The sequence below is a fragment of the Apodemus sylvaticus genome, chromosome 14 (genome assembly GCF_947179515.1).
Source record: "Apodemus sylvaticus chromosome 14, mApoSyl1.1, whole genome shotgun sequence".
Taxonomy (NCBI): Eukaryota; Metazoa; Chordata; class Mammalia; order Rodentia; family Muridae; genus Apodemus; species Apodemus sylvaticus.
In genome coordinates this window covers 73,824,066-73,896,154 of record NC_067485.1, presented here as the reverse complement: position 1 = coordinate 73,896,154, position 72,089 = coordinate 73,824,066, and the positions used below count along the sequence as shown (strand labels likewise).

The 72,089-nt window shown below is 41.4% G+C and overlaps 2 pseudogenes; one reads left to right on the top strand and one right to left on the bottom strand.

The window, feature by feature from the left end:
* Nucleotides 1-15,954: 15,954 nt before the first annotated feature.
* On the bottom strand, nt 15,955-16,302 carry LOC127665151 (dynein light chain Tctex-type 1-like; annotated as a pseudogene).
* A 10,637-nt stretch (nt 16,303-26,939) lies between these two features.
* On the top strand, nt 26,940-61,844 carry LOC127664595 (heterogeneous nuclear ribonucleoprotein A1-like 3; annotated as a pseudogene).
* The last annotated feature ends 10,245 nt before the right edge of the window (nt 61,845-72,089 follow it).

The following is a 72,089-nucleotide window of genomic DNA, read 5'->3' as shown; positions in this document are numbered from 1 at the left end:
AGAGTGGGGGCTGGGGGCTTGAACTAAAGGTGGGTGCTCTAATATCAGGGAGGGTTTAAGTCATATTTCTTGAACCAGTAATGATATGACTATGGATTCAAAAAATAATGAGACATGAATATATAAAGTGAATTAAAGTAGAAGGGATAGATGGCAAGAGATAATGAGAATGATACCCTTGGCTGTGACCATGATTCATTGATAATATAGCTGTAAGGGGCTGGCTATGGCAGAGCCCTTCTATAATTCTTACACTGCAGAAGTGGAGACAGGATGACCTGGAGTTCTGTAGGCCGCCAGCGGCCACATACGAACCGGGTTACCTGGAAGAGAATTCTGAGGGTGATGGGAAGGGAGGGGGGCGAAAGGAGAGACTGAGTCAAGGCGACAGTGCCGGTCAAGACTAACTTTAATATTTCTATGTCAAGATTTATAGTCTTAGGGGAATAACCCAACCCCTCCCAGTAGCTGGTCACATCAAAGGGCTGGCAGAGAAGTCTTCGGCTCCAGATCTCAGCGGGTCGCCTGCTTCCAGTCTGGCGAGGTCTCTGCTGGGTCTCAGGTGAAACCGCCTTGAGGCAGTGAAGGCGCCTTATTGTTCCAAGGAACAAAGGCCGGAGGTAACCCATCGGAAGAGTGGGGGTTGCCAGCCAGCTTAATATTGTGGGGGAAGAGACAGAGTTCAGAGTCATCCTCAGTTACATAGTGATTTTGAGGTCAGCCTGGGTTATATGGGACCCTGTGTATATATTAATATATACAACGTTTGCCAACAGAGAAGGTACAGGTGTTGACGAAAATCCATAGGAAGATATCAATCAATCATTCCAAATGCTGGTCTACAGCATGAAATAAATTTTTGAATACTTGAGAAATTTTCTTATACTAGAGAAACTGAAGTTTAGATAGCATATATTGCAGATGTCAACAGACTGAATTCAAAAGATTCAACAAGCAAGTAAATGTAATGTTAAATATCACAGTACTCCGTTTTCTAATACCCTCTAGGAAAAGTGTAGAGATGGATGTTTGGTTTTATTAATCCTAAATGAGACCCCAAATAAATACACACATACACACACACACACACAGAGAGAGAGGGGGGGAGGGGAGGGAAGGAGAGAGAGAGAGAAAGAGAGAGAGAGAGAGAGAGAGAGAGAGAGAGAGAGTACATTGTTGTGGTGACTGATGCTTAGCTTTGTCAATTTGATGTATCAGAGAAGGGAGTCTCAACTGTGTTGCTGCCTAGATCATACTGACCTGTGGGCATATTTATGCTCTGGACATACTTTCTTGGTCATTGACACAAGAGGACCAGACCCACTGGGAGCAGCACCATCCTATGCTCTTCCTGGGCTGGCTGAGCCTGTGCCTGAGCCTGCAAGTGAGGTAGCACCCACTCTCCCTCCGCAGTTTCTGATTTGAACTCCTGCTTGAATTCCCGCCCTGACTTCCCTCAATAATGGGCTATAAACTGTGAGCTGAAATAAGCCCTTTCCTCCCCTAAGTTGCTGTTGGTGGTGGAATTTTAACAACAGAAAGTAACTAGAACATCTGTTGCGTAGATCAGGTTGACCTTGATTATGTGCGAGCGATAAGCATCCCCCAAATCTCACTGTGAAAAGTGTTTGCATATGTACATATTATAGTTATTATGATTATCTAAATCACATAGAGTATCAATTAGTGGGGATGTTTTGCTTGTAAGACACCACTGCAGAGGGCGGTTTCTGATGCTAATGCTCTGTTCCCCAATTGGTTCTTGATCTGTCAGTAAAGAAAGTCATGGGCTAATTGCTGGGTGGAAGGCATAGGCGGGACTTCCAGGTTCTAGGAGGAAAAGGAAGATGCAAGGAGGGAGAGAAAGAGTTTTTGCCTTGCTTTGGAGGGAGAGGCTAGCAGCCATGCGAGGTCTCAGGAGGAGCTGGGGCCTGTGGCCACTGCTACAGGTGGGTGGCCAGGGATGTTTGGCAGGGGGATTAACCACTGAAATTCAGATGGGATTAACCACTGAAGTTTAGGGCAGGTGCAAGAGAACAGAGATAAGAATTTTCTAGGCAGGAGATAGTACTGCCCAGCAATTGAGCCAAAAAGGCAATTTGTAAAGGAAAAACTCTCTCTCTCTCTCCTTTCTCTCTCTCCTTTCTCTCTCTCCTCTCTCTCTCTCTCTCTCTCTCTCTCTCTCTCTCTCTCTCTCTCTCTCTGTCATTTATCAACGGGTTCAAGTGAAGCCGGGATGGGGCCGGTAGTGCAGTCACCTCCTGGAGCAAAGTCAGGTAAAGCATAAAACTACAAACAAACAACACACCACTCCAGTTTCCTCTCTCTCTCTCTCTCTCTCTCTCTCTCTCTCTCTCTATATAATATAATATATATATATATATAATATATATATATATATATATATATATATGTATATCTTTATGCCTCAAAAGCATGTGTAACCTGCATCCTACATTTGAAAGCTCCGGTCCAGATGTCACATGTCACTTCACACATTTAATTGAACCAAGTGAATCACATGGTCTCATCTGAACTCAAAGCAAACAGTCATGGGAAACTTTTACATGCTGAATTATGTTCCTCCATGATTCTCTATGAATCTCTAAAACCTAGTGACTGTGGGCAATGTTCTCTCTCTCTCTCTCTCTCTCTCCCTCTCCCTCTCCCTCTCCCTCTCCCCTCTCTCCTTCTCCCTCTCCCTCTCCTTCTCCCTCTACCCTCTCTCCCTCTCCCTCTCCCCCCCTCTCTCCCTCTCCCTCTCCCCCCCTCTCTCCCTCTCCCTCTCCCCCCTCTCTCCCTCTCCCTCTCCCCCCTCTCTCCTCCCTCTCCCCTCTCTCTCTCTCTCCCTCTCTCTCTCCCTCTCCCTCTCCCCCCCTCCCTCCCCCGCCTCTCTCTCTCTCTGCCCACCCCCATGTGTATGTGCATGTGCATGCACTTATTTCCTTGCCAGTGAGGATACAGCCAAGAAGAGAGAAGGCCTTATGACAAACTAATCTTGTTGATATCTTGACTGTCACCAGGACAGTGAGAAATAAAATTCTGTTATCAAAAGTGTGTTTCCCAGCAGCCCCAAACAGATTAATACAAGCTCTAGTGACTGTCCCCACCAAGATGCCCATTTTGCAAATACAAGAAACTCACACAGCATTGTATATCTTTACTAGATTTCCATGATGTTATACTGAGGCTTAGATGAGCTATCAAATTGAACAAACCCAATAAAAGCAAACAGAAATCAGATGTGAATAGATGCTTCATTAAAAGCTTTTCCCAGCCACAATGAGCAGCATTTGCTAAGCATTGTTTTCGTACCTTTCACTTCAGGATAAATATTCCAGCCGGCAGCTTTCAGCCCGATTCTAAGAAGTACAAATGCTGCCAAGTACTGCTTCTCCTGCTCAGGGTGGAAATGATTCACAGCGCAGAGGCGCAGTCCTACCTGAGGGCGATGCCTGCCTAAGACGCAGATGCTCACACTCCTCTTTCGTCCATGGAACTGACTGTTTAGCAAACAGAATTTGATCATCATAAAAGGTACACAATGAAGAAACAACCTTTCCAAATCATCAGCTCAGGCACAGGAAGTGTGAAGTGTGGATGTGTGGGTGTTGGATGCCTTTCCTCGGTTGCAAAGAGCCACCCACCCGATACAGGTTGTGAAGGTGCCACACCTCTCCACCAGCGACCTTTGCCCTTCACGCTGTCTAGGATTGACAACAGCTTCTTGTGGGGAGTCCCTTGTTGCAGCTACCGGCATCTTGTCCTGAGGTCTGTCTTTCTCCTTTCCAGTCATTGGAAGGTTTAGTCCTCTGGGTGTCCGGTCTAGCGTAAGCCCGTCCCTAGCTCCCCTCAGGTTTCACAGCATTGATTCTGTGATGAACTGTGTTAATATGGTTTCCACCCATCCTCATGATTTTTGTGTGAGAAATCTAAAGGATAAGACCTTGGTGGGCGGCCTTGGTGACTTGCACCATCTCCCCTTTCTTTTGTAGTGTTCAGAGTACTGGTAGGCAGAGGAGATGGCTCCATCAGCAAAGCATTTGCCTCATAAACATGAAGGCCTTTGTTTAATCCACAGAATGAATTTTTTTTTTAAAAAAAAGATAAAAATTCTGGGCAATGGTGATATTCACTTGTAATCCCAGTGCTGAGGAGGAAGAGATAAGGAGATCTCTCAGGCTCACCAGCGAACCACCCTAGCCTACTTGGAAAGCTCCAAGACAGTAAGAGACCCTGTCTCAAAAGAATAAAAGATAAATACAAATAAAAAGGTGGTCAACAACTGGGGTACAACATCTGAGGTTATCCTTTGCCTTACACACGTGCACACACTCAAGGACAATAACGAAAGTGCTATAGATTGGCTTCTAAAAGATGCACAACTCAAAGAAGTGTGTGTTTGTCAAGTTTATTTACTTCAAGTATGTGGGTACACTGCCGACTTTCAGACACACCAGAACAGGGCTTCAGATCCCATTACAGATGGTTGCGAGTCACCATGTGGTTGCTGGGTGAACTCAGGACCTCTGGAAGAGCAGTCAATGCTCTTAACCGCTGAGCCATCTCTCCAGCCTCTGTGCCAAGTTTAAAGCAGATGAACTTGAAGACATGTAGCTGAGAAGTGGTCCCCTTCTCAGCTCACAAGTGGTGGGCCACGCACGCCTGAGAGTTTCCACTGTGCTCTCCTATACTGCACCAAATCATGTTCAATGATAAGTCTCACATATAGCCCCAAGGAGAAAGTGTTGGCATGCAGCATCCTTAGACTGAGAAAGGGTAGGTCAAGGGCACAGTCATGGGCAGCCGGGAAAACTCCAGTTGAGGCTTTGTAGCTGGGTGTTCTCTGTATGCTACTTTGTGATGAAGCATTCTTGAAACTATAATGAGGGTTTCTCATTGTCTTCCACGCTAAGGAACCATGACACTTTTCCAATTTCCATGCCTGTGCACTAACTGATGGTCTGCAGGCACCAAAGATCCTAACGGTGTTCTACACCCATCTGCAGCGTGGTTTTGACCTTACCCTCTAATCGTGGGCTTTTGTAGAGGATTATGGGAAGAAAAAAATACCAGGGATATCTAGCCTACCATAATTTAGGAACAAAAATAACACACGACACATAAATAGTCATTAAAACGTAGAATTTCACAATGCAGAACCCTCCAGGCCAGCGTGCTCCAATCTCTCTCTAGATTGCTCTGTGACTTTGTTTTACCAAATAAACTTCTAGTTAAAGTGTTTGTGTCTCTTGGCTGAAGTCTTTTCTTGAAGAAGACAAGTCTCAAGAAGAAACCTTTATTAGGTAATGTAAGTAAGAGAGATTGGCCAGAAAACCAGTGATTCTCTTTTTCTATCCCTTCAAGAACAGGATGTCCTACATGTTTAGCCAAGGGGGTCCAAGTTCTCTTGAGGGCATAAAACAAAGAACAGGGGACCTTTTGGCTTTCACCAGAATGGTAATCTGATGACTTTCCTCACCCTTGAGCCCAAGGTTTCAACTATCCCCATTGCATCCCCATGCGTATAAAAGTCACTTTGCTTAATCTATTGTGTGAATGTGCTGTCCCCCTGCACTTGTGCCTGTGGTAGAAATGCCACATGATGCAGGTAGCTGACATGATGGACTAGCTGCTGCCCACAAGATCTACTTCAAAACTGATGCAATTACCACTGAGACTTCACTGGTAAGCTGTTCTAGGCATAGGAGTGTGCAACAGGGTGGCAGCTTAGACCACAGCTAATAGGAGGTAGCTCCAGGATTCACACCCAGGCAGTTGGTGTCTCTGACCACTTCCTTAACCATAGTACCATGGCAACCTGCTATGTTTTGTAGAAAGAAGAAAAAAAAGAGAGGAAAGGAAAGACAATAAAACTTATAGCCAGAGAGTTAACCCAATGTCCAGGCTTCAGCCTTTAATAACCTTGTGGGAGAAACTGACCACCACTTAAGTAATCAATGACACTGCACATATCTGTCACCTACTTCTATAAAACACAAATTAAACTCATTGTACAGTAATGCTTTACAGATTGTGGGTTATTCAAAAACCAGACACTTACATGATAGCATCAGTTAAATGTATTTGGCTTCTTATACTAGTTTATTAAGAGGAAAATGGTAAAAATAAAAGAACAATAATAACAAAAACCTCCACCAACACTTAGTCACTTGATACTTGGCCACTGAATCCAGCAACACTTGCATAAGGTTTAGCATCATGGATTCAGCTTACTTTAATGAGAACACAGCATCCTGAGCCTCATTCCTCGGGGCATTAAATATATTGCTTGAATAAAGTGCTACATCTCAAGCCCTAGAGACTCTAGGCAAAATGAAAATTTTAAACAAATACAGTTGTTTGCATAATGTCCTCATGCAGTGTTTTTGTTAAATGGGTTCAGTGTCTTTTTTTTTATTTTTATTTTTTATTTTTAGTTGTGTCTCACTACACAGCTCTGGCATTCTTGGAACTTGATACATAGATCAAACTGGCCACAAATTCACAGAGATCCTTCTATCTGCCTCTTTCCCAAGTCCTGGAATTGAAGGCATGTGTCACCATGCCCAGCTACAAGTTCAGCTTAAGCTTTTCAAGGGGGGGAAAGATAGATTATATCACAAGACCCTGTGGCTCTCTTACCCCTAGTTTTTTAATCTCATTCATATTCCTCAATCATGCAATTATGACACGCTTTCCTACCACCTTTGGGATCCAGAGGTGGGTAGTTTTATCATGGCCTGGAGTGTACTCGTGGCTTCAGACCATAATCTGAAGTCATTTCCACATTTAGTTATTATTCAGTAAAAATGTAATGCAGCCATGAACGTACTTTCAAGTTTTCTAGTAGTTATATTAACTAAAGCCACCCATTAAGGACATAGAAGGTTACTTAAAAATACATGCATACACACACACACACACACACACACAACACACACACACACACATACACACACACCCCTATTGTGGAGAATGTGCTAGTATTTAGTATAAACGGACTTATACTACAAGAACAATAATGTTCCTCCAAAGAGCCATACACTACCTAACTAAAACCCTATCAAAGGGCGCTTCCCTTCAAGCTGTTGGTCAGAGGGCTGTAAGAGATTCTTAAAGAATATAGACTACCGCCATTGCCCTTGGTTGTCTATCAGCACTAAGACCTTATGGTTGAAGGCACCATGGAATCAGACACAGAAGTTGGAAAATTCAAGATGGAACTGACCTAGAAGTCACCCTTGAAGACCAGCTCCCTAGAGGTTAGCATTGGAAGGTGTTGTTCAGGCTACCAAGGGACAAACGCAATCAGCAGTCCTACCTAGATGTGAAGCCCACAGACTACAGCAATGGCAGATGCGGCAGATATCCCCAATGGTGCCATTGGAATATTTGTATCTTGGGAGTGACCGATAGCTGCCCCATTTAACTTAAGGCCCATTCAATAAGTGGGAATTCATGCCTGGTACAGTAAACCTAGCTGAATACCTGTGGTTAATAAGATTGTGGACCACAGAAGAAAACCCTCTACTGCCACATTTCTAAATTGGTATATTTTTGCTGCCTTCTAAACACTTACCCTTATACCCATAGATGAATGCAGCCCTCACTCATTACCAAAGAAGCCAGCTTATGGAAACTATTATGAAAATACCCGACTGGTCAAATGGAGAGATAAGACCATGGAGTACACTATCCTAATTGATACCTCTACAAAGCATCCCTATATCTAATGTCACAGAAGAGGGAACAGAAAGGTTGAAAGAACAAGATGCCTACCATGAGACAGTGCCCTCTAGACACGGCAGGGACGAAGTCTCTACAGTGTAATTTTCTAAATGAGAACTGCATAATGGCAATACCAATTGATGTGCTAATGTAGCTGGGGGGGAAATGTCACAAGATCCAGCACATGAATGAAGACCCTGAAGGTCATAGACCGCTGCTGGGAGAGGGAGAACTGGGTTTCTTCAGGTGAGCTTCTGACTAGGTTACCCAATCCTAAAGGTCAACACTGAACACATGTTTATAAGAGCAACACTAATCGGAATCAGCAGTGTGTGTGTGTGTAAGACAGTAATAGTTTTGGAAGAAGAGGTCATGAATTTGAGAGATAGTTAGAGTGTCAAGGGAGGAGTTGTGGGGGTGGACATGATATAAATGTAGTATTCATATATGCCATACACACAAAAATCTAAATGGGAAGTAAAAGGAAGCAATGCAGAGTGAATACAATCAAAGTGTATATATATATATATATATATATATATATATATAAAATGCAACCTTATTGTTCAAGTAATATACATAAAATTCTCATGAAAAGTACTTGTAATTAACTCATATTTCACTTAGTTTGATAAATACAAAGTAACATCATGGGAACATATCAAAACTTTTACATTTATTTTATTTTCTATATTGTGTTATAGTTCTGCTTTGTTGTTTGTTTTGTATTTTTATTAATATTTTATTTATTTACATTTCAAATGTTGTCCCCCTTCCCAGTCTCTCTCCATGAACCCTCCAGCCCATATTGCCTCTAAGAGGGTGCTCCCCACCCTCCCACCCACTCCCACCTCACCTCTCTAGCATCCCTCTTTTCTGGAGCATCAAACCTCCACAGGACCAAGCACATCCCCTCCCACTGTCCTCTGCTACATATGCAGTGGGAGCCATGGACTGGCCCACGTGTGCTCTTTGGTTGATGGCTTAGCTCCCTGGGAGCTCTGAGGGATCTGGTTAGTTGACACTGTTGTTCTTCCTATGGGGTTGCAATCCCCTTCAGCTCCTTCAGTCCTACCACCTAACTCTTCCATTGGGGTTCCCAGGTAAATTGCAATGGTTGACTGTGAGTATCTGTATCTGTCTTAGTCAGGTGCTGGTAGAGTCTCTCAGAGGACAGCCATGCCAGGTTCCTATCTGCAAGAACATTTTGGCCTCAGCAGTAGTGCCAGGGTTTGGTGTCTGTGGATAGGATAGATCCCAAGGTGGGGCGGTCTCTGGATGGACTTTCCTTCAGTCTCTGTTCCATCTTGAGAGTCAACTTTATTGGTCCTGGAATCAACTAAGAGATACATCTCTGTACAGGGCTGTGAAGCAATGTCTAAGGAGGGTTTATTGAAAGGAGAAAACTCACCACCTCTGCCCAGGGCCTAGATAAATAAAGGTCAAGACAGGACCAAGTAACTATTATACCAACACATAGCTTGATGAGCCAGTGAGTTTATAGGGATAACTTACATTGATATGGTTGAGGATTACTCACAAGACCAGGGGCAACTCAGAAGCACCTGCATAAACAAAAGCCCAACCCTGGATGAATAATGACTCACAAAATTTAGAGCTCTGGACCCCTTTGCTAGTCTTGCAGAGCTGCATGGACTAAGCAGCCCCACCACCTAATCTTGTTAACTACAGCTTGGTAGGATTTGTAGGATTTGTGCCAGGGGCCTCCCTGCTTCTTCCTACAGGGAATGTTCAGTTCAGAGGAAATCTCCAGGTAACACCTCTGCATTTGCACACTATCTATTAGGAACAGTCTGCTTTGGCATTTTCCTCTCAGTACAAGAATCCTCATTATAAGAAAGAGATTCCCTAATCTCCAGGGAACTGATAAAGGCCAGTCCTTTGGTTGTTCCCTTTGACAGGTAGAAGCAAGAAACCATTCTTCTTGGTCAAAGTAGATTGTCTTGCTGCTGAAATACGGAGTTGCGATCCTTCTCTCTGCAGAACACTTGCCGTGCTCCATATAGCTTCCTCCATTACTGCACTTGGAGGTTTTTATTATTTTTAATAGATTTCACTTCGGTCACCATGATGACACATTCTCCTGAAATTTCTATTTCTCTGTCTTTTCTGGACTTATCTTTCTTAGTGACTCCAAGAAAGCTGTGAAATTTACCTTCGGTTCATATGCACACAAAGGCTTTATTTCCTTGTGTTCAGTTGTTTAGGAGGTTTACTAGTGAATACATCGAGAAAGCCAGGAGTCTCTGTGGCCTAGTCTTAGGTTGCCATAGAAAAACACCACAGGGTGGGTGGCTTAAACACCAGTACTTACTTTCTTGCAGTTCTATAGGCTAGAGGTCCAAGTTCAAGCTGTCAGCTGGCTCAGTTGCTGGCTCTGTCCTCATAGAGAGCTTTCTTTCCAATCACTATAGTTCTATCAAGCAAATGCCCCACTCTCTGACCTAATTTAACCTTAGCTATCTTCTTAAAGACTGAGTCACAGCAGGGATTTGGTTTTTCAGATATGAATATTGAATTTTGGTGGGTGAAATATGATTCAATCATAGCAGTTTCAACTCAAGCAGACCAAGATCAATCCTACCAAGCAAATTGTTACTTTCAAAACCCCCATACAAACAAACAACAACAAACAAAAAAAAACCAGAGAATAATCCCAAAGAGGATAATGATCCTTGAATTATATCTTACATTGGATGAAATCATGTGTTTGGCATGGCCTTTCATCATACTGCTTGAAATTCACTATGCTATTTTCTTAAACTTCAATCATTGCTAATATCAAACCATGTCCTTCAAAACCTAACAAAGGCAAATAAGTGGGAAAAAAGTTTCTCAAACATTAGCGGTAAGATTTTAAGAATTCCAGATATAGTGTCTTACCTTTCCATTTATTCTTGAAATGTTTCCAGAAGCAACTGTGGCCAAGCTAGGCTCCATCCATACTAACCTTCTTCACTGAATCTTCAGAAATTCTCACTTAGAAGGTGGGTGTGGAACTCAACTGGGAGAGCCTTTGCCCAGCATGTATCAAGCCCTGGGTTCTATCCCTAGTACTGATTAGGCATGGAGTTGCATGCCTATAATCCCCAAACTAGACAGATGAAGGCAGAAAGTGACTACATGCAGTATGGAAGTCAGAAGGACTTATTCCTACGTCAGTTCAAAGAAGAGAAAGGAAGCTTCAGAGGAAAAGGATGGGCCAGGATAAGTGAAACAAATTGTTGCTGTCAGTGTTCTGTGCTGTGAAAAGACACCATGACCAAGGCAACTCTCACAAAGGAAAGCATTTCATTATCGCCCTGCTTACAGTTTCAGAGGTTAATCTATTATTAGCAAGGAGGGAAGCATTGAAGCATTCAGGCAGACATGGTGCTGGAGAAGTAGCTGAGAGTTCTACTTCCTGTCCTGAAGGCAAAGAAAGAGAGTCTGGGCTCGGCATGGAGTTTAAAACCTGTATATCATCATCAGTGATATAACCACCATCAGTGAAGCACTTCCTCCAACAAGGTCTCGTCTCCCAGTCCTCTCAGTCCTGTCAAATAGTGCTACTGTCTGGTGACTGAACATTTAAATATATGAGCCTATGAAAGCCATTCTTATTCAAATTAAGTGGAGAGTGGGCTTGGACATGTTGAGGTAAGAGGCACAGAGACAGACGCCAGGCAGAGGAAGTTCATCTGAATGAAGTCTGCTGGTCTCCTCAGGGCATGCTGGAGTTGCTAATTTGGACCCATTCGATTACATGGTTCTGGGAACATAAAGGGGGGAGGCACAAATACTCACAGAAATGCAAATTGCTCAGTGGTTAATAATGAACTGACTAATGAGGCTACCATTGAAGAGAGAATGCTTTATGTTTATATAACTGAAAACAAAGTGGTGCACGGTAACAATAGAACCAGCTAGGCAACTGCCCCTCTTTTAAGAGGCTAACAATGATGCTTTCTGATTACTAGATTCTGCTTTTGAAGACTAAAATGCATAATACTTATTACACTATAGAGGGAATTTCTAACTTCCCATCCAAACACTGGCTTTGTTCAAATGCACACACATACACACTCACTATAATTACTTAATAAGCTATCCAATGAATGTGTTCCTGAAGGGGAAATATTTATAATATGAACATTTGAGATGATATAGCCTATGGAAAATATGGTACCTTTAATGCCTTAAGAGAGAAAAAAAACAAAGACAAAAACAAAAACAAAAAAAGCAACAAAAAATTCCTCCTTGCTTCTGTAATTAATGCTATTGATTAATCAGTAATGGCTACTAAATTAGCCTATATACAAAAGGGCCAGAACACAAAAAGCAATGATGTAAAAAATATTAGTGCAATGCTAATGAAGCAAATCAGAACATGTCACTCCTGAATATGCCACCTCAAATATGCCACCTGTAAATATGTCACTCCTAAATATGCCACTTGGGCCGGGCACTTACTTATTTTGATCTCAAGGCAACTAAGAAAGCAAACTCACTCTCATTTGCTGCCTAAAAGCAACGTGTGCATCTGCAATTGTAAAGATGTTTCCCTCTCCCTTAACAAGAAGAGAAAGACTCTTAATTGTAGGGGTGAGGGTAGCAATGCTTACTACTGAAGATTTGAGTCTGCCAAAAATAAAGAACTAACTTGCTACCATGCTAATAATAGGCTAACCTCTGAAAAACCAAGGCAACAATTAAATGCTTTGCTTTAGAAGTTGCCGTGGTCATGATGCCAGAACATAGAGCACTGACTAAGATAATCTGTTATACTCTTCCTGGCACACCATTTCCTTTCATGTCCCCTCCTCTTTAATTATCTATTAATCAAATAGATATCAATTGCAATATACATGTATATATGTGCATATATGTACTCCTTTGCATTTGCTATACACAGAAACTCAAACTCTATGACTTTTGTTGAATCCCTTCTCTACAGTTTACTGATTCTTTACAAAGGAGATACATAAGTTCTCAAGCCCAATGGCTTGTTTGAATCTTTGCCTCTTTCCAGCACAGTTCTCATGTATATTGAGGATACACACACACACACACACACACACACACACACACACATATATATTTGAAAAGCATGTTCTTTTATTGAAAACGGAAGTAAAACATATTATGATAAAATTGAACATTTACATGGAAAATATTTCTGATAAAATTGGAGAAATATATAGAAAAACATGTTAAAATTGAAGATTATCATAGAAAATTACACAGATAAAATGATAGACACAAAAAAACTTTCAAAGTTAATTGAAGGTGGACTTAAAAACATTTTGTGATAAAACCAGAGATTTACATGGAAAACATTTCTGATGAAATAGAAGAAATATATAGAAAAACATGTTAAAATTGAAGATTATCATGAAAAATAATGCAGATAAAATGGTAGACATAAAAAACATTACTAAATTAATTGGAAGAGGAATTTCAATGATTTTCTGATAAAATTGAAGGTTTACATGAAAAATATTTCTGTTAGTCTATGTCTTTTTATTGGGGAATTGAGTCCATTAATGTTAAGAGATATTAAGGAATAGTGATTGTAGCTTCCTGTAATTTTTGATGCTATTTTTATGTTTGGGTGGTTATCTTCTCTTGGGTTTGTTGGAATAACATTATTTTCTTGCTTTTTCTAGGGTGTAGTTTCTCTTCTTGTGTTGGAATTTTCCATCTATTATTCCTTGTAGGGCTGTATTTGTAGGAAGATATTGTGTAAATTTAGTTTTATCATGGAATATCTTGGTTTCTCTATCTGTGGTGATTGAGAGTTTTGCTGGGTATAGTAGTTTAGGCTGACATTTGTTTTCTCTTAGGGTCTATATGAGGTCTGCCCAGGATCTTTCATTATCTCTGCTGAGAAGTCTGGTGTAATTGCCATAGGTCTGCCGTTATATGTTACTTGCCCTTTTTCCCTTGCTGCTTTTAATATTCTTTCTTTGTTTAGTGCTTTTGGTGTTTTGATTATTCTGTCCTGGGAGGACTTTCTGGTCTGGTCCAGTCTGTTTGGAGTTCTGTAGGCTTCTTGTATGTTCATGGGCATCTCTTTCTTTAGGTTAGGAAAGTTTTCTTCTATAATTTTGTTGAAAATATTTACTGCCCTTTAAGTTAGAAATCTTTATCCTCTTCTATACCTATAATCCTTAGGTTTGGTCTTCTCATTGTGTCCTGGATTTCCTGGATGTTTTGGGTTACAACTTTTATGCCTTTTACATTTTCTTTGGCTGTTGAGTTTTCTATGGTATCTTCAGCACCTGAGATTTTCTTCTTCTATATTTTGTATCCTGTTTGTATCTATGACTCCTGAATTCTTTTCAATGCTTTCTATCTCCAGAGATGTCTCACTTTGTGATTTCTTGATTGTTTCTACTTCTACTTTTAGATCATAGATGGTTTTGTTCAGGTCTGTTACTTGATTGTGTTTTCCTGTAATTCTTTAAGGGATTTTTGTGTTTCCTCTTTAAGAGTTTCTGTTTGTTGATCCATGTCTCCTGTATTTCTTTAAGGGATTTTTGTGTTTTCTCTTTAAGGGCTTTTACCTGTTGACCCATGTTCTCCTGTATTTCTTTGAGGGAGTTATTTAAATCCTCCTTGAAGCCCTCTATCAGCATCATGAAATATGATTTTAAATCCAACTCTTGCTTTTCCGATGTGTAGGGGTATTCAGGACTTGTTGTAGTGGGAGATCTGGGCTCTGATGTTGCCAAGCAGCTTTGGTTTCTGTTAGTAGGGTTCTTGCACTTGCCTTTTGCCATCTGGTTATCTCTGGTGCTAGTTCTCTTCTGTCAGGGTCTGTGCACAGAAGGCTGTGGAGTTGCCTGGCTGCCTGGTACAAATGGCAGCCTGAAAACCTCTGTCCCAGCTGCTCCACTGATTGTGTGCCCCGTGCCTTCCTAGCTGTTCCCCTCCAGAGAGAAGGTGGAGAGCTTACCTCCATGCTCAGAAGTCAAAGCACTGCTGGCAGATCACTCTCTCCTGGGGGGGATGGGGGGGGCGGGCACAGAAGGCTGTGGAGCTGCATGGCTCCCTGGTGCAAATGGCGGCGGCAAGACCTCTGTCCCAGCTGCTCCACTGATCTTATGCCCTGTGCCAATGAGATGTATATATATATATATACAAGCTGTATATACATACAGAGCACTAAGGGGGAAGTCTTTCTCCTCTACAAGGTGACGTCATCAGCATAAGATAAATGTTTATGGTAAGGCATTGACTGACATGTCCCTTAAGATGAACTCTCAGAGTCAGGTAATTGTTACAACAAGAATGGTACACTAGAAGAGCTACTGTCTTATTGAAAACGGCAAGCATCTCATTTGTAGTCAGTAAGTATGGCCTGGGCAGATTAACTTGTCACAAATTAATCCAAGCATGCAGTGTAAGTTAAAATATGAATTACCTATTAGAGGCATTTTCTTTCCTTTGTATTAATTAATTTATTTATTTACTTTGCATCCCCATTGGAGCTCCTCCTCCAAGTCTCTCCCTCTTCCCTCCCCTCCCTCTATGTCCCCTTCCTTGTTTCTCCTCAGAGAAGGGAAGACCTCTATCGTAGGGTTTTACTGCTGAGAAGAGACATAATGACCAGGTCAACTCTTATAAGGTCAACATTTAATTGGGGCTGGCTTACAGATTCAAAGGTTCAGTCCATTATCATCAAGGTGGGGCCATGGCAGTGTCCAGGCAGGCATGGTGCAGGAGGATCTGAGTTCTACATCTTCATCTGAAGGCTGCTAGTGGAAGACTGACTTCCAGGCAGCTAGGATGAGGGTCTTAAAGCCCACACCCACAGTGACATACCTACTCCAAGAAAGCCACACAAACTCTGACAGGACCACACTTTCTTCTTTTAAATTTTGAATAATTTATTATTCTAATAAAGTATAAAGTATGGAAAATTAGTGTATCTGAATCATTTGAGAAAATAGAGACGTTTCCACTAGCAGACTTGAGTTTTTAGCACCTTTGAGATGGCAGTTAAGAAAAGTGGTACTGCCTACCTTGGATGACAGTTGGCTGCTCATCTGCCTGGTGTCACGTGGTTCCTGTGACTGGGGAGTCATTGGTTTATTTCTCTACATTTTGAGAGTACCTAAGAACAACTTAAAGAGGAGGAAGGTGTTTGCTCAACATGGCTGGTGGCTAAGATGGACTGGAAATGCTGGGACTGGGAGGCCGGGGCTGGCAAGGTGATCAGATGGACAGTCCAAAGGCGCTGATGATGCAGTACATGGTCTTGTTCTCCCCCACCCCCACCCCAGACTGTGCAACTCCCATCGGTGGAGCTGTCCCAGAAGCAGGAACTTGTGGTGTGCAACCCAGCTCTGTTCTTCTGCATGATCACACAGGTCACAATGTATTTAAATGGTTTCCCCAGTTTGGTGAGTTGGCTCAAATTCTGTTCTACATTAGCGGCCCACTGGTTGACTTTGCTTTGCTGGTAGACATTACCACCATGGCACTTCCTATAGCCTCCATTACAGTGCTGTTCACTTCATCAACAACAAATGCAGTCTCCTCAGAGGCCTGGAAGTCTTCCATCTTTCCTCTTGCCCACCTCCTTCGCCCACCGAGTAAAGTGGACTGTCAGGACCGCATCTTCTAATAGAGCCACTCCCTGGGCTGAGAATATATAAACTATAACAACCTCCCCTAGATATCAACTTGCTTTGGCATATCAAGTTGTAGTGGCACATCAATGAATAGGACTAGGAGCATGCATCTCCCTCTATTGAAGCTAGGCAAGGCCACCCTGTTAAGGGAAAGAGATCCAAAGGCAGGCAGCAGAATCAGAGATAGCCCAGCTCCTGCTATTTGAGGTCTTACATAAGGATCAAGATGTCCATCTTTTACGTATATGTAAGGGACTGGGTCCATCCCATGCATGTTCTATGGTTGGGGGTTCAGTCTCTGTGAACCACTCTGTGCCATGTTAGTTGATTCCGTAAGGTTTTCCTGTGGTGTCCTTGACCGCTCTGGGTCTTTAAATCCTTCCTCCCCCACAAGAGTCCCTGAGTTTCGCCTAATGTTTGGCCATGGATTTCTGCATCTGTTTTCATCAGCGGCTGAGTGAAGCGTCTCTGATGACTGTTATGCTAGTCTCCTTGTCTGCAAGTACAGTAGAATATTATTAATAATGTCAAGGGTGGGCTCTCTCTCATGGCATGGGACTCCAGTTAGTCAAGTCATTCGCTAGCCTCATTTTCTGCTCCTTCTTTGTCCCTGCACCTCTTACAGGCAGGAAAAAAATGTGGGTCAGAGGTTTTGTGGCTGGTTTCGTGTCCCATTCCTCCTTCGGAAGTCTTGGCTTGTTACAGGAAGTGGTCATTTCATGTTCCGTATCCCCTACTGGTAGGAGGAGCCTTAGCTAGGGTCACCCTCACAGATTACTGAGTGTTTCCATTGTCCTGATTTCCAGCTTATCTCAGAGATACCCCCATCCAACTGACTGCAGTTCTCTTTACGACCATCCTCCCCACACGTCATCCCTCCTGCCTGCCTCCCCAACCCCTCTCCCACTCAGTTGCTTCCATCCATTCACCCAGACTTCTGTTCTATTTCCCCTTCTCAGTGAGATTCAAGCATCTGCTTTTGGTCTCTACTTGTTACTTAGATTCCTTCAGTCTGTGGGTTGCAGTATGTGACAGCTCACGCTGGTGAGGATGTGGAGCAAGGGGAACACCCCTCCATTGTCGGTGGGAACAACAACTTATACATTGTTGGTGGTAAGAACAAACTTATACAGCTTCTTTGGAAATCAATTGGATGTTTTTCAGAAAATTGGAAATACTTCTACCTCAAAACCCTGCTATACCACTCCTGGGCATAGACCCAAAAGCTATTCCACCATGCCACAAGGAAAGTTGCTCAACTACGTTCATAGTAGCTTTATTTGTAAAAGCCAGAAGCTGGAAACAACCTAGACTGAAGAATAAATAGATAAAGAAAATGTGGTACATTTATAAATGGAATGTTACTCCACTATTAAAAACAATCACATCATGAAAATTTTAAGCAAGCAGTACTAGAAAATATCATCCTGGGTGAGGTAACACAGACCTTAGAAAGACAAACATGGTATGTATTCACCTATAAATGGACATTAGCCATAAAGTAAAGGTACTTTCTGAAGATGAGACTTCTGGACAAATTATCAGGGTCCTTTCTACCTCTTTTTTCAACTCATATGAATATTAATAAAAATTAATAAAAATAATTTACTCTTTTAGGTTGGTTGGATTCCTAAGCATTGCTGGGCCTGTTGAGCCTAGACTTCTGCGTCGCATACCTCTCTCTAATGTGGAGGCAGGAGCTGTGGAAGACTTAGAGATGCATCAGAAAAGCAAGGTTTGCTGTAAGGCTTTGTTTCCCAGGCAACTGTTCTCAACTCCAGACTGCATGGAGTAGAATCCCCAGCGGCACCACCTCCACCCCACCTTTCCCTGCAGTGTGAGGAAGCTATAGATTATAAGAACCCAGAATTCTAGCTTTACCGGAGAATGGAAGGGGTTTCGAGGAAGCTATAGATTATAAGAACCCAGAATTCTAGCTTTAGCCTGAGAATGGAAGGGGTTGCAGCGAGTCAGAGGCAGGAGCTGGCACTTAATTCAAAAGAGGAAAATACCTGTGAGGAAGTAGCTAATTTTGAAAATAGTCTTGTCAGCAGAGAAAAGGCACAAATTGCCCAACGTGTCGATGGGAGGGTGGTTGAAAAGATATCCGTTTGATCAATTGTTGTGCTTTAAAAATAGTTGAATATTGCAGCTGATAATGGAACAAGGAAAATTCGCTTTCCCAGAGACATAAAGTAAACCCTTAATGCCTTCTTGAACTCATTTGCAGCCACTGTGATGAAGCCAAGTGAGTGCCCTGTGTCAGAACATTTCTAGATCCTAACCTCAGCCCATCACCCTTAATCCTATCTCTCGTTTCATCTTTTACTAGCCACTGGAACGGCTGAACTTCCAGAGCCTCCCTCCAGAAAGTCATCTCCTCCCCCAAGGCAGTCAATTAGCCATCAAGAACTAGGAGGGGGACTGGAAAGCGGGATGGCATTCCACAGAGAAGCTGCCCAAGTGATACAGGTTCATTAACAAATTAACAAATACAGGTTCGTTAACACTTAGAAGTATTCTTAGAATGTTAACTGCCTTCTAAGAGATACGCTTGCAATTCAACAGAGCTCAAGTAAATGTACAAAAAGGATGCATTTTATAACCATGAAAAATTCATTGTTTTAGGAGGAGTGCTATCAGACTGATACCCAGGAGGACAGGCAGCATGGTGGTAGCAGGAGAAGATAAAAGAAGCCTGAGTCCTGAGTATCAGATGGAAGGACTAAAATGAATTGGAACTGGAGAATATGTTTGGAGACTGCCCCAGTGATAGTAGGTAAGAGACCAGAGTACTGTGTCTGCATAGGCAACACCATATGTGGATTCATCAAGAACCTAAAAACCAACTCTCTGAAATCAATTTGAGAATACATATATATGTCCCAAATATAATAAAGAATTTAATAAATTATTGTTCACAGACTGTTATGATTCAAAAGTGAAATGTTTCTCACAGACTCAAGAGTCTATTAGACATTAGACCCCTAGGTGATGGGGCTGTTTCAGACATTGTGGAAATGTTAGGAATAAAAGTCTTGCAAAAATAACAGGCCATGAGGGGACAGGTCCTGAGAGTTACAGCCTCTAGCCCAGACATCTGCTGAAAGGTGAATGATCCGTACTGAGAGCAACCAGCCAATCAGGATGGACTGGGCCCTCTAGGCCTCTCCTCTTTCCCTGAGACAAGAGACTGGGCCCATGAAACTGTGAGCCAAAATAAATCCTTTCCCTGTCAGTTGTTGTTTATGACTGATGTTTTGTCACTCTAGGGAGAAAGTAGCTAATATAATTACAATGAAACTGGGATAGTCTGGAGAGAGTTGGGACATCGGGTTCAGAAGCCAGCCTTCTCTCCCTCTATGTTCCCTTCCAAGTCTGAAAGCCAAGGACACATGCGTCTTTGCATGGGTAGAATCCTGGGTGCTCTACCAACAGGAATCCTACTACCCCCAACTAGTTGAGTTTTTTTTAATAATATTCCAATATTATATGACCAAGTCCAACTTTTTCTTCAATAAGCTCACCACATACACACACACACACACACACACACACACACACACATCTCTTAATGAGTGAAACAAATCTACCCAGAATTACCCACTTCTAAGTAAGAAGATATCTGCAAGCCAATAAGCACACTGTGCACAAGAGCTGTCTCCTAAAATCATACAGCATATTGCTCCACTTTCATGCTAATAAGCATGGCAAAGCAGAGAGCTTTTTCTAATTTCCGAGTTCCTGCTTTCCACAACAACATCTGTTGACCTGAACCTGGCGTTCAGCACAAAACACGCGTGCCAGAAATTGCTAAGGTAGATGGGAGCAGACGCTGCCGAGGTGGGGGCTTGCTGCTCAGGGACAGGGGTGGCATTCAGGAAGGAAGGTGTTCTTTGTTTTAATCTTCAAATTGCTTGTAAAGAGTTAAAGAAAAAGCAAATTACAAAACCTAATATATTTTAGAAGCAGCGCCCACACTGTGGTGTGTCCGAGGGCTGGCTGAAATCAGCGCAGCAGCACGGTTGCCTGGTGTGGGCTCTGCCTGAGGACGAGCCAAGAGGCTAACTGGTGTGGAGCCACATCCTCGATGCGGCGACTGTCTCCGACCATGAGCTCTTCGCAAGCTCCATCCTCTTCTCTTGCTCTTCCAAACAGCATGGAGCGGTCCTGCTAGATCTTTACACTGTTTGTGTGTTTTCGTGTATGTCAGAGCGGCTTTGAAAGTTAGGAAAACCCAATCCTCCCATGCTAATTAATGCACGCTGATTTTCCTTTTCAGACACAGAACAGTTCCGGAATGTCTCCAGAAACCTAAGCCGAAGTCATCACAGACTTTGACAGTATTCACAGACAGGAGATTTTTGAAGCACATTTATTCTCTGATGATTTGTGAACAAATCTATACATGGTGTTTGGCCCACTCATGTTTTTCTTTGACTCCACTTAAATACCCAATTTCATTGTGCCTCAGTAGGGCTTTTTATATCAACGAAGTACAGTGATAGCTATATCTTAAGACAAAAATCAGGATGAAACCAGTGTTTGGTGCAAAGGTACACTTTATTACACTTGATGTGATATTCACACAAGAGAGCAAATAAGAAAAACATATTATGCCTCCATAAATGGAATGACTTCTCAGTGCATTGTTTTAGATAGCTTCTATAACACTGCTGTAGCCTACACTAATGACTACCTCTGACCTGCTGTTCAATTATGGTGCTCTTCTTCTCTTTGGGGCAGAAGGCAGCTGTAGTAAAAGGTCATTGGGAGAACTGTGGGGAACAGCATATTCTCTATACTGGGCGATGAAGTTGGGAATCACCAAGTGCAGAATGGGACCAACTTTCTCCCTGGCCAAGTGAGAGCTCTATTGAGAGACCTTGTCTCAGAAGAATAATTATGGCAAGGCATCGAGGACCACTGTGGACCTCTAACTCTCTCTCTCTCTCTCTCTCTCTCTCTCTCTCTCTCTCTGTCTGACCCTTACAAGATCCCATTCACATAGTTGAGTGGTTCCAAACACAGGTCCTTGAGGAGCAGGCTAGGCAAGTACTCCACCATTGAGTTATATCCTTGCGCCTTAACCCTGACTTCTGTCCCCACATGGCCTATGCTGACACATTGCGCTCTACCATAGGCAGTGTCATATCTGAAATATGCAGCTTTGGCACATTGTTGAACAAGAAGCATTTGCCAAGCCAAATAAAATTCTCTACTCATGTGGCTGGGAGATCTCTTCATGTTTTAGAAGGCGATTCTGAAACCATTTTCTCTTCCTTTTCCCCACTGACCACTAATAAGAAATTAAATTCTTTGTACATTTTTAACAAATAAAAATTAAGAGCTCCTTTGATTATCCTGCAGGAAAAAACTAATTAGGCAAACTAATCTTCAGGACAGTAGCAACTGCTGCAGCATATTGGTCAGGCGCCTTCATACTCCCCTGGCTTTGTTTCTCTGAGCATCCATTGCTGGGTCTGCCTGCAGATTCTGGACTGTTCCCAACAAGGGTAGAAGCTGCCAGAATCCCTGTTCTTCCTGTTAACACACTTAGATTTGCGATCTGAGGAGAAAGTCAGAGTGCCTGTACCATATATTCCTTACCATTAATTTCACTCAGTCCAAAAGTTTGAGATTCTGTCTCAGCTTCAGCATCTCTAACAACCAAACACTGGCTCACTGACAATAACCAATGACCATTGGCTAATGGTCTAGCTCTGCTTTCTGAGGGAGATCGTCTTGGCCTTTCCCAGCCTGCTTCCCATGACCTTTCCAAACTATGGCAGAACAGAGACATTCCCACCTCATGAACTCGTTTTACCCCTTAGAGCTGTTTATCACATGAAATACCTGAAGCCACGGACACTCTTCATCTTGGTTGTCCATTGAGGGTAGATAATATTATGTTCATGTAAAATCTGGGATTCTAGAGATGATTCTGTATTTGTGTAGGAATGTGACGAATCTGTTCGTGTGTCTTGCAAGCCTGCTGAACTCATTTATTAGTTGTCCTTTATGACTTGAAGAAAGTTTCCCTGTGCTTCTCCTTCTCTTTCCTTTCTAACTTGAATGTTTGTTTCATGTGTGTCCATAATTGTCTCCAAACTCCTTGTGATATTAGCTATAAAATTCTCATTGGATATTTCTGTACTGGCTGGTTTTGTGTGTCAACTTGACACAGGCTGGAGTTATCCCAGAGAAAGGAGCTTCAGCTGGGGAAGTGCCTCCATGAGATCCAGCTGTGGGGCATTTCCTCAATTTGTGATCAAGGGGGGAGGGCCCCTTGTGGGTGGTACCATCCCTGGGCTGGTGCTCTTGGGTTCTATAAGAGAGCAGGCTGAGCAAGCCAGGGGAAGCAAGTTAGTAAGAACCATCCCTCCGTGGCCTCTGCATCAGCTCCTGCTTCCTGACCTGCTTGAGTTCTAGTTCTGACTTCCTTTAGTGATGAACTGCAACATGGAAGTATAAGCTCAATAAACCCTTTCCTCCCCAACTTGCTTCTTGGTCATGATGTTTGTGCAGGAATAGAAACCCTGACTAGGACAATTTCTAACATTGTGTCTTTTGTTATTGTTGCTGTTGCTGTTGTTGTTGAAAATGCTGTCTCATGTATCCCAGGCTGCCCTTGACCTCTATGTTTCGAAGGCCTTAAACTCTGAATCTTTCTGCCTCTAGATTCCAAGAGCCTGGACTGCAGGCAGGACTGTAAACTGCCACACCTTGTTTATGTAGTGCTATGGTTGAACACAGGGCTTTGTGAATACTGAGGAAGCATCTAAACTCTGAGCTACATGCCTCACCCACCTGTGTCCTTGTAGCATCGCATTGGTGTCTAGTGGTTGTCTGTTTCCAGTTGAGTTGACATTTTCCTGGATCCCAACATAAGAAGTGATTTTTCTCTTATATCGTGAACATTTGGAGTATTATAGTATGAGACCCTGTATGCTACTGTATCTTTGGTTTTATCTTTCACCCTCTAACCCTGTGTTAATGGCTGAAGGGAAATACAGCATTCTTACCCTCTACTGACACATTGGAGAATATATTAGTTGGCTTTCTTTTCAGCGGGTACAATGTCTGATGTGGGAAGGACATCTTGACTGAAGGAGTACATGGAGAAAGTCCCTCACCTCATAGCAGAGAGCAGAGGTTCTGATGACCAGGCATAACCCTCAAAGGCACGCCCCAGGCGACTCACTTCCCAAGAGGCTCCACCTCCTGAACTGTGCACAGCTTCCTTAAAGAAATGGTAGTGCTGAAACAGAGATGGTCATAAAGATTTTTTTTCAAACACTAGAATAGTTTGATTGAAATATATTCATGACCTAGGTTAATAAAACATGAGGAAATTTTGGAGATTCAGGGCCCTAAAATTTGACTCACTAGTTAGATATCTCTCTCAGCTAGGGGATGGTCAGCAGCGGATAGACCCAGAAAAAAAAAAAAAAACCTGAAAAATACGAAAGCATTTGAAGGTGAAGATGGGGGATTTATTTTTACAACTAGATATGAAAATTAAGGCAAATGAAAAAAGATGGCATTTGTTCTTTTTTAAAGAAATCAATGTAGTTTATTTCAATTATAAACAACGAACAAAACATTTATATAGCTACATACAGAAAACTCTATGATCTCTCTTTATGTTTAGAAAAGCAATATTCAAAGCTTTGCTTGAAAATGGTATAATGTGGTTTTAAATAATTTCTATTTCTAATCTTTTAAACATGTCCTCTGGAGGCTTCTCTGCTCTCATATCATTTTTACTACGTAGCAAACTAAGAATTTTCTACAAAAGAGGGAATAAGTAATTTTAGGAGGCCTTAGTAAGCTTCATTTTGAACATGAAGTTGTTCTTGTTTAAAATTCATATTAAACTGTCTGGATTATTCGTTTTGTTTAATGGTGAAATGGGTTTGCAGCTTAGTTAAGTCACAGGTACTGTAATTTTCTTTCTCTTATACAAAGTAGTGCTGATTTAGTAGCCCACATTTTCCCAATTCCCTCCTTTGGATGTAAATCATAGCTTATATCTTTAAAAGACAACACCTCTACCCAGACAGTGTGTAATCAGCTATTGATGAACATGACATCTCTTCTTGTTACAGTTGAGTTATGAAGAAAATATTAATTTAACAACAAAGGATCCTGTAATGGTGGCATATGCACAGTCCTTGTACTTGGAGGCTAAAGCAGAAGGATCTGGAGTTCAACGTTATCTTTATCCACAGAGCAAGTACAAAACCAACCTGGGCTACATGGAAACTAGCTTTTAAAATCCTAGGAGGAAAAAAGATTAATTCAAATGCAACTCGACTAAAATCATCAGTGTAAAACTGTAGCAACACACACACACACACACACACACACACACACACACACGCTTGTACAGTCTATAAGACACTAACTATACTTTTAAGATCACAGGCTAAAAGAAATGAAAAAAGCCCAAAATACAGTTTTTAAAAGCAGTTGGCTATCCCCATAATATAGTTATGCCCACTATTACCAGTGGGTATATTTACCTGGTTTTGACTGATATTGTAGGTGTGAGACTATTTCCTCCCACTAGCCAACTTGCATATTGCTTTCTGACACTGAAAGCTAACCAGTAGGGAGAAAGTGCCTCAATTCCAGCTCAGGCCAGGGTTCAATAAAGTGGGAAAGGGAATAGAAGAAGAATATAATTATATATACATATACATATACATATACATATATATACACATACACATACACATACACATACACATACATATACATATATGTAATATATAATGATATTGTAAAAAAAACCTTAAGTATTCTAACTTATCTTAATGAAGGATAAAATAGAAGAAAAAGGGTAAGCTCTCATATAGCAGGAAAAAAGGAAGAAATAAAGAGTAGAGCTATTAAATCAAATCTTGAATTTAAACACAGAAAAGAGTAGCAAAGAGCAGTTGGGGTTTGTTGTTTTTCAAAAAAGATAAATTAACAAATGCCCAACTAAATTAAAATAAAAAGAGATGATATATCCAAGTGCATAAAGTCAGAAATTAAAAAGAAGATATGACAAGTGATGACTGAGAAATAAAAAAATTAAGAAGGACCATTACGATGCCAACAGATACAATAACAAGGAAAAAAATGAGTAGGTTCCTGGGAATGCAAAATTTATCAAAACAAATAGACCAAAAGTAAATACGCAAAGAGGAGCCCAGGACCAGATTGCTTCCCAAATGAATTCTGTGTAGCATTAAAAGAATCAGAACTAATTATTTTTAAGAACTTCCAAGAAATAAGGCACAAACCTTCCAAAATTCATTCTATGAGACTGCAGCTCTGTAATACCAAAGCTAAAGGTATTGCAAGAAGAGAAAACCACAAACCAATATCCCCAAATGCAAAAACCCTCAGTAAAACAGCAGCAACTCAAGTTCAGTGGAATATTGTAAGGTCTATGTATCATGACCATGCAAGGTTTACTCCTGGGAAATAGAAATGCTCCAAACCCTCCTCAGTCAACAGGGCGCAACATATTTTTGAAAATGAAAGAAAAATAACACCACCATTTCAATAAATCCACAGAAAACTTTGATAAGACTCAATTGCCTTTGATGATCATTGGCAGAGAAAGCTTTTAACTCCATATAGACTGTATGCAATAATACAGAGATAATATTAACAGTCAACAGAAAACCCACTACAATACAAAAATCCCATTCTTACTACTTTTTTTCCACATAATACTAAAAGCCTAGCAAGAACAATTAGACAAGAAAAATAAATTTAAAACACCCAGTTCAGAGAAAAAGTAGAACTGTTTCTGATGACAGAATCATGCACATAGAAAATTCTAGAGATTCAGCCAGGAAACTTAGAACTACAAAATTTACTAAGTTATAGTAAAAAAACCAAAATCACACAAAATAGTTTCATCTCTCCACGTAAATCAGAAAATACTCAAAGAGAACATTTTAAAACTCAATTCCAGTATTAACAAAGAGTAGGAAAAACTTAACCAAAGAGGTAGAAGACACATAGACTTGAATATTGTAAAATATTGATAAAGGAAATTACAGAAGACAGAGATACCATGTCGTTAAAGATTAGAAGAATTAATATTGTTTAAATGTCCTCAGAGTCCTACACATTCAATATAATTTCTAACAAAATTACCAATTATATATTTACAGAAATAAGAGAGTGATTCTAAAATTCTAAAATATGGACCTACAGAAGATCCCAAATAGACAAAGAAGTCTTGCTCAAAAAGAACTAACTAGGGGCTGTGGCTGCAGTTCATTTGCTACTGTTTGCCTAGCATGCACAAAGCCCTGGGTTCTGTCCCCGGCACCTCATAAGCCACGTATGTGGCTAGTGGCACATGTCTGTCATCCCAGCACCCTGGAGGAAGAGGCACAGGAAGTCCAAGTTCATCTTTCACTGCAAAGCTAGTTTGAGGGTAGCCTGAGGTACACGAGACCATATAGTCTTTTTAAAGCACCACGTGCCACTCTTCCTAATTTTAGCATACATTTCAAAGCTACATTGTCAAAAACAGCATGCCACTGGCATAAAATGGGCACGTACAGCAGGAAGAACCCAAGAAGCTCAGAAATAAACTTCTACAGCTCTAATCAGCTGATCTGCAACAAAGGACATAGGGTGAAGGAAGCATTCTGTCACCTGGAGTGTCAACGCTTGGAGTTGTTGAGGAAGCTCTCCCTAGTCAGACGGAGAGGAGAAAGGCCGACTCCTTGTGGTGTACATGAGCATGCACGTGAGTGCAGGAGCACTACCTAGTGCTGCACACGAACACGGGAGCCCCTCTTCATACTACACATGAACACAGGAGCCCCACAAAACACAGAACTCAAAGAAGGGCCAGATGCCTGAGACGTAGATCTCCCACTTCACAGGGCAAGGGAAGCAATTTCAGAGGGAGAGTAAATGATTTATGGTGAGAATGAATAGGAAAAAAAAAATCCAAAAAACAGAAAACAGCCTGGGACTCAGCTCCTCAGAAGTGCAAACTGTGGTGGGATCACAAGGAGCAAGGCAGGAATCAGGAATCGTGGCCGTCCTACTACGCAAATAACAGCCACGCCAGTGACAGCCTTCCAGGAGACCAAGGGTGCATCTCTCCAGGAGGATGTGCTAACCGCCCAGATCTCTTTTGTAATGATTCGTCTTCCCTGATAATGCAGTTTCCAGGAGAGAACTGAACATTCTTCACATGCCTTGGAATCACTTAGGAGATGAGGGAACACAGGAAGTCAAAGCCGGACCTATACGGTCCCACACTTGTTAACTTGTGTGAGTTTTGCAAAGATCCTGGGATACAGACAAACAGACAATTCCTATTAAGCTGAGGTTAAGTGGCATAGCCGAGGTTACCCCACGAACATATAAGCCCAGTTCCCTTGACTTCGCATTCTAAAGTATCAAATTTTGTGTGTACCTTGATTTCCATCCTCCCCCGGGCTTCAAAGACGTGCGTATCGAGTTTTCTGCCCATTGATATAACAAGAGTAAATGGTTTCATAACGAGAGTGTTAAACTATTACTGTGTTTCTGCACCTTACCTGTGCCGAGGGCCTGAGTAACACAGGTGCGCGTGCGCGCGCGAGTCTTGAATTAATTTCTGCTGCCCTCTCGTGTCAGAGACTAGCAATGACATCCTAGGAGGAAACCGGTATCTCGGCTTCAGTCTAATTCCTTTCATTCATCCAGGGATCATGCCACTCTGAGAGAGAAGTCTGAATTCTAAAATTTGATCTGTTCCAGAAATATCTTAGCTCACTAGAAACTCTCAGTAAAAGGAAAATGAATGTGACTGTTTCCTTAAAACCAGCCATTTCGGTATGTAATGAAATATAATTAAATCAATACAACACAATGCAATAAGCCTTCTTTGTCTCCTGTCTTCCATACAAACTGCCTCAAATCGGTTTCCAGTCCTAAGTAATGGCTTTTATTGAGTTACTGACAGCTCCCTAAGGAAACCTGAGGAAATACTGGGCTCTGATAGGGAGCACTGGGCTCTGATAGGGAACACTGGGCACTGATAGAGCTGATAGAGAATACTGGATTCTGATAGGGAGCACTGGGCTCTGATGGGGAGCATTGAACTCTGATAAGGAGCACTAGGCTCTGATAGGGAGCACTGGGCTCTGATAGGGAGCACTGGGCTCTGATGGGCTCTTATTTTTATTAGAGCTACAGTCTCTGGATCAGAAATGCAGGTGGATCTTCCAGTTTCTCCTTGTTCTGTCTCTGATAGGTCTTTACATTTGTTATATTAGTCTTTATAATATCATTTATTGTGTTTATCATTCAGTACTTCAAAAGTACCTTTTTTTGATGATAAACTTGAATGAGTGACTTTTCTTTAAAACATTCAAGTCCCCAGTTTTAGGTGAAGGAGAGAATCCTCAGTGATTATGGGCACATGTGGCTCTTATGCAGGACCCAAGTTCGATTTCCTGTACTCAAGTGGTTCACAACCACCTGTAACCCCGGCTCCAGTCAGATCTGCAGACGCCTGAGCTCATGTGCACATAACTGCACACACACACATTAATTAATAATAATAATAATAATAATAATAATAATAATAATAAATCCTTTAAAATTTCCCACTTTTAGCCACCGGAGAAACCCGTGTTTCATACACATCATATTTATTTTAGTAAATGAAGTTTGCTTTTTTGTTATTATTACTGTTGCTGCTGCTTGATGGTGGTTTTCTTCTGAGAAAAATCACACACACACACACACTCACTCTCACACACACACTCACACACCCACACGCGCGCACACACACACACACACGCACATACACACACACACACGCACACACACTCACACACTCGCACACACACACTCACACACACACTCTCACACACACTCACACTCACACACACACTCACACACACACACACACACACACACACACGCACACACACACTCATACACACACTCACACACCCACACGCACACACACTCACACACTCACACACACACTCACACACTCACACACACACGCACACACACACTCACACACTCACACTCACACACACACTCACACTCACACTCACACACTCACACACACACATTCACACTCACACACACACACAGACCGTCACAAATCAAATTCCAAATTACTTCTGTTTTTCCATTTCCCTCACTGTCCCTAGCTGCCTCACCCAATCACTGCTAATGTAGTCCTGCAGGTCACTGCACTGGAAAAGCTGAGATCCAGCTTCAGAGCATTCACTAAAGTGTGCAGAGCAGAAGATTACGATGAAGCAGAGCATACCCATAAGCCGCACGTGTCACCAAGGCTCCATTGTCTCTCTAAAGCAGAGGGTGCTTTCAGCAGGAAGAAGAATGGGCGTATTAACCCTAGCCTGGTCAACTGTCCTTTCTCCCTCGTGGTCACAAAGATTGTAACTGACTTCAAATGGCAGTACTTTCAAAGAATGCAATCAATTATGGAGCTGAGTCCTTGGTTAAACTGCATCATGTAATATGGCAGCCCTTCACTGCATATAGTTGCCTAATTTTAAATTGATCAAAATTAAAACAACTGAAACTCTGGAATCAGTCATGACTATAACCCAAGCACTCAGGAATCTGGGGCCTCTTGTTTTGGGGTCAACCTGAGCAACATAGTGAGTTCCAGGCTACTCAACTGGGTAAATCCTCAGGAACGTATAAACTGGGCACGGTGGTTCCACCTGTAATCTCAGCAGTTAGGAGGCAGAATCAGATGATCAAGGTCCTTCTCAACTGTATACCAACTTTGAGACTATATGAGACTCTATTTAAAATTTTTAAATTAAAAATAATAATTATACAGATAGACAGACAGACAGAGAAAGAGAGTCTTTCTATCATCATAATGATGGGCTGAGCAATCTCATTTCACATGAGAGTTTTGGGTTTTGACAAGATCATAATCTATGGTTCAAAGAATGTGGACTGGTAACTAAATATTAAGTTTAAAGTAGACTAATTAACTTTTTTAAACAGGATATTTTAAAATCACACGAGACTGGAAGGGGGTGTTATGACTCTCCGGCTCTGAAACTGACTTATTCCCCCTACTAAAAGTGGACGCATCTCAGCTCTGACCAGACTAAGGCACCAAACTAGGAGTCTGGTTTTGCCAAAGCAATGGAGTGTCTTCACAAATCAAACTCCTGCAACACCCTCTGTCTTAGAAACAGTAAACAACAACAACAACAACAACAACAAAAAAAAACATGTGAATTACTGATGGTAAATAAACACCGCGTGATCTCAACAGTAGGCAGAAAACACCATACACTTCACAAGATCACACATATTTAACAAAACATGCCGGGGTGAACTGGAATACGAACTCAGGACCCAAAAGTGCCTTGAAGCAGTGATGATAAATGGTGCCGCAGGCAGTTTCTCCATCTCAGACTCCTGGACTACGCCAGGGGAACGGCCAGTTGATGGATGAAAAAGAGCAAAGAAAGATTCTAAGGGCGAACCCATAACACCACAAACTCCCCATTCACACACTGCCAGGGTCCTAATTAGTAAATGGTGCTGCAGTTTCCTAATTGGTTCTCCGGTGCCTCCAATGACAAGTCATCTCTCCTAGGGGACATTTGCCCTGGCCTCATCCACCTGCATGGACAGGGCCCATGTGTGGGACGTGGTCCACCCACTCAGAGATAGAAGTTCACCTGCATAGCTCCTTTCACATGTTTAGAGACTTCAGAGCTTTTGTAGACTCCATAGCCACCGGAGAGGTTGGCTTTCAGTTGGTTTTCATCAGGCGCGTGTGACCCGTGCATGCGGGAAATTGCAACTGTCCTTTGGGAAGGGTTGACTAGCAATGGGAGACAGTTTGTCAGGTCTCTGGTGTCACAGTCAGTGAGACACTCTTGTGTTCCAGTTACTGTGACGCCTCATCTGAATATACAAATACGAAAATCACCCTCCCTTAAACAAGCCTGGAAAACAGCCACATTCATATTTTAAGACTCTAGAAGAGTTGTTTTTAGGGGCTGGAGAGATGACTCAGCGCTTAAGAGCACTGACTGCCCTTCCAAAGGTCCTGAGTTCAAATCCCAGCAACTACATGGTGGCTCACAATCATCTGTAATGGAATCTGATGCCCTCTTGTCTGAAGACAGCTACAGTCTACTCATATAAATAAAATAAATCTTTTTTTAAAAAACTAAATAAATAATAATAAAGAGTTGCATTTATTTTGGGCTTGGTGTTTTTGTTTATTGTTCGTCTTTTCAAAACAGCAGAAGACAAAGTAAGCCAGGAAGCAGCCGTTGTCAACCTTCTACATAGATGAAGCTGCAAAGGATGTCTGTAGTGGTGTGTGGTGGGGGAAGAATGGTAAAGAGGTTCTCGACCTTACCTTGTGAACATCCCTTCCCCTCAGTGCCAGGCATGAACTTCATTAGCTCTGATTTTAAAAACAATGTCAGTAACAAAATCCCTAAAGCACATGAAAAGTTGCTTTTCCTGTCTTTGTCCTCTGACTCCGCCCCCAGGAGCAAGCTCTTAGAAGTTCCTGTAATGAACTGGTTGTTCGCTGGGCTGTCAAAGATAAGGCAGTATCGCATTTGCAGGACCGTGCGTCACCTCCTGAACACGCCAGGCAGGTCTTCGAGTCTTCCCATTGGAGCATGTATGTGAGATGGGCTAAAATACACACCACACACACACATTTTTAACAATACAAATAACATTCTTTTATAAAAATAGGCCCTCAAGATGACTGTAGGAACAGAACATAAATGAGGTTATCAGTATGTGTTGCAGAATCCTGAGATTGCAATTGCCATTACAAGGTTAAGAAAAATGGAGCCTGTGATGGAAGCTCATAACCAAATCCGTGCGAAGCTGAAGAAGGAGGATTCTTGGATATTGAGAGTTTGAAGCCAGCATGGGCAACATAGTGAGGTCCTATCTCATCTGAAATCACAAAATAAACTAAAACTCGGGACAGGAATGAGGAGGCAGGAATGAGGAGACGTGCTATCTCTGCCTCCTCTCAGGCATATCTGCATATCTGATCATGTTTCTCTAGTGTTCTACGCCTGACAGGAAACACGGCTAACACTGCCTCTCACATGTTGTTTAATCTTTCAGCTTCAGGCACAGGGAAGATTCCAATTGACTATCTGAATTTCAAATCAAATATCCCAAGGAAGGGACCCAGGAGCCAGCCGGGAGCAGGTTTCATCTTTGTACAAGTCAACCCTGGACACCATTGTGCCACTTTCAAATGAGGGCAGTTGTGAAGAATTTTGTCTGGTAAGTGTGTATGTTGTTACACGAGTGTGTAAGCACACACAGAAGGAATCATTGCTGTCTGCTTTCTCAATTGATCCTCCTTAAAGTTAAGAGCATAAACTGACAGATGGATCTTCCCACTTACATATTATGCTAATTGCTCTCCTTGTTAGCACGATCAGACATTTGAGCAATATGCAATTATTATTAAGATATAGGACATTTTAAAATTTTAAAACTAATTAGTTGAATTTAAACTCATTTCTTTCTCAAATAATTATTTGGATACAAAGCCACACTTTCAGAATGCTAAACAGCATATTATAGATTCACAATATTCACATCACTGATTTTTAAAATGACTAACCATATTCTTAATTTGATTTTGTTTGATTGTTTACTTTTTTGAGACAGTCTTTTTATGCAACTCAGGCTGGCCTTGAACTCATGGCAATCCTCCTGCCTCAGCCTCCCAAGAGCTGAGATCGTAGGCCTGAGCCACCAGGCTCAACATTAACCATCTGTTTCCAGCTTAATTAAAACGTAAAATATTATACATAGTCTTACTTGCTCATTTCTCCAAACATTTTCTTAACTAGCTACCTACACCACAGACATTGTGTCCATATGCATATTTTTATTCGAAACCGCCGTCACTTGCTATCTTAATGAGGACCTATTACTTTGACAAAAAGGAGCAGAAGAACAAATATTTTGAGTAAGGCTGTGTGGAGAAGGCACTATTGAAAGGTAAACATGGAAATGCACAGTATCATTAAAATAAGAAAAAATGCAAAAATGAGAAGCTGCTTCTCAACCAACATTCGTGATTCACACACGCCAATTGGGCTTTTCTACGGGACTGCTACCTTTAGATGCGTCCATAGATGTGGACCACCTCCCTTTCAATCAAACCACTCCCATTCTTATCCATTCATGAGCAAGGAAATCACATCAGATGCTAATCAGAGGTGATGGAGAAGTGACAGGTCACAACACAGACAAGCACTGCCACCAAGCCCAGTGACTTGAGCATGATCCCTGGGACCCACATGGTAGACGGAGAGAAATCACACACACACACACACACACACACACACACACACACACACACACACACACACACACCATCCACAAAACAAGCAGGTAAGTAAATAAATATAGTAAAGTATGTTTATAAAGAATTGGCGATGACTTATGTGTTAGCTACTTGATGCAATATTGCCCAGCATTATGGAAAACAAACTCAGTAATGTGTTTTGGGGTACGGAGTGTTGAAATAGAATTCCAGACCCTCCATTGTATCAGGGCTCTAACATAAAGATACAATGTGACACCCACCGACGGTATTATTTAGCAACATCAGCTCCCACTGTGTATATGTGCAGTGCTGCGGACCTAGCCCAGGGCCTTGGACAGACAATGGGCTCTTCTGATGAACCTCACCAGTCCCCCAATCCTTTAAGTTTCACTATTAACATGTAGCAAATAATTTCAGGAGATACAGCCAATGCTGTAGTCCATTATACGAACTTATATACAGTGAAATGTGAAACTCTCAAATGTCTCATTGGATAAATTTTAGCACTCATATGTATCAATGAGCCCAGTACCCCAAACTAACCATAGACCATTTCCCACAGTCCAAAATAATCTCACATGAGGTAGAAGAATTTAAAGATTTTATGTCTTCAGCCATGTGTCAGGTATAAATCTAGACATACGCATGGATCACAACAAGAAAAATACGTTCAAGAGTCTATACATTTGCTAACTTAAATGTTTATTTTAGTGATATCTTTTTCTCCTTCAGTTAGCAATTACCCACAAGTGATCTATGAAATTTGGAATGATGAATCAACCAATTTAGAGAGTAAAAGGTAAGGGGAAACAGCCAGTCCGACCAGCCAGGCCAAAGGGTTTAACAGCTGGGGCTTCCCACAACGTTAAATGCTTTTCTCTGGTGTAGCTTTCCTTTATCTTACTAATGGGAACTAAACTCTGCCCCCAAGGTACCATAAAATGTCTATTTTCAGAATATAATGAATGTCCACACATTCCTTGGACTTCTGCCCCACACACATCTATTTAGACATCAAGGAAGTTCAACTTACTACCAAGCTAGGGTGCAAATACTGACCTGATTTTAACAGGCTGCAAAACTCTCAGATGAGCCTGAGTCTCTCCGAGGACTTTAGCTCCCATCTAATTTACTAGTGGGAATTTCTTCGAGCAACTCTGTCCTTCTATGTTTGCTGACTGCAACAGGATAGACAAAAAGATCTCTCCTTCTTAGGCAGTTTGGGCCATAAGAGTGTAATATTATAGCCCCTTTACACTTCTGTTCTAATAGCCGGTACTCCCTAAGACAGTGGGTGACTCCTCCCGCGGCATGTCTGACAGTCTAGGAAACACGAGTTGTCAGTGCTCATCAGTGCATGACGATTGATCGATCCTTCCCAGGTCACTCATTCTAATACTAATTGGCAATTATAATATCAACAACTGTATGCTATATGCAGCGGAAGCTGTTCACACTACATTTCAAAAAGGCATTCTGTAAATGATCATTGTAGCTTTTGGTACTGCCCACTGAACATTTCCCTAGCTCATAAAACAGTGATCACATAAATCATTGTATGCAATCTCTTTCTGTTACAGTTTGACTCAGAAATATCCCCCACTGCCTCACGGGTTTGAATACATAAGCCAAACAGTGAATGGCACTGTTTGGGGAGCGGGTGGGCCCTCTGAGAACTTGTCCTAGATAATTGAACTGGGGCATGAGGATGGTCTTTGAAGGTGTACACATTCTGGGATCTGACCCCAGATTTCTATTACCTGTCCATCAAGATGAAAGCAAACTTGACAGTTGCTGCTCTCACAAACTAGACTGCTCTACCCACTAGGCTTTCCCTACCTTGATGGCCGCTTGTCCCTGAGACAAAATAAACTTCTGGTCCCTTAAGTTTCATTCTGTCTCGGCAGCAAGAAAAGTAATAAATGCCCTGTCTTCCTTTTATCTTTATTTTCTTGGTCCCAATTTGCATCTCACCCAGCACATGTGTGCACTGTACACATAGCAAAAAAAAAAAAAAAATCTGCCATATTGTTTTGTGTGTGTGTGAAGGTGCATGGTTTGCATTAATTTGCTCTAATACCCCCCCAATTCAATGTAATGAATGTTTTCCCTTGTTGATTACTTTTTAGAATTGAAAACCTTACTTATTTGCCTACCTGCCACAGTTTTATTATATTTCAAGTCAGAGAAATCACAGTCTAAACATTTAGATCCAGAGATGGAGGCCGTACAGAAAATAAGAGATAAGCCACTCCCGTGTTTTATGTGGATCCCTTTGGTAAATAGAGAAGAAACCGAGGGAAATTGAGCAACGCTTCACTGAGTATTATTTTCCTATAGAATGCCATCAAGTATTACACACAGGCAGAAAAGCCACAGTTCCCATTCTGATTTCAATATTGAGGGTATTATTTTTGGTTGCTTATAATATTTTGGGTTGTTTTTCCCCCCCCATTAACTTGATCAATGTAATTATTTTGCAAACCTAGAACACTTCAAATTTCCTTGTTTAGTATTGGAAAGAGAAAAGCCTTCTCAGTGAATACTGACCTTGTGTTTTAAAATCTGTTCTTTAAATGGATTTTTAAGATACTGCAGTGAATTTTTATGAATGCTAGAAACTGCACACTCAGAATTTAAATAATACCGTGAAAGATCCATTACAGAAAAGGAAAGAGGGACGTTAACCAAGTGCACAGCCTCTGCTCATCAAAATGGCGGTCTCTCTTGTGTTCATTCAGAAATCTACCTAAGTCCCCTTCTGTCCTAGTTACATTTCTGTTGCTGTGACAAAATACCCTGACAAAAATTAGGTTCCATCCCATCTCTGTGAGGAAAGCAAGGTGACAACCTGAAGCAACTATTCACCCGTAGTCCTAGGAAGAGAGAAATAAGTACTCAAAATGTGCACCTGCTCAGCTCACCTAAGCAAATGCTCACACACACACACACACACACACACACACACACACACACACACACACGCTCAGCTCACCTGCACACCTGCTCACCTATATGCCTGCTGGGCTCTCCGGTGCATCTACTCAGCTACGATATTCAATGACTCTTTGCTTTAGTCAGGGTTCTCTAGAGTCACAGAACTTATGGGTAGTCTCTATACAATAAGGGAATTTGTTATGATGACATAGTCTGTAGTCCAACTCTCCAACAATGGTTTGCTGTGGGTGGGAAGTCCAAGGATCCAGCAGTCACTCAGTCCCACGAGGCTAGTTATTTCTGCTGGTCTTCTGTAGAAGTAGATTCCAACAGATGTGCTGGCAAGTAAGTGCAGGCAGGCGAAGAAGAGGGACTCTTCCTTCTTCCAATGTCCTTATGTAGGTCTCCAGCAGAAGGTGTGGCCCAAATTAAAGGTATATGCCACCACATCTGAACCTGGGACTTGTTTTGTCTCAGAATGACCTTGAACTCAAAGATCTCCTTGCCTTAGCCTCCTGGGATTAAAGGCATGTACTACCTTGCCTGGGCCTAAGCTTGTCATGACCAATATACCTCAAGATTCCCATGCCAAGATCCTTGTCAGAAACCTATGTCTCACATCCCAAGATCTGGATCACAAGTGAGCCCTCCACTTCTGAATTGTAGCTCATCACAGATATAGTCAAGTTGGCCAACCAGGAAGAGCCATTACACTCCTTTAATCTCTTTCTTTGTTTGTTTGTTAGGTGGGTGTGTGTGTATGTGTGTGTGTGTGTGTGTGTGTGTGTGTGTGTGTGCATTTAAGGACATGTGGAGATCAGATTCAGTTCCTTCCTTTCAATATGTGGATCCTAAGGCTCAAATTCAGGATGTCCATTTCTCCAGTCTTTAAATGCCCAGATGAAAAATAAAGGAAACTCCCAGATCTTGAAAGAAAAGCAAAAGGCTGTGCAAAGGACCTACTTATATTAAGTCAATAGTTTAAAAAAAAAAGGTGAAACACAAATGTAAAGGTTGCGTTGAACACAGGGTAACCGATCAGAAGTGATACGTCAATGGCCTGCTCTGTAAGTCATCTTCCTGATCTCCCTCCGAACACTCATGTGGGTTCCCCCTCCCCTTTATCTGAAGCTATGTAATGATGAATATGGATCCAAGAACTAGGGAAAATGTAGACAGATGTGTCAAAAACAATCCATCATCATTATCGTCAATATCAAACAATATCCCGCTTCCTCGGGACCCATATGTTCTGCAAATCCAGCATCTTTAATCCATACAGCGACACACACCAAGTGCCAAGCGCACAAACGCCTGCGACTGGCTGCCAGCCTCCCCTCCCATGTGGATGAGAATAGGGAGCGAATAAAGAAACCGCTGTTATTTTTGTCTTCTTACACAAACTGCTTCTGTCTTACTTCGTTTAAACAAGCAAATCACATTTACAAATAGAACCACAAACAGTATCTGCATGAAGAAAAACACATGCTCTCTTTGCAATTTAAAAAATATTTTTATTAATTATTTTATTTGCATTGCTTTCCTCCTCCCAGTCCACCATAGCAGAGTTCCTTACCCCATCCCCATCCCCCTCTGAGAGGGAGTTCCCCCTTATCCCCAGACCCTGGGGCATCAAGTCTCTGCAGGATTAGGTCCATCCTCTGCCACTGAGGCCAGTCATAACTATCCTCTGCTACTTTTGTGCTGGGTCCTCACACCAGCCCGTGTATGTTCTTTGGTTGGTGGCTCAGTTTCTGGGGGCTCCCTGGGGTCCAGGTTAGTTAACACTGCTGGTCCTCCTGTGGGGTCGTCATTTCCTTCAGTTCCTTCAATCCTTCCCCTAACTCTTTCATGGGGTCCTCAACCTCTGTCCAATGCTTGACTGTGGGTATCTGCATCTGTCTCATCTGCTGGATAGAGCCTCTCAGAAGACAGCCACACTAGGCTTCTGTCTGCAAACACAAAATAGCATCAGTAATAGTGTCAGGGATTGGTACCCACACCTGGGATGGATCCTAAGTCAGGCCAGTCACTGGTCAGCTGTTGGTTCAGTCTCTACTCCATTTTTGTATTCCATTGTGTAAATGATCCACATTTTCTGTATCCATTCTTCGGTTGAGGAATATCTCTCAGTCTCTGGAATTATGAATTATGTGAACAAAGTCCTTGTGATATGGTAGAGAATCTTTTGGGTATATGCTCAGGAACAGTACAGCTGGATCTTCTGTAGAACTATTTCCAATTTCTGAGGAACGGCCAGATTGATTTCCAGAGTTGTTGTATAAATTTGCAATCCCACCAGCAATGGAGGAGTGTTCTTCTTTCTCCACATCCTTTCCAGCATCTGCTGTCACTTGAGCTTTTGAAAATCTTAGCCGTACTGATGGATGTAAGATGAAATCTCAGGGTCATTTTGATTTGCATTTGTTTAATAGAAATGTTTTTTATTGTCTGAGAATTTCATATCTGAATATGCTTTGAAAGAAATCAACACTTCATCCTCTCCTTTAAAATCCTCCCTCTATTTGCAACCACTTTCCTCTCTCAACTCCATGTGATCTTTTTCCTTTTTATTCTTTAATTATTATTACTTTTTTTTTTACAGTCCAACCATTGCTTCCCTCCCAGTCCCCATTCCCACAATTCCTCATTCCATTCCTCCTCCCCTCTGTCTCCAAGAGGATGTTCCTATCTCCCACCAGATCTCCCCACTCCCTGGGGCCTCAAGTCTCTCAAGGGTTAGGTCTGTCTTCTCTCACTGAGGCCAGACCAAGCAGTCCTCTGCTATATATGCGCCAGGGGCCTAGGACCAGCTGGTGTATGCTACCTGGGTAGTGGCTCAGTGTCTGAGAGATTTCAGGGGTCTGGTTAGTTGAGACTGCTGGCCTTCCTATGGGGTCACCCTCTTCCTGAAGACTAAAGATGTTGAACAATTCTTCAAGTGCGTCTTAGCCATTTGAGATTCCTCTGTGGAGAATTCTCTGTCTAGCTCTGTACACCATTTTTTAATTGGATTAGTTGGTATTTTGAAGACTAACTTCTTGAGTTCTTTATATATTTTGGATATTAGCCCTCTGTCAGATGTAGGATTGGTAAAGATCTTTTCCCAATCTGTAGGCTGCCATTTCATACTATTGATAATGTCCTTTGCCTTACAGCAACTTTTCAATTTCAAAAGGTCCCATTTATCAATTGTTGAACTTAGAGCCTGCGCCATTAGTGTTCTCTTCAGGAAATGTTGTACTGTGCCAACCCATCCATGACTATTTCCCATTTTCTCTTCTGTTAGATCAGTGTATCCAGTGTTATGTTGAAGTATTTGACCCACTTGGACTTGAGCTTTGGGCAGGGTGATGGGTATAGATCAATTTGTATTGTTGGACATGCAGACTCCCTGTTAGTACAGCACCATTTGTTGAAGATGCTTTCTTTTTCTACTGTATGATTTTTGCTTCTTTGACCAAAAGCAAGTGTCCATAGCTATGTGGGTTTATTTCTGGGTCTTCAATTCTATTTCATTGGTCAAACTGTCTGTTTCTGTACCAATACCATGTAGTTTTTTTTAATCACTGTTCCTCTGTAGTATAGCTTGAGGTTAGGGATGAAAATAGCTCCAGAAATTCTTTGATTGTTCAGAATCATTTTGTCTGTCCTGGGGTTTGTTGTTGTTGTTTTACCATATGAATTTAAGAATTGCTCTTTCAATATCTGTAAAAAAAGAAATGTGTTGTAATTTTGATGGGAATTGTATTGAATCTGTAGATTGCTTTTGGTAAGACGGACATTTTCACTATGTTAATTCTACCAGATCCATCTTTCCAATTTCTGAGGTTTTCTTTGCTTTCTTTCTTCAGGGACTTGAAGTTCTTGTCACATAAATTCTTCACTTGCTTGGTTAAAGCTACATCAAAATATTTTATATTATTTGTAGCTATTGTGAAGGGTGTTGGTGTCCTAATTTCTTATCACCTTTACCATTTGTATAAAGGAATGCTAATGATTTGTTTAATTTTATATCCAGCCACTTTGCTGAAGTTGTTTATCAGCTGTAGTAGTTCTCTAGTGAAAATTGGGGGGTCAATTGTGTGTACTATCATATCATCTGCAAATAGTGATACCTTGATACGTCTTCCTTTCTAATTTATATCCCCTTGACTCACTTTTGTTGTCTTTTTGCTCTAGCTAGAACTTCAAGTACTATATTGAATAGACGGGGATAGTGGGCAGCCTTGTCTTGTCCCCAATTTTAGTGGGATTTCTTCAAGTTTCTCTTCCTTTAATTCGATGTTGGTTAAGGCTTACTGTATATTGCTTTTATTATGTTTAGGTATGTGCCTTGAATTCCTGATCTCTCCAAGACATTTAACAAAAAGGGGCATTGGATTTTGTCAAAGGCTTTTTCAATATCTAATAAGATAATTATGTAAATTTTTTTCTTTGAGTTTGTTTATATACTAGACTATGTTGATAGATTTTAGTATATTGAACCATCCCTGCATCCCTGAGATGAAGCCTACTTAATTGTGGTGAATGATCTTTTTGATTTGTTTTTAGATTCATTATATGAGAATTTTATTGAGTACTTTCGTGTTGATGTTCACAAACAAAATTGGTCTGAAGTTCTTTGTTGGGCCTTCGTGTGGTTTAGGTATCAGAGTAACTGTGGTCTCATAGAATGAATTAGGTAGTGTTCCTTCTGTTTTTATTTTGTGGAATAGTTTGAGGAGTATTGGTATTAGCTCTTCTTTGAAAATCCGATAGAATTCTATGCTAAAGACATCTGGCCCTGGGCTTTTTTTGGTTGGGAGGTTTTTAATGACTGCTTCTATGAGACTATTTAGATAGTTTACCTGATCTTGATTTAACTTTGATACACAGTATCTGTCTAGAAAATCATCAGTGTCATTTGGATATTCCAGATATCCAAATCTGTTTTGTGTGTGTGTGTGTGTGTGTGTGTGTGTGTGTAAGCTTTTGTAATAAGACCTGATGGTTTTTTTGAATTTCCTTACATTTTGTTGTTATGTCTCCCATTTCATTTCTGATTTTAAAAATTTGGATACTTTCTCTGTGCCCTTTAATTAGCTTAGCTAAGGGTTTGCCTGTCTTGTTGATTTTCTCATAGAATCAAGTCTTGGTTTTGTTGAATCTTTGTATTGTTCTCTTTGTTTCTAATTGGATGATTTCAGCTCTGAGTTCGACTATTTCCTGCCATCTACTCCTCTTGGGTGTACATCCTTCTTTTTGTTCTACAGCTCTCAGGTGGGCTGTTAAGTGGCTAGTGTAAGATCTCGCCAATTTTTTTATGAAGGCACTTAGTGCTATGCATTTTCTTCTTAACACTGCTTTCGCAGTGCCCCATTGTTTTTTTTTTTTTTATTTATTTTGTGTCTTGATTTTCATTGAATTCTAGAAAGCCTTTAAGTTCTTTCTTTATTTCTTTCCAAAACAGTTATCAATGAGTAGAGAGTTGTTCAGTTTCCAGGAATATGTGGACTTTCTATTGTTTCAATTGTTGTTGAAGTCCAGCCATAATTCATGGTGATCTGATAGGATGCAAGGGGTTATTTCAATCTTCTTGTATTTGTTGAGGCTTGTTTGTGTTAGATAACAGTCTGTTTTGAAGAAGATTCCATGAGGTGCTGAGAAGAAGGTATATTCTTTTGTTTGGGGGTGAAATGTTCTGTTGAATATTAAATCTGTTAAATTCATTTGGTTCATAACTTTCTGTTAGTTTCATTGTGTCTCTGTTTAGTTTCTGTTTCAATGACCTGTCCATTGGTGAGACTAGAAAGCTGAAGTCTCTCCCACTATTCTGTTATGTTCATTGTGTGTTTTTGAGCTTTAATAAAGTTTCTTTTATGAATGTGAGTCCCCTTAAATTTGATTCATAGGCATTCAGAATTGTGACTTTATCTTGGTGGATTTTTCCTTTGATGAGTATAAAGTGTCCTTCCTCATCTCTTTTGATTACTTTTAGTTGAAAGTCTATTTTATTAGACTGGCTACTTCAGCTTTTTCTTTAGACCATATGTGTGGATAACCTTTTGTCAGTCATTTACTCTGAGGCAGTGTCTATCTTTGTTGCTGAGGTATGTTTCTTGTATCCAGCAGAATGATGGATCCTGCTTACATATCTAGTCTGTTAGCCTGTTTCATTTTATTGGTGAATTGAATCCCTTGATATTGAGAGATATTAATGACCAATGTTTGCTAGTCCCTGTTATTTTGTTGTTGGATGTGGTACTATGTGTGTGTGATTCTCTTCTTTTGGATTTGTTGTGAGATGATTAATTTCTTGTGTTTTCTTAAATGTACTTACCATCCTTGTGTTGGAGACTTCCTTCTAGTATCCTCTATAGGGCTGGATTAGTAGAAAGATATTGTTTTAATTTCGTTTTGTCATGGAATCCTCCATCTATGGTGATTGAGAGTTTTGCTGGATATAGTAGTCTGATATCTGTGTTCTCTTATGGTCTGAAAAACATCTGTCCAGGATCTTCTAGCTATTAGAGAAGTCTGGTGTAATTCTGATAGGTCTGCCTCTATGTGTTACTTGGCCTTTTTCCATCTACAGCTTTTAATATTCTTTCTTTTTTCTATACATTTAGTATTTTGGTTTTGTTTTGTTTTGTTCTATATAGTGAAAAGTTTTTCTTTTCTTGTCCAATTTTTTTATGTAGTTGGAAGTTTTTCTTTTCTTGTCTAATCTATCTGGTGTTCTGTAGACTTCTTGTGTATTTACAGCCATCTCTTTCTTTAGAAGTTTTCTTCTATGATTTTGTTGAAGATGTTTTCTGGCCCTTTGAACTGGGAATCTTCACCCTTTTCTATTCCTACTATTCTTAGGTTTGGTCTTTTCATTGTGTCCCAATTTTCCTGGATGTTTTGGGTTAGGAACTTTTTACACTTGGCATTTTTATTAATGGTTGTATTAAATTCTTCCATGGTATCTTTTACATCTGAGATTCTCTTATCTGTCTCTTGTATTCTGTTGGTGATGCATGCATCTGTAGTTCCTGTTCTCTTTCCTAGGTTTTCTATCTCCAGGGTTGCCTCCCTTTGTGTTTTATTTATTGCTTCTATTTTTATATTTTAGTTCTTGGACAGTTTTGTTCATTTCCTTTACTTGTTTGATTGTATGTTCCTGTATTTCTTTAAGGGAATTATTTATATCCTCTTTAAAGGCCTCTATCATCTTCATGAGATGGAATGTAAGGTCAGAATCTGGCTTCTTCAGGTATGTTAGGGTATCTAGGACTTTCTGTAGTAAGATAGCTGGGTTTTAATGGTGCCAAAATGCATTGACTTCTGTTGATTATGTTCCTGTACTTGCCTTTCACCATCTGGTTGTTTTTGGTGTTGACTGACCTGGGTGTCCTAGATTGAAGCAGGTCTCCTTGGAGGTGGGTGGAGCTGTGTGTCCTGGGTTAGAGCTGTCCTCCTGGGAAGCAGAAACTGCAGTGTTTCTGGTTAGAGCAGGCCTCCTGTGCCCCTGCATACAGCAAGCCTCCTGGGAGACATGCAGGGTCCTGTGTGATTTTACATTATCCAAGCATTACACCAAATCTTCAACATTGTAAGAGGATAGGAAGTGTAGAACTTTCAGCTCCTTCTCCAGCACACATGCCCACATGTCTTCTCCAGCACACATGCCCACATGTCTTCTCCAGCACACATGCCCACATGTCTTCTCCAGCACACATGCCCACATGTCTTCTCCAGCACACAAGCCCACATGTCTTCTCCAGCACACATGCCCACATGTCTTCTTCAGCACACATGCCCACATGTCTTCTCCAGCACACAAGCCCACATGTCTTCTCCAGCACACATGCCCACATGTCTTCTCCAGCACACATGCCCACATGTCTTCTTGCAGACAAGAGCCTTGCATAACTGTCATCTGAGATGCTTCACTTAGGAACTGATGGCAAGGAGGGTGGGGATGCATAGATCCACAGTCAAACATTAGGTGGAACTCTGGGAATGCTGTAAAAGAAAGGGAGAAAGGGTTGGGAGAGCCAGAGAAGTCAGGGACACCCCTAGAAAAATTACAGAATCAACTCACCTGGGTCCAGAGTGGCTCACGGACATGGAGCATGCTTGGGACAGAGCTAGGCCCACTACACGTATGAAACAGACGTGCAGCTTGGTCTTCACATCAGGCCCCTAATGGCAGGAGCGGGGAATGTCTCTCTGTTGCCTGCCTTTTGATCTCTTTCCCCTAACTGAGCTGCTTTGCCTGGTTTCAATAAGAGAAGATGCACCTAGTCTTACTGCAACCTGATATGACAAGGTGGGATGATATCCACGGAGGCCTCTCTTTTCTGAGGAGAAAGAGGAGTAGGGGGACGTGAGTGAAAGAAACATGGGGGTTCCTCATACGGGAACTCTCAGAATGGCAGGAAGGTGGAAGGGTGTGCAACATGGCATTGGAACACGTAGCAACTGAAAACATCTAAAATCTTATGAGATAACTCTTACCTATGTTCACAAGAAGCTCAACAAGAACGTGAGAAAAACCCACACAGATCCACACCTTAGGATGTCAGCCTGGGGGAACCCCGGAAGGCCCAAGGGAGAGGTGGCCTCTCATCTACAAGACACCCTTCTGATTTTCATCAGAAACTAAGAAGGTCAGAGTCTCCGTGCATCTTTTGCTATGTAAGAGAACACTACAGCCCAGGTAATTAATATTAGGAAGTTTATTTGGCCCCTGGCTCTAGATTCTGGGTGTTTTGTTGTAGAAATTATTTAATCCTGACCCAGGGTTTCTATCCAGCCTTAGACCATTTAAGTTCCCAGATAAAAGACACATACAACCTTTATATTTACAATGAGCCTTAAACAACAGCAGACACTATTCTCTATATTGTTAGAATCTACTTTCCTATCGATAACCCTGAGTTATTACTTCCTGTGTTCCATCTGGGCTGCTCTTAAGTCCTATTGGGCAGCCCCCAGGACCACGTTCTCTTGACTCCTGACCAATGGCAGCTCCTTCTCCCTCTTCCTACAATCTTCTCTAACCCAGTCACTCCATACCTACTTACCTCTAATCCCTCCAGTAACTGGCTGCCACCAATTTTATTTAACCGATAGTTTTAAATTAGAGAACAAGGTTTGCGCGATAAAGCTTATAAATATGCAAGTACTCAAAAGCCTAGACCTTCAGGTATAGAATTCAACATTACACCACATAGCAATAGACCAAACTACAACAGTATTTCAAGGCTATTAAAGTGAATCTAATAAGGATCTTCTGATTGTGTCACAGTGTGAAAAATGTTGTTCACATGAAAGAGAAAAAATGGAAACAAGCTCACTTTTGGTTTTTAAAAGTATTCTAACTCCCAGGAGAACAACCCAACACAGAGAAAGACATTATAATTGAAATTTCTTAAATGCCCCACTTCTCATTGCAGTTTTTTTAAGGAATAAGTTCTCATCACAGGGACCTATATAAAAGGACACTGTCAACCAAACAAGCAACAGTGGGAGAATAGAAGAACCCTAACAACAAATACAAAATCTTGGCATCAGTCCCATTTAATCAGTACTTACTGTACATGTAAACGAATTGAGTAACTCAGTCAAGGTAATAGAAATTGGAAAAACATGCTTTAATTTGACTTTTAAATCACAATCCAAAGTTACACACACTGACACATACCTGTTTGTTATCTCAGCTCTTGGGGAATGAAGACAGGAAGACCGGCAATGCAAGAGCAGGCTTAGTATATGGCTCAAACCTAGCCTGGGTTCCGTGAAACCGTGTCACAAAGCACTCAAATAAAAGAGACGAGAAAAAAATCACAATCTAACAACATGTTGTCTACAAAAGATGCCTTTTTAAAAAATTAAAAGACAAAAATGGGACTAAATTTAATAAAGATGAGTTCAAAGCTGAACTTAGTTGAAAATTCCAAACCCACTGAAGTAGGTTAATAACTAAATATGCAGATATTTTGTACTCATAAACTAATTGACTTAATCTTGTAAAAAGTAAATATTCCTCTGCTCAATCTGTAGATGCAATGAAATTCTATCAAACTCACAGATGATGTTTTTTAACAAACACGAAAATGGGAAAGACCTGGCAATAGCCAATTTTTGAAAGAACAGCCAAGTTAGAAGGCTCGGCCCTCTCTAAGTAAGAGCTTAGTAAATAGTTGCAATAACCAAGAGAATGTGGTGTTGATGTAGAACATCAAATGGAGTAGAATTGTCTAGAAACAAGTCAGTAAAGCTCAAGGATTGAAAGACAACACAATGCTGAAAGCATAGTCTGCATTAGAAAGATTTGTTCGAACTTTTTAAATTGTGTGTGTGTGTGTGTCTGTGTGTCTGTGTGTCTGTGCGTCTGTGAAAGGTTATGGGCATGTGGTGCAGGTGCCTTGGTGCCTAAGGATGGTAGAACAGGCACTGGATCGCCTAGAGTTGGGTAATAAGCAGCTGTGGGCATCCCAGATTGAGCGCTTGGAAATGAGCTCAAATCCTCTGCAAGAGTAGTTTGTACCCCTAACCACTGAGCCATCTCACTCCAGCCTCAAAGATAGTCTTTCAACGAAATACTGCTAAGAAATTAGATAACCAAATACACAAGGAGCAACTTGGCTACGTACTTATGGCATACAGAATTAGCCAAGACCTGGATCTAATGAAGACCTAAGCATTCGTGTTAAAGGCAAAAAGGTTTTGAAAGAAAACAAGGACGCCTACAAGACCTTGGGCTGGATGAGAAGTTCTTAGACTGAAAATGCAGACAATTGGAGAAAGAATAAATAAATTATACCTTATCAAAAGTGGAATAGTTTGTTCTTCCAGGAACTGTCTTGAGATTCAAAATAACTCACAGGGTGAGAGTAGGCATTTGCAATTCATAGACTGACAAGAAACTTGTCTCTAGAATGTATGACAAACTTCTAAATCCCAATAGTAGCAAGACAAGCAGACAATTTATTTTACAAGCCAGAGTTTGAACTCATGTTTCTGCAGAGAAGCACAGATGTACTGTAAAGCCATGAGTAGAACTTTCTCGTCATTGGACATCAAGAGCACACAAATCGGACACGGTAACATGCCAAAGACTTGACGCCTGTAGGGAGACAGCTGCCACAGTTGACTAACATGAGGAGCTGGAGCTCACATGCATTTCTGGCAGAAGCACAAAATAGGAGTGTCTGCTTTGGAAAATTGCCTGACTGGTGCTCAAAAGTTAACTTGGGCTCGCTCTTCTATGCTTGGCCATATGCTGGAGAGAATTCAAACAAAAAACAAACAAACACATATCTAAATAAAAATTGATACACAGTATTTTCAGGAGCTTTGTTTATAAAGTACAACAGTGGGAACAAAATCCAGAAGTCCATCAATAGATGAATGCCTAAAATAAGCATGGACATGACATTCATGCTGTGAGACATGATTCAATCACAAAAAGAAATGAGTCCCTAGCTCAAGCAAGAACAGGAATGGATCTGAAATGCTCTGTGCTAAGTAAAAACTGACATCGATGGTAGCATGCTCTCTCAGTTCCATCCATAAAATGTCCCCAACAGACAAGTTCACAGACACAGAAAACAGATTCCTAGGCGCCAGAAGCCAGGGTAAGTAGGGGAAATAAATGACCACTAGCTCAATGTGGTGGCTGGCACCTATAATCCTAGGACGTGGCAGGCTGAGGCAGGAGGATCACTTCAAGTGTGGGACCCATCTGGGTTACACAGGGTATTCGTTAATTTTCAGAGCTATGATAAAATATCATGGCCAAAAGCTATGTATGAAAGAAAGGATTTACTTTGGTTTACGGTTCCACGGGGATAAGAGTCCATCATGGCTGAAAGGCGTGGCAGCAAACAGCAGGCCCGCCTGTCAACGGGAATAGAAGGCTGAGAGATTATATTCCTACCACACACAGAGAAGCAAAGTGCACGAACTGAAAATGTGACCAGGAGATATGCTCTCAATGCCTGCTCAGTGATGCACTTCCTCCCAAAATTCCACCTTCTGAAGGTCTCATATTCTTCCCAAACAGCACCACCACCTGAGTTTAAAGTGTTCAAGGAGCCAAAGCTCTAGAGGAGTTTTCTTACCAAATCACCATGCACGCTGAGGTCAAGAACAGCCTGATCTATAGAGAGAGACCCTGCCTGGGGAGGGAGGGAGGGAGGGAGGGAGGGAGGGAGGGAGGGAGGGAGGGAGGGAGGGAGGGAGGGAGGGAGGGAGGGAGGGAGGGAGGTCTACTAATACATCTGGAGTTTCCTTGAGGATTGACAAGCCAGTTGTGGAATTGTGCAGTGGTGACCGAGCACGCTTGCTAAGCGTGCTGCAAGCCATCAAACTGCACAGTGGAATGGCACACGTGTGTGTTAGCTGCTATTACCAGCTCTACAGGTGATAAAGTGAAGGCACTAAAGCTTAAGCAATTACCCAAGCCACACAATTAGTTTGTGGTAAAATGGGATTTAAGTGTAGCCCTTCCAGCCCCAGAATCCAAGCATCAGTGTCTGGGTCCTGTGGGATCCCTTTAAAGTTCTCCTTGTGGCTAAGAGTTCAACGAATAAACCAAACAGGAGCCCTTCTGTTTCTGTCCAGTTGGACACGATAATACAAATGGGGATAATGCACCATTCTTATAAATAAGGTGGTAAATCCAGATATCCTCTTAGAGTCCAGGGACATGTAATGAAACCTAGAAAGACTTTTACAGAAATTGCCTCTTCCTGGGTCATTTTCAAACCTCTTCCGCCTTTACACATATAGAAGCTTCTCCCATAATGACAGAGGAACAAGGCTTTTTTGCCTGTACACATGTTATTATTGTAGATGTGTGTGTCTCTCTGTTTTACAATGTTGCTTAACCCTTCAGTGTCCGTTTCTTTGTAATGGAGGGGCAGTATCCTCCGTATCTTAAAAGACTGTGTACTTCAAATGGAGGTCAGTCTGAAAACTGGTCATGCATAAATTTTAGTTGTCAGAGTAATGGTTAATATTGTGCCCTTGATGATTCCATAAACAAGTCATCACTTTCCTCATGATCCTTGTTAATACCAACATCAACTCTACATCAACAAAATGTCACATTTCAGTGAGAATGCAGCCAACAGAACCTTGTACAACTGAAACATTACCTGCTAATTACTCATGGGCACGGGGAGGAGCATTGTAGTATGAACCAACACGGTTCAGCATGGAGACTGCAGGGGTGCAGTCTCCTCAGCCAGCAGGCGTTGTTCTCAAGTGAGAGGAATGGGGAATAGCCAAGATGACATTGTTCACGACAGCCACGTCTTGAGGCCAATTTAAGTGTCTATCAACAGAAGGACAAAGAAAACGGGGTTTATGTTGCATGCAGAATTCCTTCAGCCATGAATGAGAGAACAAAGTTATGAAGGAAACCAGATGCAGCTGGAGATAACCAGAGTAAGTTGTTAGCCTCAGAAAGACAAAGATGTTTTCTCTCATCTAGACAATATAGACACATAGAGTGACTGTGCCGATGACCTAAGGGTAGAAACAAATTGTCAAGGAAATGAAAGGCATGGGGGAGGGGAGGGAGACAGAGAGGAGCATGTTTGGAAAGGATAGTCTGAGAAAGTGTTATACACTGACCCATGTGACCCTATACAGTAAAAGACATTTCATGTACTCTGAGAGAGACAGAGAGGAGGGAACCATCAGAAACAGGTGGAATTAGCAACAAGGGAAACTTCAGAGTAGGTAAGGTTGAAAAGGGCACTTCCCCTCCATAAGCTCCACAAAAGTACAAGCTCAAAGCATGGGTGCACACACATGCACCTATGTCACACACTTACATGTGTGCATGCGTACATGTAAAACACACACACACAAGCAATGTCTGCATCTGCCGACAGAGATGACGTCAGTCTCATTCCCTACCCCCTTTCCACCAGCTTTTTGGCCTCTTTCCTGTCTCCTCTAAGAAGGCTTACGAGGCTCCTCTTTTCTAGATACACAGAAGCACCCAAGCACCCAGAAGATGCAGCGCCACTGACAGGACAGAGCCCGGAGGGGTGAAGCATCAGTCACATGCGCCTTTCACCTTCGCGGAGGTTGCCGAGCAACTGCCTTCCAGCCCACCCTTAAACACATCTCCTCTCACATGCCAGCGCTGTGATTAGTTTTCTCCTCTCTTCATCCTTCCCTTTTAAATAAAATGCATAAAGGCAACTGGAAAAATAAGTCACACTAAAACCTACATCTAATCCCTTAAAGGCTGGCCATTAACTTAGGAAGATCTTGGAGACAATGAATCAACACACAATCTCTCGGTATTTACTCTGTACCACGGGAATGCATCATTTTCTACAATAAGGTTATCTACATTAAAATACTTCTAGCATTGTAAGTTCAGTGTAGGGGGTGGTGAGATGGCTCAGTGGTCGAGCACTACCTGCTCTTCCAGAAATTCTGAGTTCAATTCCCAGCCTTGTGGTTATAAGTATCTATACAATAATCTGATGCCCTCTTCTGGCTTGCAGTGGTACTTGCAGAAAGAGCACTCACATTTGAAAAAGAGAAAACTCAGTAAGATGTTCTCCAGCTCCATCTATTTGTCTAAGAATTTCATGAATTCATTGTTTCTAATGGCTGCATAGTACTCCATTGTGTATATATACCACATTTTTTTTTGTATCCATTCCTTCGTTGAGGGACATCCGGGTTCTTTCCAGCTTCTGGCTATTATAAATAGGGCTGCTATGAATATAGTGGAGCACGTATCCTTATTACATGCTGGGGAATCCTCTGGGTATATGCCTAGGAGTGGTATAACAGGGTCCTCCGGAAGTGATGTGCCCAGTTTTCTGAGGAACCGCCAGAATGATTTCATACTAAGTGAGGTAACCCAGTCTCAAAAGATCAATCATGGTATACACTCACTGATAAGTGGATATTAGCCTAGAAATTGGATTACCCAAAACGTAATCCACACATCAAATGATGTCCAAGAAGAATAGAGGAGTGGCCCCTTGTTCTGGAAAGACTCAGTGTAGCAGTATAGGGCAATACCAGAACAGAGAAGTGGGAAGGAGTGGATGGGGGAACAGGGGGAGGGAGGGAAGAGGGCCTATGGGACTTTCGGGGAATGGGGAGCCAGAAAAGGGGAAATCATTTGAAATGTAAATAAAAAATATATCGAATAAAAGAAAAGAAAAAAGAAAACTCAGCATAGAAGATCTGGTCTATGCCACCGACTCAGAATTCTATTTTCTTCTTCTTCCTCTATGGTACGATTTGAGATTTGTTTTTTTTTTTCACGGTGCCCCCCACTTCCTGCATGTTCCTCTCCTGATTTGTTGTTTTTTGTTCTGTTCTGTTTGTTTGTCATATTCCTGGCTTATTTGGTTAACCCTCTATCTTTGAGTCCTGATATATACTCTGCTCCTTGATTCGTTCTGCTTGTTAAGGCTTTCCTTGGAGTTTTTCAATTAGGATGTTGGTTTTTTTTGATTCCGTTTCATTCTGCTCGGGTCCTCTGCAGCGTTTGTCTTCTCTTGTTGAACTCCATTCTCCAACCCAGGCTTTTCTTCTTCTTTTCCATTAGCCTATGCTCGCGTTTCCTTGAGCATCACTAAGGCGTTTGTTCTCCCTAAGTTCTTTCTCCCTGATTTCTTTGTGCTTTGTTTAAATCTTGAATTCTTTGATGAACTTCATGTCTATTCTTTTGGATTCTGTACCCTGAGATTCAAGTATGGAATTCTCTTTGGCAAGCATTTCTACAGGATTGGTAGGTTTAGAAAGAAGGTATTGGCTTGACCTTTCAATTAGTAATAATCAAGCCTCGATAAACCTCATTGTCTACGATACTGCCACTGCACGAAACGTGGCTTGACCTGTAATATTACTTGTATTTTTGTGATGAAATCTGGGCATGCAGACTTCTTTTTCTGATGTGACTAGAGCAGGTTGGTGTAGAAGATGTGTGGTGAGTTGGTGCAAGGAACAAAATCAATAGGTCGAGGAGAGTGAGGTGGTTTACAGGCTGTGTCTACTGGTCCAAGCCTGGCCTGTGGATGTATATTTGACTTGTTTACAGGTCCTATTGTATTAAAAATATGGCACTGGCAGAAAAATAAGCATGTAGACCAATGGGGGAAAACCCAAACATACACACACATACACACAAGTTCAGCTATATAATATTTGTCAAAGATACCAAAAATATAAGCTGAAGAAAAGAAAACACCTTCAATAAATGGTGAAGGATAAGGGACATCAAAAACCAGATGTCCACAAGGCAGAAGAATAAAATTAGACTCATATCTATCAGACCGCACAAAAAGTAATCCCAAGTGAATCAATGACCTGAACTGGAAACCTGAAATACTGAAACTTCTAGAAGAAAGCATAGGCAATGCCGCATATGATATAGATGATCTAGGTGTATCAAAGGACCTTCTGAGTAAGACTCAATTTACTCAAGAATTGAGGCCAATAGTTAACCAATCAGATTTCATAAAACTAAAAATTTCTGCACAGCTAAAGGAAACCAACAAGGTGAAGAAGTCCATGGGGTGAAAGTTATACATCTAACAGAAGATTAATATCCAGAATATATAAAGAACTAAAAAACAAACAAAAGACTCAGTTTTAAAAAACAATCGAGCCAGGGACCTGACCAGAGAACTCTCAAAAGAAGCAAAAGCAATGATAGGAAATATCTCAAAAAATGTTCATCAACCCTAGCATTTATAGAAATGCAAATCAAAACAACATTGAGATCTCATCTTACCCCAGTCAGAGTGGGAAAGATCAACAGACAGCAAATGCTAGAGAGTGCAAAAGGAAAGGGAACCCTCATTTACTGCTGGTAGGTTACAAACTGGTTCAGCCACTATAGAAATCAGTGTGGAGCATTCTCAAAAACCTAAAAACAAAACTACCGTTTGACCTTGCTAAGCCTCTCCTTGGCATACGCGCCCAAGAGTAGATCCTTCCTCAGCAGTGTTTATTGCTACTCTAGTCACAATATCACAGAAATATGGGGGAAAGGAAACTTAAATGGCCTTCAACTAACAAATGGATAATGAGAATGTGGTACACATAAACTATGCAATGAATGAACCCATGAAACCTGCACTCGAAAAGACGAAGACTGACATAACATGTTCTCTCTCTCGTCAGAGGTTCCTAACTCCAAATATTCAGATGTGAGTACATTTCCTGGAGTGACTGCAGAAATCAGGACGATTACATTGCCAGTGTAGGGAAGTGGGGGACACAGATGGGGGGTCTAGCAGAGTACAAATGATCCATCCAATGGGAAATGTGCAGAGTGGGGCTCTAATTAGGGGAGGGAAGGGAGGTAAATACAGAAAAAGAAGAGAGGAGAATTAAATAATGGTGAGGGTTCTTAGTTAGGGTTTTACCTATCTGAACAGAAGCCATGACCAAGGCAACTCTTATAAGGACAACATTTAATTGGGGCCTGGCTTACAGGTTCAGAGGTTCAGTCCATTATCATCAAGGCAGGAACATGGCAGCATCCAGGCAGGCATGGTCCGAGAGATGCTGAGAGTCCTACATCTTCATCTGAATACTGCTAGTGGAACACTGACTTCCAGGTAGCTAGGATGAGGGTCTTTTTTAAAAAAATATTTTCTTTATCTACATTTCAAATGTTATCCACTTTCCTGGCACACACACCCACCTCAGGCCCCCTATCCCATCCCACCCCCCCCCCCCCTGCTTCTATGAGGATGTTTCCCCACCCACGCAATACCGCCTTCCTGCCCTCGAAATTCTCTACTTGGGGAATCGAGCCTCCACAGAACCAGAGGCCTCTCCTTCCATTGATGCCCAACACCACCATCCTCTGCTACATTTGCAGCTAGAGCCATGGGCACCTCCATGTGTACTCCTTGATTTGTGGGTGTTTTTTTTTTCTGGGAGCTCTGGGAAGTCTGGTTGGTTGATATTGTTGTTCTTCCTATGGGGCTGCAAACCCCTTCAGCTCCTTGGGTCCTTTCTCTAGCTCCTCCACTGGGGCCCCTGTGCTCAGTCCAGTGCTCAGCTGTGAGCATCCCCATCTGTATTTATCAGGCTCTGGCAGAGCATCTCAGGAGATGACAGCTGTCAGGCTCCTGTCAGCAAGCATTTCTTGGCATCCACAATAGTGTCTGGGTTGGGGACTATATATGGGATGGATCCCCAGGTGGCACAGTCCTGGATGGCCTTTCTTTCAGTCTCTGCTCCACAACTTGTCTCTGTATTTCCTCCCGTAAGTGTTTTGTTCCCCTTTCTATGAAGTACCGAAGCACACACACTTTGGTCTTCCTTCTTGGGCTTTATGAGGTCTGTGAATTGTATCTTGAGTATTCTGAGCTTCTGGGCTAATATTCACTTATCAGTGAATGCATAACATGTGTGTTATTTTGTAATTTGGTTACCTCACTCAGGATGATATTTTCTAGTTTCATCTATTTGCCTAAGAATTTCATAAAGTCATTGTTTTTAATAGCTAAGTATTATTCCATTGTGTAAATGTACCACATTTTCTGTATTCATTCCTCTGTTGAAGAACATGAGTCATTTCCAGCTTCTGGCTATTATAAATAAGGCTGCTATGAACAGAGTGGAGCATGTGTCCTTGTTATATGTTGGAGCATCTTTTGAGTGTAAGTCCAGGAGTGGTATATCTGGGTCCTCAGGTAATATGTCCAGCTTTCTGAGGAACCGCCAGAATGATTTCCAGCATGGTTGTGCCAGCTTGCAATCCCACTGGCAATGGAAGAGTGTTCCTCTTTCTCCACATCCTCACCAGCATCTGCTGTCACCTGAGTTTTTTTTTTTTTTTTTATCTTAGCCATTCTAACTGGTGTGAGGTGGAATCTCAAGGTTGTTTTGATTTGCATTTCCCTGATGACTAAGGATGTTGAACATTTCTTTATGTGCTTCTCAGCCATTCAGTATTCCTCAGTTCTTTTTTTTTTATCTCTGTACCCGATTTTTAATAGGGTTATTTGATTCTCTGGAGTCTTGAGTTCTTTGTATATATTGGATATTAGCCCTCTATCAGATGTAGGATTGGTAAAGATCTTTTCCCAATCTGTTGGTTGCTGTTTTGTCCTATTGACAGCGCCCTTTGCCTTACAGAAACTTTGTAATTTTATGAGAACCCATTTGTCAATTCTTGATCTTAGAGCATAAGCTATTGGTGTTCTTTCAGGAAATTTCCCCTGAGCCCATGTGTTTGAGGCTCTTCCCCACTTTCTCCTCTACAGGCTTAAGTGTATCTGGTTTAATGTGGAGGTCCTTGATCCACTGGGAGATAAGAATGGGTTAATTTGCATTCTTCTACATGCTGACCTCCAGTTGAACCTGCTCCATTTGTTAAAAATGCTGTCTTTTTTCTACTGGATGGTTTTAGCTCCTTTGTCAAATATCAAGTGACCCTAGGTTTGTGGGTTCCTTTCTGTGTCTTCAATTCTATTCCATTGATCTACAAGCCTGTCTCTGTACCAATACCATACATTTTTTATCACTATTGCTTTGTAATACAGCTTGAGGTCAGGGATGGTGATTCTGACAGAGGTTTGTTTATTGTTGAGAATAGTTTTAGTTCTCCTGTGCTTTTTGTTATTCAAATGAATTTGCAAATTGCTCTTCTCACTATGAAAAATTGATTTGGAATTTTGATGGGGATTACATTGAATCTGTAGGTTGCTTTTGACAAGATGGCCATTTTTACTATATTAATCCCGCCAATCCATGAACATGGAAGATCTTTCCATCTTCTGAGATCTTCTTCAATTTCTTTCTTCAGAGACTTGAAGTTCTTATCATACAAATCCTTCATTTACTTAGAGTCACACCAAGGTATTTTATATATTTTGTGACTATCGTGAAGGGCATCATTTACCTAATTTCTTTCTCAGCCTGTTTATCCTTTGAGTATAGGAAGGTTACCGATTGGTTTGAGTTAATTTTATATCCAGCCACTTTGCTTAAGTTCTTTATCAGTTTTTTAGGAGTTCTCTGGTGGAATTTTTGGGGTCACTCAAGTATACTATCATATCATCTGCAAATAATATTTTGACTTTTTCCTTTCGAATTTGTATCCCTTTAGCCTTCTTTTGTTGTCTAATTGCTCTAGCTAGAGCTTCAAGTATATTGAATAGATAGGAAGAGAAAGGGCAGCCTGTCTAGTCCCTGATTTTAGTGCAATTGCTTCAAGTTTCTTTCTTTAATTTGGTGTTGGTTATTGGCTTGATGTATACTGTTTTTACTATGTTTAGGTACGGGATTTGATTCCTAATTTTTTCCAAGACTTTTAACATGAAGGGATGCTGAATTTTGTCAAATGATTTTTCAGCATCTAATGAAATGATCATGTGTTTTTTTTTCCTTTGAGTTTGTTTATGTAGTGGATTATGTTAATAGATTTCCACATATTAAACCATCCCTGTATCCTGAGATGAAGCCTACTTATCATGATGAATGATCATTTTGATGTGTTCTTGGATTCAGTTTGCAACAATTTTATTGAGTATTTTTGCATTAATGTTCATAAGGGAAATTGGTCTGAAGTTCTCTTTATTTGTTGGGTCTTTGTGTGGTTTAGAGATAAGCGTAATCTTGGCTTCATAGAACAAATTGGGTAGTGTCCCTTCTGTTTCTATTTTGTGGAATAGTTTGAATAACATTGGTATGTGGTCTTTGAATATCTGATAGAATTCTCCACTAAACCCATCTGGTCCTGGGTGGTTTTTGGTTGGGAAACTTTTAATGACTGCTTTAGGGGTTAGGGGACTGTTTAGATGTTTATCTGATCCTGATTTAACTTTAGCATCTAGTATCAGTCTAGAAAATTGTCCATTTAATCCAGAATTTCCAATTTTCCTGAGTGTAGGCTTTTGTAATAGGATCTTGTAATAGGATTTTATTTTTAAATTCTTCATTTTCCATTGTTATGTCTCCCTTTTCATTTCTGATTTTATTAACTTGGATACTTTCTCTGTGCCCTCTGGTTAGTCTGGCTAAGTGTTTGTCTTGTTGATTTTCTCAAAGAACCAGCTCCTGGTTTCATTGATTCTTCATATAGTTCTTTTTGTTTCCACTTGGCTTATTTCAGCCCTGAATTTGATTATTTCCTGCCAGTCTACTCCTCTTGGGTGTATTTGCTTCTTTTTGTTCTAGAGCTTTCAGGTGTGCTGTCAAGCTGCTAGCATATGTTCTCTCCAGTTTCTTTTTGGAGGCACTCAGAGCTATGAGTTTTTCTCTTAGCACTGCTTTCAATGTGTCTCATAAGTTTGGGTATGTTGTACCTTCATTTTCATTACATTCTAAAAAGTCTTTAATTTCTTTCTTTATTTCTTCCTTGACCAAGTTATCATTGAGAAGAGTGTTGTTCAACTTTCATGTGTATGCGGGCTTTCTGTTGTTTTTGTTGGTATTGAAGACCAGCCTTAGTCTGTGGTGATCTGATAGGATGCATGGGATTATTTCAGTCTTCTTGTATCTGTAGAGGGCTGTTTTGTGACTAATTATATGGTCAATTTTGGAGAAGGTACCATGAGGTGCTGAGAAGAAGGAGTATTCTTTTGCTTTAGGATGAAACATTCTATAAATGTCTGTTAGATCCATTTGGTTCATAATTTCTGTTAGTTTCACTGTGCCTCTGATTAGTTTCTGTTTCCATGATCTGTCCATTGCTGAGGGTGGGGTGTTGAAGTCTCCCACTATTATTGTGTGAGGTACAATGTGTGCTTTGAGCTTTAGTAAAGTTTCTTTTATGAATGTATGTGCCCTTGCAGTCGGAGCATAGATGTTCAGAATTGAGAGTTCATCTTGGTTGATATTTCCTTTGATGAGTATGAAGTGTCCTTCATTATCCTTTATAATAACTTTTGGTTTAAAGTCGATTTTATTCGATATTAGAATGGCTACTCCAACTTGTTGCTTGGGACCATTTTCTTGGAAAATTTTTTCCATTCTTTTACTCTGAGGTTGTGTCTTTGTCACAGAGGTGCATTTCCTGTATGCAGCAAAATGCTGGGTCCTGTTTATGTATCCAGTCTATTGGTCTATGTCATTTTACTGGGGAATTGAATCCATTGATGTTAAGAGATATTAAAGAAAAGTGATTGTTGTTTCCTGTTATTTTTGTTATTAGAGGTAGAATTATGTTTATGTGGCTATATTCCTTTGGGTTTATTGAAAAAGATTACTTTCTTGCTTTTTCTAGGGTGCAGTTTCCTCCCTTGTGTTAGAGTTTTCCACCTATTATCCTTGGTGGGGATAGATTTGTAGAGCGATATTGTGTTTTGTCATGGAATATCTTGGTTTCTCCATCTGTGGCAATTGAGAGTTTTGCTGGATATGGTAGCCTGGGCTGGCATTTGTATTCTCTTAGGTTCTGTATGTCATCTTCCCAGGATTTTCTAGCTTTTATAGTCTCTGGTGAGAAGTCTGGTGTAATTCTGATAGGCCAGCTTTTGTATGATACTTGACCTTTTTCCCTTACTGCTTTTAATATTCTTTCTGTGTGTTATGTATTTGGTGTATTATTATGTGACAGAAGGAGCTTCTTTTCTTGTCCAATCTATTTGGAGTTCTGAAGGCTTCTTGTATGTTCATGGGCATCTCTGTAAGTTAGGGAAGTTTTCTTCTATAATTTCGTTGAAGATATTTGCTGACTCTTTAAGTTGGAATCTTCACTCTCTTCTATCCCTATTATCCTTAGGTTTGGTCTTCTCATTGTGTCCTGCATTTCCTGGATGTTTTGGGTTAGGAGCTGTTTGCATTTTGCATTTTCTTTGACTGTCGTGTCAATGTTTTCTACAGTATCTTCTGCACCTGACATTCTCTCCTCTATCTCTTGTATTCTGTTGATGATGCTTGCATCTGTGACTCCTGATCTCTTTCCTAGGTTTTCTATCTCCAGGGTTGTCTCCCTTTGTGATTTCTTTATTTTTTTCTACTTCCATTTTTAGATCTTGGATGGTTTTGTTCAATTCCTTCACCTGTTTGGTTGTGTTTTCCTGCAATTCTTTAAGGGATTTTTTGTGTTTTCTCTTTAAGGGCTTCTACTTGTTTACCTGTGTTTTCCTGTATTTCATTAAGGGAGTTATTTATGTCCTTCTTAAAGTCCTCTGTCATCTTCATGAGATGTGACTGTAGATCAGAATCTTGCTTTTCCGATGTCTTGGAGGTATTCAGGACTTTCTATGGTGGGAGAACTGGGTTCTGATGTTGCCAAGTAACCTTGGTTTCTGCTGCTTATGTTCTTGTGCTTGCCTCCTGCCACCTGATTAACTCTAGTGCTACCTGCCCTTGCTGTATCTGACTGGAGCCTATCGCTCCTGTGATCCTGGTTGTGTCAGAACTCCTCAGATTCCAGCTGTCTGTGTGATACTGTGATTCTGCCATCCTGTGACCCTGAGCTCCTGGGTGTATTAGAGCTCCTGGGAGTCAAGCTGACTCTGGAATCCTAAGATCCTGGTGTGACCTAGCCCCTGAGATCCTGTGATCCTGGGCATGTTAGAGTGCCTGGGAATCAAGCTTCCTCTGGCTGTTGTGGGACTGGATGGGGGTGCCCAGTCAGTGCCCAAGGTCTGCTTAGGGCAGTGACTCAGACAGAAAAGCTAGGATGAGGATCTTAAAGCCCACACCCACAGTGACACACCTACTTCCAACATGGCCACACCTTCTAATAGTGTCACTCCCTGGGCCAAACATTTTCAAACCGTGACAATCCCTAACTACTTTCTAAATGCCCTCATACTCACAGATAAGTGTAGTCTCTTTGCAGTATTCAGAGACCATTACAGAAAACCACAACCAGTCAAAATGCAGAGCTAATACAGATAACCAATGGATACATCACTTTATATCACCTCTGCACCTAATACTCAAGGAACGTTGCAGAAGAGGGAGCAGAAAGAGAGTAAGAGCCAGAGGACTGGGACATTGCTGTGAGATTGTGTCTCCTAGTAATGTCACAAGCTGTTCCCATAGGTTTATGGGAACCTTAAGTACCATGACTACCAGGACACATCCATTATCTTATGCCTTCCTACATTTTGAAGCTGCTGAGGAAGCATCTCTAAAACCTCTCGTCCCCCAGCCGTCCTGTCTCGGGGTCTGCAAGGAGCTGAAACATCAACGGAAACAGCATTGGAGGGCTGAGCTTCAAAACAACCAACAAGAGTCTGAAGGGCAGTGGAGGACACTCACCGACTTTGTGGTAAGGAGAGATTCAAACACCAAGAGACTCAGGGGCTTTAGGTTTGCCACATAGGCCACTGTGGAGGAAGCAGATGCTCCTATGAATGTGAGACCACACCAGGTGAAAGGAAGAGTTGTGGAGTCTAAGAGAGTTGTGTCAAGAAAGGATTGTCAGAAACTAGGTGCCCACTTAACTGTGAAAAAGACCCTTGTTGGTGGTATGAAAGAACACTGAAGAATACCACCTTTGAAATTATTTTGAGCAGCATGGGGAAATTGACATGATAGAAATTATGACTGACAGAAGCAGTGAGAAAAAAAAGAGAGACATTGCTTTGGTTACCTTTGATGACCATAACACTGTGGGTACGATTGTTGTTCAGAAATACTGTACTGGCTGGGCAGTGATGGCACACGCCTTTAATCCCAGCACTTGGGAGACAGAGGCAGGCAGATTTCTGAGTTGGAGGCCAGCCTGGTCTACAGAGTGAGTTCTATGACAGAGAAACCCTGTCTCAAAAAAACAAAAAATAAAATAAAAAACAAATTCCATACTTTGAATGACCACAACTGTGAAATGAAACAAGCTCTGTCAAAGCAAGCGATGGCTAGTGCTTCAGCCAGCCAGAGAGGTCACAGTGGTTCCAGAAACTTTGGTGGTGGCAGTTTTGGTGGGAATGACAATTTGGGTCAAGGAGGAAACTTCAGTGGTCGAGGTGGCTTTGGTGGCAGCTGTGGTGGTGGAAATGGTGGCAGGGGGATGTCTATAATGGATTTAATGATGATGGAAACAATTTTGGAGGTGGTGGAAGCTACAATGATTTTGGCAATTGTAACAATCAGCCTTCAAATTCTGGACTGATGAAGGGAGGAACTTTGGAGGCAGGAGCTCTGGACCTTACAGTGGTGGAGGCCAGGTCTTTGCTAAACCATGAAGCCATGGTGGCTCTGGAGGTTCCAGCAGCAGGTGACAGTAGCAGGAAGTTCTAATGACACCCAGGAAACAAAGCTTCGAAGGAGAGGAGAGCCAGACAAATGACAGGGAAGCTACAGGTAACAACAGATTTGTGAACTCAATGGTGACAGAGCCCAGCTGCTACAAAGATGTGTTTTTAGACAATGCCATACGTGGGGACAAAAACTCCAGATTAATGGTATAACAGATTATTTTAGTTTCTGTTGATCAAACACCCTCTTCTGGCCTCCTTGGAATTAACATATTAATGGTGCATAATATCGATGCAGACCAAACACATAAAATAATAAAATAAAATAAAACTTGAAAAAGTTCAATGTAACAATTCCTACAGCTCAGAAATTATCCTTAAAGTATGACCCAACTGGCATGGTGATCTACACCTTTAATCCCAGCACTCACAAAGCAGAAGCAAGAAGATCTCTGAGTTTAAAGCCAGCCTGGTCTACAAAGAGAGTTCCAGGATAGCCAGAGTTGTTACATGAGAACCTTGTCTTGAAAAAACAAATAAAAAAAGACCCAACTTCTTCCTGAGGTTTACATTTTAAACTTATATCTTAAAAAGGCTTGTTTTATTAAGTCACTTGCTCTACATTCTAAGTTTAATAAAGGCATGCAACTATCTACTCCAATACATTGTTTGAGATAGAGTTTTTATTACTTTGCAAGGTGTAGAAAAGATAAGCCATGCTCTTTAGATAAAAGCTAACATATACAAGTCTATAACAAATACAATCAAGAAAGGTTATTTCTGCTCCATCAGCTTTCTCCAGCTGCTGGCTTAGTTTTGTCACTTAAAATACAGGATTATTATTTTTTGCTTGCTTAATAAGCATAAATATTGTGGCTCCCTGTCTGAATGTGTGTGTGTGTGTGTGTGTGTGTGTGTGTGTGTGTGTGTGTGCAGAATGAAAGATTGCCATGCCTTACAGAAACTTTGTAATTTTATGAGGTCCTATTTGTCAATTCTTGATCTTAGAGCATAAGCTATTGGTGTTCTGTTCAGGAACTTTTCCCCTGTGCCCATGTCTTCAGGGGTCTTCCCCAGTTTCTTTTCTATTAGTTTCAGTGTGTCTGGTTTTACATGGAGGTTTGATCCACTTGGAGTGAAGCTTAGTACAAGGAAATAAGAATGGATCAATATGCATTCTTCTGCATGCTGACCTCCAATTGAACCAGCACCATTTATTGAAAAGGTTATCTTTTTTCCACTGGATGTTTTCTGCTCCTTTGTCAAAGATCAAGTGACCATAGGTGTATAGGTTCATTTCTGGGTCTTCAATCCTATTCCAACTTCAGATGGCTGAGAAGCACCTTAAGAAATCTTCAACATCATTAGTCATTAGGGAAATGCAAATCAAAACAAACCTGAGATTTCACCTCACAACAGTCAGAATGGCTAAGATTAAACATTCAGGAGACAGCAGGTGTTGGTGAGGATGTGGAGAAAGAGAAACACTCCTCTACTGCTGGTGGGATTGCAAGATGGTACAACCACTCTGGAAATCAGTCTGGCTGTTCCTCAGAAAACTGGGCGTTACACTTCCGGAGGACCCTGCTATACCACTCCTGGGCATATACCCAGAGGATTCCCTGGCATGCAATAAGGACACATGTTCCACTATGTTCATAGCAGCTTTATTTATAATAGCCAGAAGCTGGAAAGAACCCAAATGTCCCTCAATGGAGGAATGGATACAGAAAATGTGGTATATTTACGCAATGGAATACTACTCAGTGATTAAAAACAATGAATTCATGAAATTCTTAGGCAAATGATTGGAACTGGAAAATATCATACTAAGTGAGGTAACCCATTCACAAAAGAACACACATGGACTGCAGTCATTGATAAGTGGGTATTAGCTCAGAAGCTCTGAATACCTAAGACACAATTCACATATCAAATCATTCCCAAGAAGAAGGACGGAGAGGGCCCTGGTCCTGGAAAGGCTTGATGCAGCATTGTAGGGGATTACCAGGACAGAGAAGTGGGAGGGGGTTGATTGGGGAAAGGGCAGAGGGAAGACGGCTTATGGAACTTATGGAAAGGGGGAAACTGGGAAAGGGAAAATCATTTGGAATGTAAACAAAGAATATAGAAAATAATAATAATAATAAAACTTCCTAGAAAAAAATTAAAGCAAAAAATATCTAGCATAGTTTAGTTTACTCCCATTATGAAGAATTTCATAATTGGTTCAAGTTGGGAATTTTTCCAAGACATATGTCTTGCTGGAATTCAGTGAAATGCCAATAGTTATGGTGTTCCTGAAAAGTACTAAAGAAGTCATGGTAACGCTTTGTATTCTATATTGATGGTGTCAGGGGTTTATTAGTTGGTATCCCTGGGGTAATCTAATTAAAACTTGAAGAATTCCATTTAAAAGTATAAATAGTCCAGTTGGGTTTGTTGAAAGAAATTCTGATAACAAATCCAGGAATCTGTCACCTTTTTCTGCATATGTCAATTAGTGTTAGCCAGGTCAATTAGACAATTATCTCTCCACAGCTTGAGAAGTTACAGTTTTCTATAATGAAAGAATTTCCTATAAATTCTATAAAGAGAAAAATTCTATAAAGTGATTTTTACTCAATGACATCTAAAAACTGTACTCATCTGTGGATACAAATATTTAGAATTCAGTTGGAACTGCACTAGTTTAGTAATAAGTTGTAGGTTCCTTTCTAAGATCCATGACTTCACTAGCCCTGGAAAGTTCATTTGAATGAAAATGGCGCCCATAGCCTCAAAGGAAGTGGCACTATTAGGAGGTGTGGTCTTGTTGGAGGAAGTGTGTCACTGAAGTTTGGTGTTTGAGGTTTTAAATGCTCCAGCCAGGCCCAGTGTGACTCCCTCTGCTGCCTTCTGATGCATGCATAGAGCTCTCAGCTACTTCTCAAGCACTATGTGTGCCTGCATGCAGCCGTGCTGCCTGCTATAATGACAACTAATCCTGTGAACTGTAAGCCAGGCTCCAATTAAATGTTTTTCTTTAAAAAAAAGAAAGAAAGAAAGAAAGAAAGAAAGAAAGAAAGAAAGAAAGAAAGAAAGAAAGAAAGAAAGAAAGAAAGAAAGATTGCCATGAGATATATTACCCCAGTGATTCAGTAAAAATTCTTTTTGTATTTCCTAGTCATTTCTTGCAACCTGTTAGGGAATATTCCAGTTTGCATTTGATCTATTGGTCGTTCAAATCCAGGGAGCTTTGACAAGAGGGAAATCACAGTGGGCTTCGGAGAGATCGTTTCTGTGAGCAGTGCTCCTGAATCTCTTCAGTGCACTTGGTTACAAATGATTGTTCAAATGTCATTTTAGATCCAACAACCTTTGGCTCTGAAAGCCATATCTCCCTTCTGAGCTGAAGGTGGGCTATTTCAGAAGAGCCAGTCCCCCGGATGGAACTCAGGGTTCCATCCTTATAATGTAGCCCATTTCATCAGGAGCAGCCCATGAAGTGCTAATTGGCTGGTTTGCAGTTATGGGATCATTAGTTCCAACTGTTAACTTGATGCAATCTAGAATCAGCCAGGAAGGAGGGCTCAGTGAGGGGTAGTCTAAAGCAATTTGTCCGTAAGTGTGTCTGTATGCACAATGTCCTGATTGCTTTAACGGATGTGAAAAGATCCAGACTAGAAGTGGGCAGGGTTCCTCCCTGTGTGGGAGCCCTGGGCTTTATGAGAGTAGAGTAAGCTAGCTGAGTACTAAGCACACATGCAACCCTTTCCCCTGCTCCTTAATGTGGATGTCATGTGGCATCCTGTGTATGTTCCTGCAGCTGTGACTCCCCTGCTGTGATCGACTGTGACCTGGATTATGAACTAAAGTAAGCCTGTTCTCCCCTAAGTTGCTTTTCTTTGGGGTATTATTTTATTAAACCAGCAGAAATGAAGCTAGGACACCTTGCATAATAGGACAAGTCTTGGGCTTTCCTGTTATCTGACACACAGACTGACACTTTAGTGTGCAACGGATGAAGCCCAATTCCATATGTCATGTAAGGCCTACTGCTTCACCACCCTGTTGTCCCCTCTCCTTCAGTGAGCACTACTTAATTGATGTCATTTGCTTGAGGAAACCATACCATAATACCCTGCTTTTGATTATTCTTAAATAACCCTATCTCAACAGAGCTCAACTTCTTCATCTATAACAGTAATGTTTGGAAAAATTATCAAATTCTCTGATCCTGTCTGAGTGGATACATGGTATCTTTGGGACCTGATAATTCCTACATTTGTATGTTTTTGACTTCTCTACTATATTCTTCCATTCTCAGCTACTCCCTCCACCAACAGATCACAAGAATGAGATAATCAGAACTTCCTTATGCTACAAATTTGTAAGCCTGGGTTATGATCATTTGCAACATGCTGTAATGTTTTGTGCCTACCCAAGCATGAAATAAGATGTAGAGGCTAGATTTAATACCATATTAATATATAGTAGGGATGTAAGTTTATGTGTGCAGTTACACTATTAGGCCCAGCAAATAACATTTCACCATATTCATCTAATTGCTCTGGTTCTTACAATCTTCCTCCCTCCTCTTATGTAACAATCCTCAGGATAAGGGGCAAGAATCAGATGCCCCACTTAGAGTTAAGCAACTCATAGCTCTTATTCTTTTCAAGCTGACCAGTTGTGGGTCCCTGTATTGATCATTACTTGAGGGGGGAAAAGTTTCTTTTATGAAGTCTGAGAAATTTACTAATCTGTGAGGATTTTGAATCTTTAGATATCTGTGTTCACATGAGTGATCTGATATCATATCCACAAATCTGTAGTCATATTCTGTTGCTAAAGCAGATCCAACAGGTTTGACTTAAAGAAAGTGTCCTTTAAAAAAGGTATCTTTTATTTCTTTGATTTTCTGCTAGTGCATATTTTGAATTTATATTTGAATAAAATAGGATAAATAGTTGTTTTCTCAAGAATTTTATTTTATTTGCAAATAACACTTATACTAGTCAATTGTATTAATATATGTAAGGATATTTTTCCTGCAAACATAACTATATATATATATATATATATATATATATATATATATATATATATATATATATATAAAGTGTTTATCCAAGACATAGCATCAGTTTCACTTGATAGAAGCCTCCTCTCAAAAGAATGGAGAGAAATCTAGATTTGATGAGGGCAAGTCAAGGACTGTGAAGTGGAGCTGTCTTAAGCTGATCTACAAACATTCACAGGGAAGCCCACATGTAAAGGGAAGAGATGTTTTCGTGACCTATTTTTTCCTCTCGTTTTATAAGAGCCTGAAACTTTTGCTCCATGGGGATTGGATTCTTTATCTGCAAAGAAAGAATTGGATGAATCTACTTTTGCTCTCCTCTTTCTCTTAGAAGGTCTACCACTGGAGACATGAATTCTGTAAAAAGGGATTCCCAGGAGAAGAGGGCCAACAAGAGCAGAAAAATGGCAAAGAAAGAAAGAAAGAAAGAAAGAAAGAAAGAAAGAAAGAAAGAAAGAAAGAAAGAAAGAAATTAAAGGAAAGGAAAGGAAAGGAAAAAAGGAAAGGAAAGGAAAGGAAAGGAAAGGAAAGGAAAGGAAAGGAAAGGAAAGGAAAGGAAAGGAAAGGAAAGGAAAGGAAAGGAAAGGAAAGGAAAGGAAAGGAATCCTGCCTTCCAAGGGGCCTAGATGTGGCACAGGACATAAAAACAGAAAAGTTGGTAAGACGGGTCTCTGACAGAGGCTTCATATTTGAGTAGGAAAGCTTATTAACGTCTTAACTAGAAAGCCAGAAAGATGGCTCAGTGGATAAAGGTGCTAGTCATACAAACATGGTGACCTGAATTCAACCCCAGAACCCATTTAAAAGTAGAAGTAAGAACCCTCTCTCCACTGTGTTGTCTTTGACCTTCACACATGCACAGTGGCATGTGTATGTACATACATATATGCATCATACGCACTCATATGCACAGTAATAAATATTTTTCTTAATAAGTGATAAACTAAATGGGAAGACCCCAGTGAGAAATTTAAAGTGGGGAGGTGATATGTCTTAAACTCAGATGATGTTTCCAAGAGGATTTGAGCCCCCATATCTAACAAAGGGCATCCATTAGTTTGTAGAATTGAGGGGTAAGAAACTCATGTTTTTAAGCTTTGATTCCTCAAATATAAGCATGAGCAGTATTAACACTGGATTTCCAAAGATTCTCAAAGAAATCATACAGAAGAAAGGCTCTTCAGCTGACAGGGGTAGTGAGGGAGCTGATGTCCTCCACCTCCATCCCACCCAGGGCACACGTTCCAAACAGAGCTCAGCCTAGGGCTCTGTCTCTAGAATTATTGCTGAAGTTGAGCAAAGTCACTACATATCAATTCCAATTCTATTTGCAAATGCTTTCCCTCCCCGTCCAGAAGCCCAATAGGCAAGTCTCCAAAACATCCATTAAAATTTACCAGAATTGAAGACCTTTGAGAACAAAGCCTACCAGCGAGGCGGAATAGACTTGGATAAAGTTGACTTGAACAAACATGTAGGTTTGAAACAGATGAGCTTGATGACAAGTCCTCAATTGCACATCTGGACGTGCCAGCAAGGGGTAACAATTTTCTGCTAAAATATTAATGGTTGGTAGATCAACAACACGAGGCGTAGTCTGCTGGCTTTATTGCATTTCACTGTCGCCGTCTCCACAGGGTATTTCTTCCTCTGCTGTCTAGAGAAACAAGACACAATGGAGGGCTACTGTCCATTTCTTTCTAAGTCTGCTTCAATGGCCTCATTGATGAGCTGCACGGGGCTTTAGGAGAGAGTTCCCGCCATGGACGTCATCAACAGCTTGTATGTCTAGGTGTGATTAACTATTTTAATAGGACAGCTGAGAAAATTTTGATGTTGAAGGTTGCACTTCAGTGAGTGGCCCTTATATAGCTATAATATTATAAATAGCATATATTTAAGACAGCATCCTTCTAGAACTAGGAACTGTCACTGAGTACAGCAAAGGAATTATTGGTGTTGCTGACAGGTAAATGAGGCTCCAACTGTATCTTTGCTGTTTTGGTTTTGTTATTGTGAATAAAAACATCAATCAGCAGTTGTATCAGAACTACATCCATTCTTCATCTGAAAGGCAGGTTGCCACAAACCACAGCTATGAATAGTTGTGACAGCAGTTTGTGAGAATCAAAGCACTAATTGGCATTGACGGTAAAGAGTTTCCAATAAGGGTTTTATTATTTGTCAATTGTGTGTTTTATTTCCTTTCAATTAGCAAAAGGTGTAAATGAACCTCTGTACAAATAAATTTGTAGGGTCGTGGGGGGAGGGAGGAGCTTGGTTGGTAAAGTGTTTGCCTTGTAAGCCTAATCATCTGAGTTCCATTCAAAGTTTCCACATAAAAATGGAAACATGCTGTATGCTTGTAATACCAGCACTTCAGAAACGGAAGCAGAAGGAACTGTGGGACTTTGGGCAGCCAGCAAGCCTATCAGGACTGCCAGAGCAGTGAGAGAGCCTGGAGAAGAAACTAAGGTTCAGTCAGGAGGTGGAGGCACACGCCTTCAATCCTACACAGAGGAGGCAGATTGAGTTCAGGACCAGCCTGGTCTACATAGTGAGTTCCAGGACAGCCAGGGCTATGAAGAACCTTTGTAAAATAAATACATAAGTAAATACATAAATAGATAAATAAATACTAAAATTAACAGCATGTAAAAAATAACACCCAATGCTGCCCTCTCTACACACAGATGTACACACAGTCACACACATACATACACGTGCACACACATTCAAAACCCAATAATTAATTTTCATATATGTGCATGCATATTTGTACATAATGAATCAAGCATTGGTGAGCTGACCGTTAAGGGCCTGACTATGCGATGTGGTTTGTGTGATCTATGAAAAAGCAAACTCTGTCAAGCGATCAATAACGAAGGGCAGAACGAAAGACTCAAAGTCTTAATACATAGAGGAACAATGTGTCCATCACTCTGGGGAGAGAGGCATGAAAAGCAAGACCAAGGCTCAGGTGGGCAAAACATCTCAGCTCACCTGGTTAGCGAGAAAATCAGTCAGAAGTCATGCCCACTAGTCTCCGCTGACCACCCAAAGGGCGGCCTCCTTCTCTCACTCTGTTTTGCTTTGACTACTGACCAGGCAGACAAGATGCTCTGAGTGTGGGGAATTAAGACCATGGGCTTAATGAACCGAGAACCAAGAAGAGACGTTTCCTCCCCAGCTCACTTCCCAGACCTTTCCCATGCATCCCAGAGTCTTCCCAGTGGAAATCTGTCCACATCTGCAGACCTGATGAGTAAAGGACAGGACCGTGACTGAGGCCAGCATTCTGATGAGAAGCTTCGTACAGATACACGAAGGGCTAGAGACGCGGTTTAGTCAGTAAGCTGCTTACTTTGCAAACTGGAGGTCTTGAGTTTGATCCCCAGGACCCAAAACAGAAAGTTGGGCATAGTGGTGCACACCAGTAATCCTACCTGCAGAGGAGGCAGAGACAGGTGAGTCCCCCGTGGCTCTCTGGGTAACCAGCCTTGCCTAGCGTGCAAACTCTACTCTAATGAGAGACCTTATTTTAAAGATATGATGCATAGCCCTTAAAGAATAAAGCTGGGGATGTCCTCTGGCCTCCACATGCACACAGGTACACAGTTTCACAGACACACACACAGACACACACAGACACACACACAGACACACACACACATTCACACATGCACACACACACGCACGCACACATACACGCACACATGCACACACATGCAAATGCACACGCACACATATGTGCACACGCGTGCATGCACATGCATGCACATATATGTGCACGTGCACATGTGCACGCGCATACATGCGCACACATGCATATACATGCACACATGCACATGCACACACATGTGCACACACGTGCACATGCGCATGCACGTACATGCACACACGCTCATGCAAACACATGTGCACACACACATGCACGCACACGCATGTACACGCATGCACATGCACACACCTATATACACAGATACATAAGCGCACAACAAAGATACACACATACATGGCACACAAGCCTCATTTAAGCATGCAGATCGCAGTGCACTTTGCCGCCCCTCCCCCTATACAGAAGTGGAACCTGTAATTTGGATTAAATGGGAATAATCATAAAACAAAAGGTTATTTAGAAATGACCTCCAACAGAACATTCTTTTCCTGGAAATAACCACGCCCCCCAGGCCCAGTGAGGACGTAACGGGAATTGATTAATTAAGCGGTGCCTTCATGAGCCAAAAGACATAGGCTCACAGCCACACGCTTCTGTCTCCCGGGGTTGAATGGGATGGTTTTCACGTTCCTTCCTGGTGCTGCCATTCCTTGACCCCAAGGAACAGCAGAGCAGAGATCTCTCTGAAAGAACCGTAGATCCCACGAGAGTCAACTCAGTGAATGCGTGTTTCTGTGGGAATTGTCCAAATTGACTCCCTCACGACTGGTGATCTGGGAATAGCTGGAAAACGGAAAAGACGAGTCAATCCACCTGGTGTCTCCTCACATGCTGCTTCATCCTCCACCTAACCAGCAACCTCCAGCCGCACTGCACACAGCCAGACATGCCGTACTGAGGACGTTAAGGACCCCAGGCATTGTAGGGGGAGTATGTCAGAAATAGAGTTCCAGGCCGTCCTCGAGGCCAGCTGAATGAGAGAACCTTCTCCAGAACCCCTCTGGACTCCCTGCTTGCATTTTTGGGTTTAAGAAGCCTTGCTGCCTTCATGACCCGCTCACCCTCCTCAGCTCAGTGTGACCGGCTGATTGCTCCTAGACTTCTGCTGGCCCACCTCCCAGTTTCCCTTTGCTTTAACCTTAACACCTAAAGCTGCGATCTTAACTTTGTTGTTATTCTTACAAGGACTGCTAATGTGTTATGAATAGTTACTCATGTTTGCACAGGATAAGACGGAGTCAACCTGGCAGGCACAACATTACTGTGTGCTAGGCCTTGTCAGGTCTTGGTACATGATTTCTCAGAACTAAAGGTTTTTAACGAAGTATCTATCACTTTCCGATAAAAATGTCGGTAGAGGGCTGGTGAGAGGGCAGAGTGGGTAAGAGCAGTTGCTGGGCAGGCCTGACAGCCTAGGGTCAGCCCTGCACACACATTGGGAGGTGGAAGGAGAGAACCAACTTCATGAAGTTTTCCTCCAACCTATATATACAAGCTCGCGCACGTGCACACGCGCACACACACA